This window comes from Andrographis paniculata, unplaced genomic scaffold (assembly GCF_009805555.1).
Source record: "Andrographis paniculata isolate CXL003 unplaced genomic scaffold, ASM980555v1 Contig35END, whole genome shotgun sequence".
Lineage (NCBI taxonomy): Eukaryota > Viridiplantae > Streptophyta > Magnoliopsida > Lamiales > Acanthaceae > Andrographis > Andrographis paniculata.
Window position 1 is genome coordinate 5,388,518 of NW_026137568.1, and position 72,089 is coordinate 5,460,606.

At 37.2% G+C, this 72,089-nt stretch overlaps 2 protein-coding genes and 1 long non-coding RNA gene across 5 annotated transcripts; all 3 read left to right on the forward strand.

The window, feature by feature from the left end:
* Window positions 1–30,517: 30,517 nt before the first annotated feature.
* Window positions 30,518–32,223, forward strand: LOC127249283 (UDP-glycosyltransferase 75C1-like). Its single transcript, XM_051272018.1, has one exon. It carries the CDS (start codon window positions 30,679–30,681, stop codon window positions 32,068–32,070), a length of 1,392 nt encoding a protein of 463 aa, XP_051127975.1. The 5' UTR covers window positions 30,518–30,678; the 3' UTR covers window positions 32,071–32,223.
* Window positions 32,224–33,133: 910 nt separating this feature from the next.
* Window positions 33,134–37,237, forward strand: LOC127249010 (uncharacterized). 3 transcript variants are annotated; one of them, XR_007838229.1, is made up of 5 exons: window positions 33,134–33,655; window positions 35,051–35,790; window positions 35,874–36,403; window positions 36,521–36,694; window positions 36,776–37,237. It is a non-coding gene; the product is annotated as an uncharacterized LOC127249010 (long non-coding RNA). The 3 variants fall into 3 exon arrangements; XR_007838228.1 differs by having other exon boundaries at window positions 36,525–36,694; XR_007838227.1 differs by having other exon boundaries at window positions 35,874–36,694.
* A 327-nt stretch (window positions 37,238–37,564) lies between these two features.
* Window positions 37,565–38,671, forward strand: LOC127249173 (uncharacterized). The gene is made up of 2 exons (XM_051271868.1): window positions 37,565–37,703; window positions 37,929–38,671. The coding sequence occupies exons 1-2, from the start codon at window positions 37,565–37,567 to the stop codon at window positions 38,669–38,671; spliced, it is 882 nt and encodes a 293-aa protein (XP_051127825.1).
* Window positions 38,672–72,089: the final 33,418 nt, after the last annotated feature.

Sequence of the window (72,089 nt, forward strand, 5' to 3'; positions counted from 1 at the left end):
AACATACCTGGGTCTTCGCATTTTGGTGGAATATTTCTTTGAAGTAGTGCCGAGACATTCTCGCTTACAATGATGCATTCGTCGCCCTTCAACTTCCGCTTGTTGGTACACAACTTCTTTATGAACTTTGCGTATTTTGGAATTTGGTGGATTGTGTCCACTAGGGGTATATTGAGCTCGACCTTTTGAAATATCTTCAAAACTTCATTCTCCCTTTTCGGATTTTTCGGCTTCACTAACTAGAGGGAAAAAACAAAAGATTAGTATTCAATTTAGTGACAGTTTCATCAATTACCTCATTTTTTTTCGTATCTTCCTTCTCGATTTCTTTTTCGATAGTGCTCTCGTCTTTGTTCTTCGGGATGATTGGTTCCGGAGCTCCCACCATCTTTCTGGTTTGTAAAGTCATGGCACTAACATTCTTTGGATTCATTTCCGGTTGTGATGGCCATTTCCCCGTCTCCCTTTTCTTGACATTGCGGAGATCCGCCGCCATTTTCTCCATGCGGGCTCAAGGCTTTGAATGCTCGTCCTCGTATCTTGTTGGAATTGGATTGTATTGGCAGTCATGGTCTTCATCATTTCCTCTAGTGTCATAAGAGATTGTTTTGGTGGAGGTGATGGCTGGAAAAATTGTTGCGGAGGTGCTTGCGGTCGGAACCCTTGATGTTGCAGATTCCCATACCTGAGATTTGGATGATCCTTCCACCCTGGGTTGTATGTTTTTTAATAAGGGTCATATTACGGTTGTCTTGGTGGACCAAAATCGGCTACATTCACATCGGCATGACTTCCCTCGTGCAAGGCAGGGCATGCATCGGTGGCATGATCTAGGCTTGTGCAAATGCCACACACTCTCAAATGGCGTGTATTTCCTGTAGCCAATTGATGAACAACTTTTGTAAGTTCGGAAATTTGTTGACAAAGAGAATCGTTACCTTCCGAATATTCGACTTCTCTAGTTCCGAACTGCTGCGAATTCTCTGTCATCCTTGCAATCAACTCCCATGTGGCTTTCGGTATTTTATACGCCAATGCTCCTTGGCTAGCGGCATCAATGTTGTTCCGGTCTCGCATGCCCAGTCCTTTGTAAAAGTATTGGAGCAACAGTTGATCATTGATATGGTGTTATGGGCATCGCGCACAAAGCCTGTTGAACCTCTCCAGGTATTCATGCAACGTCTCTCTTTGTTGTTGCTTAATTTTGCAAATTTCCTTGAGCAATGTCACCGCCCGCAATTCCGGAAAATACTTCTCCAAAAATTTCTTTTTCATGTCCCTCCAAGTAGTGATACTTTCTGCCGGTAATGAGAAAGGGAATGTCCGTAGCTTTACTTGTTCTTCGGTAATCGTTGGTGGTTTCATGCTCGAGCAAACCACATCGAATTCCTGCAGATATTTATGTGGTTCCTTTCTTGCAAGACCATGAGACGAGGGCAAAAAGTGTATTAGTCCGGATCGTAATTTGAAACTAGCGTTAACTTCAATTTCCGGCAAAGTAATGCATAGAGGTTGTAAATTCAAATTAGGCGCAGCCAACTCCCTGAATGTGTGGGTATCTTCTTCTGCCATATCGGGCTCTTGCTTGATTGATTCGCTTGGTTGCGAACTCGAAGCCTTCTCAAATTCCAGTTTTCTTTTTGCTTCCTCCGCAATGTCCTCGCTAATCTCTCGATTTCCGCTTCGTATATTAAATTTCCTGTGCGAGAAGAGTTGGACATAAACTATTGAAATATATAATATATAATAATAATTGAATGACAAAAACACGAAATAAATCAAACGCCAGTCCTTGGAAACGGCGCCAAAAATTGGTAGCCTAGGTGCTTTCAATAAAAATACTCTAACACCACAATTTTTGCGTAGCAAGTGGTGCCGAGGTCAACCTATTAACCACTCTATCTAACAAGTGCACAATTACAAATGCAAATGTTCAATTGGCAAACAATTGCTAAACTAATCTAAAATCTGACCGTGATAAAAGATTAAATAAAACAATTGTAGTTATGAATAACAAAAATTGCACAAATACCAATTTCATAAACAATATGCAATTTAAATCAAAATATAATCTCACAATTCCAAATATGAAATGTAAATTCAACCTTGGACTAGAATAAAGAAAACTAGCTACTCATGCTCAAAATAAAAGAAAACAATAAGATGAAGATAATGATGATCTCCCGGTGGCGCTTCTTCTCAAATGCCTCCGCCAATCCTTGAACCTATGAAATGTGAGTGCAAGTTGTAGTATCTCATCCCATGCCATTGCCCTTTTTTTTTTTAATAGATAATCGGGTCTTTAATTGCTCCTGTAATTGCTCCATCTCAATCATGATACCAATAATTATGCTTTGATTCCCGTAATCCACATACTTTCTTAGCATGAGAGCGTAATTCACGTTCTTTCATAATTCTTTGATAAAAAACATAGCATGAGCGTGAATTACTCAGTTCATTTGCACTAATCAATAACATGCCAAAATGAGTAGAAATTTGTCCATAAAATTAATTATGTTTTATAAATTTTTCTATATAAATATAGGACAATATATGCATTATCAAGACAAATTTGTGCACAAGCAAGAAAAAAAAATGGAGCAAGGAAGATCACTTTAAAAAAGATGAGCACGAAAATCATACCGGCAAGAGGAGAATTCACCTTTAGTCGACCTTCGATGACAATCTATCTTTATTTTTTTTGTTTTCTTTCTTCTATTATGTAGCTAAGCTTTTATTTTTAGTTCAATGATAGATTGACGACTTTAACTTTATGGACTTATGGAGTTGATTTTTAATAAAAATAAAATTCTATTGTATTTGTTTTGGGTTTATTGTTTTGATCGTATATTGTAGTAAAAAATATTTAGGTTAAGTCAATAATTTATAGTCAATTGAATATTTGTATTTGTTAATTGTGTAGTTATTCAATCTAAACGACAATAAGGTCCTTACGAATTGTTTTAGAAATTTTACGATATGATTAATAATTCTACGTAGGACTTGTAATTAAGTATTTTTAGATTTAATGCAATCAAAAAATTCAAATTCACAATCGTACTTGATTTCTTACTTCAGTGGTCATAGGTAAAAATAAAAAATAAAAATGAAAGCTTGATACGTATTGACTTCTATAAGCAATTTATCAATAATTGGACTAGGCTTTTAGTTATTGTATCAATTCAGAGTAATTTAATTTATTTTTATTTTGTTTTATATTAATTTTAATTCTTAATTTTAGTCTAAATTAATTCTCTCCTATTTATAGTTAATAGGCGAAAGAAACAATTTCAATGGGTACTCGTAGATGCAATTTTGCTCGTTATATTGACAATTGCTAATTAGTGAAGTAAAAAATATTACTGTACGGTTCAATGACTGTCGATTATAATAAATACTACTATATAATTTGAGAATATTTGCGTGTTTGTTTAGGAGTTTGAATTTTGAATAGTAAAAATTATAAATTAAGATAATTGTATGATTTAATCTAAAATATATATATATATATGATAGAAATATTTTTAATTTAATACTCTCTCAGTCATTCAAATCTATATGCTTATTTTTTTTTTTGGATTGTCATAAAAAAAATATTTTCGTTTTATTTTTAAATATAAATTATTACATTTTTGTATTTTTTTACTATAAAAAAATAATAATTATTACTCAATTTTTTTATTAAAATTCGCACCCGATCAAATAAGCACAGATTTACAGGACAGAGTGGAGTATAAAAATAAAAATTTAAAATATTTTATATTGTCTTATTTAATAATGACGCGCGCACAAGAGATCCAACTAAACATATGTAATTTTTAATTTAATATAAAAATTAAATATTTAAGATGTTTTATTTTGTCTTGTTCAATAATGACGCGTACAAGAGATCCAACTACAAATCTGTTGAATTTTTTAATAAATATGTCTGTGTCATATCACAGTCAACGTCACTGCATCATTCATTTCAATGCCTTGCCTCACTACGCTCCATTTTAGTCCAAAGGCATGTCTATGTTGCCTTGTCTATATCTCTGTCTCTCCCAATCACTCACTGTCCATCCACCTAGGCTAGCAACTTTTACTTCATTTCCTAAAATATGGAGTATTTTGTTTGAAAATTTGGTATATATATCTATATTTTTTTTAATTTTATTATCTTTTAAGATATAATATTATAGTTATTGTATACATAAAAATTTATAAAAATATAATTAATAAATAATTAAAAAATTGATTCATTTTTTGTTATGGAAATGCATATTAAGAAATATTAGATTATGTAATTATTAAATTAATTAAATAGTGTAATATTTGTAGTAAATTATTTTTTGTCGTTCAAAATATTTTTCGACGACTTATCGGACGAGCCTACAAAAATTCGGATAGATTCTCTGGCTTCCTCAAAAAAAGATTCGGAACTGTGTTCGAAAAAGTAATAAATCAAAAAGGAGAAAAATGGGACAAAGATAAAAGAGAAGAAAGAAAAAAAAATAAAAGGAAGATAGGACCAAAAATTTAAAGAAAGAAGAAATAAAATAAAAGTTGGAAGAAAAGTAGATTGGAATGAAGGAAAATAAATTAAATAAAAATTAAAATTTATGTAAAGAAAAGAGAGGATGAAGAGAGAGTTTGGAGAGGAGTTTTTTTTATCTTTGTTTATAGTATTACATACCAAATCTAGATTTTATTAAGATTTATCCAAATTTATTACTATCTTAATAAATTAGGACCTGGATCTAGTGCTGATTCACTAATTTAAGCAATGCTGAAATTAATCTCCACCATTAATTGTATTTAATATTTAATGGTGGAGATTTAATTGAAGGGTAACAATGTAATTTTATAATAAATCATATATTATACTTAAAAAGAAGAAGAAGAACACTCACTCACACGCGCAGACTCACACCAGAGACTGAAGAGCTGAAGAAGAAGAACGTGCAGACTGAAGCGCAGAAGAAGAAGAGATCTTCAACGCCGATGAACTGCGATTGCATTTTGTCTTGTTTAAAAAGCTTCACTCGAAGATTTCCCTGTATTATTTCGTCTTCTTTTTCTTAGAGTTTCTATTTCTGCCCTAATTTTTTCCATTGCAAATTACATTTCAATTTCACTAATCTGTTGTAATATCTAGTTAGCTGCAATATAACTTGTTTTTTCATATTTTTGTAATCCTTCTAGTATTCGAGTTCAATGCAATTCACTATGAAATATTGTTTGAATTATACAACTCAAATAAGTAAATTACGGTAAATTATATACATAAATTTGGGGAAAAGGAAGGCAAGGCAAGACAGGTAAGGGATTAATTCAATACATGTGTGTTGGGGTTTAGGATTGGGGGGTGATGAGAGATTTAATTTGAATGACAAAAAGGAAGATTTGTTGGTGAGCTCATGAAATTGGTTATGACAATTGGGGAAAATCTGTCTGTCTGCTGTTATGGCCCCCAAATAAGTGAAATTTGAATGTTGATTTATAGCTAATAGTTCTTCTATCTAAATTTTACATATTTGTGCACTAATAATTTTTTTTAATATCAATGTTGGTGACTTGTGTTGACAGGAAAAACCACAATTAATTCACATGGATGAATTTCAATGTAAGGATGGATTTCCAATGCATCATATGGATGAAGTTTCAGTTGAATCAATAGGTGGAACACATATTACACATCTCAAGATCAATGATGGTACTATCTATCTAAATGTTACATATTTTTGTTAGTTGTTGCTTTGAGTTTGTCACTCAGATACTCAAAACTATCTTATATTATTACTTGAAGTTTGTTTTAATTACTTAAACTTATGTAATATGATTATAAAGGTTCATATTTGTGGCTTCTATTTGTTATGTGAGATTTAAAGTTTGTTATTTACAGATTTTATTTTGTTATTTGGCATACAATATTTGTTGGTTGGTTGGTTTGTTATGCATGGCTTATATATATTCTTATATATATATATGAATGTTATTGTATGCAAAATTATCAATTTTAATATTACTAATCTTTTCAATATAAACAGGATTTAAAGCGAGAGTATTTGAAACACCAAATGATGCTTTCATGTCCTACACTAATTATGCACATTTGAAAGGCTTTTCGGTGCGAATAAACTATCAGAAAAAAGGAGAAGGTGATCAAATTATGTATATACAGTACAGTTGCAATAAGGCAGGATTCAAGTCTTCATCAACAAAACAAGCATCTAGCCAAAGAAATATACCTGTTACCCGAACTGGATGCCCCGCAAAGATAAAATTGCAGTATAATAAAGAAGATAGCACATATGTTGTCACACATTTTGAGGATGAGCATAATCATGCTATGCACTCTCCTAAACATAAACATTTGCTGAAGTCAAATAGGAAAATTGAGGAAGGACATAAGCTAATAGCTCAAATAAATGAGGATGTGGGTTTACCATTAAGGGCTTCATATGATATGATGCAACGGGCAGCTGGGTCATCAAAGTTAGTGGGCTTCACTAAATTGGACTTGAAAAATTATTTACGTACAAGAAGAAGTAGCACATTAGAGCACGGTAAGACTAATTTATTTATTTTTGTTATGTAATATATTTATTTTATTGGTTAATGCTTTGAATTTTTATTAATAGGTGAGGCTGATGCAATTTTGATGTATTTTAGTCAACAATCTCTTCAGAAGCCATATTTCTATTATGAATATGCATTGGACAATGAAGAAAAAATTACAAGCATATTTTGGTCTGATGTTCAAATGAGAATGGACTATTCAATATTTGGATATTCGGTTACATTTGACACCACGTATCGGACAAATAAAAGCTACAGGCCGTTAGGTTATCTCTTTAACATGTGCTTATTTTCATTCACTTTACTATTTTATATAACAATTATTCTGATTTTATTTGGTCAATTCAGCTGTGTTTGTTGGATTCAACCACCATCGCAAAAGTTGTATATTTGGAGCTAAACTTCTATTGAATAAAACACAATTATCATTTGCATGGTTATTCAATACCTTTATTAAATGCATGGGAAACAAGTATCCAAAAACAATTTTTACTGACCAAGATGGAGCAATATCTTCAGCCATAGCTCAGACAATGCCATGCACGTATCATGCACTTTGCAGTTGGCATATATTGGAGAATGCTAAAAAAAACTTGAGTAAAGCATACACAGAAAGGTAATATTTATGATCGTTTTAGATATATATTTCAATGTTATCAAGTTTGTTGTTTGATAATATTACATAGTAGATATGACATATTATGTAATATACTAACACTATTTTTTTTGCTTTGTTGTAGTTTTGTAAGGTTTTTCCACAAGCTAATATATTGTGTCAATAATGAGCAAGAGTTTGATCTAGAATGGTCTTTAATGCTATCAACATGCTTTCCAAATGGAGCTCATAAATGGATATCTTCAATACATACACTGAGGCATAAATGGTCTTCTGCATGGATGATGCAACAATTCACAGCAGGAATGAGAACTACCTAACTTAGTGAATCAGTAAATGGGGTTGTAAAAACGTATTTGCAACCGGACCACAATTTACTACAATTTTTCAGTCCTTTTGAAAGGGTGGTTGATAGCCGAAGAAATGAAGAAGCGCTGCATGACTTCTATGCTCGTGACCGTCAACTGGCAACAAATTTTCCATACAATAAGATGGTTACATCAGTTGTTGTTTGTTACACACCATCAGTGTTCAAGATCTTTTATGACGAGTACAACAAATCTTTTGCATATATTACAAAAGTTGTGACAAATGCAGATTTTCAAACTGATGTTCAACACTATGTTGTCCAGAAAACAAATTCAGATCAATATGAAGATAAGGTGCATAATGTCATGGTGGACTTTGGTCAACAACTAATACATTGTGACTGCAATATGTTCATCAATATAGGAATCTTATGCTGCCATGCATTAAGAGTAATGGATGTTAATAAAGCTATGGGTTTGGAAAGTTTTGTGGTTATCCCAAACCATTATATCTTGAAAAGATGGACTAAAGATGCAAAGAAAGATGTTTGCTTAGATTTGTCAATTTCTGATCATCAAAGTGAGGGGGAGGATTATAATGTAAGATACAAAAATTTGTGTTTGATGATGGTAAGTACACCTGGAACAATAAGTAAGGAGAAGAAATTGTATGATAATTTTGTCTCTGAGTTCCACAGAATGGTGAAAAATGTTGTCCAATCAACAAATAACACCATCAATTCTGTTGATCAAGTGATTACAGATGATGGATTGCAAAAGAGAAAAAAAATTAGTAATGCAGTTTCTTCGAAAGGCAGAAAGAGATTAGTGTCAATATCAAAACAAGCTCGAGACATAAAAAAGGCTAAATTGAAGAAACTGAATGGATCCACAAGTGGCACGAAAGAGTTAGAGTTGTTTCCATCCGGTGAAAACAAAAATTAAGTGTTTGTATGTATAAATGGAAGTGCATTTGATTTTATATTTTTTACTTTATTTTATATATATATATGAAAAATAACTATGTTTAACAACTTTTTGGATATTTTATAGGTTTGCATCTTCGTAGGAGTGATGAGGAAGTGGAAGATGCTGTTTATATGTGGCAGACTTATTTGACTGAATGAATGATTGTGGGTTATAAAGGTTTGTTTTGTGTTTGTTAGTTGATAATTTAAATATGCTAAATAGTTATAAAGATTTGTTATTTGTGGCTCAGATAGAATATATTTGCAAGACTATAAAGAAGTTGATGACTTGGAGCAGTGAGAGAAGCCAATTTGATATTCACTCAAATATGCATCGGTAAGTATATCTGGAAGTATATTTGATGTTTATGTTTTTGTCTTTATTTTTCTTATTTAATATTTTAAAAGTAATTATGATTAACAGTTTGATGTTGTTTTTTTTTTTTTTACAGGATTGGACCTTCATATTTCTTGGGTTTGATGCCATGGGTTTGGAATTTAGAAATAAATGATTTTTAAAAATTTATTATGAATCTTTCTGTTTTGTTATTTTTTGGTTCCATCTTATGGTTTTTCTTTAAAGTTTCAGAACCTTATTTGTGAATATAATATCTGGTTGTCCTTTAAGTTTGTGATTTTTTACTTTGATTTGTGAATAAGAACATAAGTTTTATGTATGCTTGGAGTGATTTATGTTTCTTTTTTTTTTAGAAAAAAGTTTTACTCGATTTTGATTGTTGTTGTGCTCATCTTGGATCTAGATAACTAAATGGTGCAAATTTGAAAAAGTGCATTGTTTGAATATTCAAAGTTACAAAGAAATTTGTAACTTTGTTATTTGTTATTTTCTATTCAATATTTTGTTACGAATGGAGGATCATGAAGGGATCAGGAAGGAGAACTCCCGAGAACTGATCAAAGAGTTTTTCAAATTACAGAGAAGCAGCAACATATAGTAGTTTCCAACAGCAGCTTCCAGGGACTAGCCAAGAGGCAGGATTTGAGGCTCTTCCTTGGCCTCCTCGGCTGCCCTAAGTTATGTTGTTCAGTTTGTTATCATGCCAAAATCTATACATTCAATTGTTAATATGTTCTCTGAAGCTATGTTTATTGTTGCAAGATTATTCATGGCGAGAGCAACTGCTTGATCCACACTGTTATTTAATTCAATTCACTTTTTGGTAATGGGAATTGGATTTGAGTTATTTGGTTTGGTGTAGGGTAAAGAATAATCCAGCCATTCAATTCACTATGTTCGAAGTTTTGAAAGGATTTGATTGAAGCTTTGTGGGGGTAATTGATTTGTGAGGTGTGGAGTCCAGCCATGCTTGCTTCTCATGCGATGAAGATTTCTCATCGTTATTTGGTAATTTGGGACAGACTCAACCTGCATTTATTTTGAGTTGTGTAATAATAACAGAACAACGGCGACCCTTTCAATCTGTTGGCTGTAATGTTTTTGTAGATTAATGGACTTTACGGTCTGCTCGATGTGGACTGAGTGATGGGCGAATCAGCAAGAACGACTTATTATCGTGTCTGAGAAGATACCCGTTTCTTGTAGCTCTCTTCACTCCTAAATTACTGTTGGAGTTTGAAAAGTGGGATTCGATCGTTGGAGAAGGATGATGATCTTACTTTAATTAACGAGGCAAAAAACAAGGAAAATGAGAGTTTCTTGCTTCAGAAAAACGACAAATTTGATGATATTTTCTGTAAAGCCTCACAATTTATGATCTGTTTTTGAACTTAATTGCTTTATGTGTGGTTTGTGTGTTACTTAAGTTATGGTGCATGTTTTGTGTTTTTTATTCACACATTTGAACCTGTTCGTGTGGAGAAGGAAGTCAATATATACAATATATATATGATGGCAGATGTTACCAATCGTTTTGTCTGATTTTAGGGGTGTTAACTCTCCCCCCAGAAACTGAATTTTTTTTTTTTTGTCTGATGCGTCTTAGAGTAAATTGGATGAGCCTCTTTGGTGGATAAAAGTTTTGAGGAACGGGTTTTTATTGATTTAGTTAGTTAGTTTGTCTGTCTATTAATATTTAGAGGTTGGTTCTGGCTTCAATTTCAATTGATATTGAATGCTGAATTGACAAATGAGTGACTACATTTAAGTGATTTAGCTACCTGCTCCTTCCTTAAAGTTTCTGTTTGTTCTTCTCCATGGAGAGTAAATTAATGAAGTTCTTCCACAATCTGATCTGGTGTACATGTTGATCTGCACTAGTTTCCCATGATCTTGGTTGCAAATTTTGTTGAATAAAAGTATCGACAGCATTCATGGGTTTGCCTGTTGCAAGTGAAGATTACTAGACCAATTGAGTTGTTTTTGTTTTTTCAGTTCCTAGAAATTTCAGGTTGCTGGAGGAGCTTGAACGTGGGGAGAAGGGAATTGGGGATGGCACTGTCAGCTATGGAATGGATGATGCCGATGATATTTACATGCGTTCCTGGACTGGCACAATCATTGATCCACATAACGTGAGCATTACCACCTCTTTTTATAATTCATCATTGTGAAGGGTGATAATTAAGTTTGAATTTGTTTCCTTTGTTCCAATATTGTCTTGCCTTAACCACTAAAAAACATAAAAATCAAAATTAATATGTGGGGTTTAGATTGTTATCAACACTTCATCCCCTGTTACCAACATAAGAAATTTCAAGCTACAAGCTAGGACACACACAACAAGGTTTGAATTTCTTCGTGCAACTAACTCCCGGGAGTGAATGAGATCTAAAGCAACAGTGGATGAGGTATGTAATCCGACAGCCATCTTTGCCACCCAATTCATGTAAGAATCGCCGCTTGCCCGAGAACCTATCCTCGGTGCCCCAAATTAATTTTCAACCTGTCGAAGAAGAGTCAAATTATTGCATGATTTAAACTTAAGGTTGATCGAGACCAGAGCTTATGATGCACGAACCTGAGATATTATAACAAGCCCCATGTGAAGCAAACAGATTTTCATCTATTAACACGCTGACTGATCTTGCACCCTTGACGGTGACGACAGCACCGTCGGCTAATATCACTTTTTTCAACACACCAGTGTCGACATCATGTTGTGGACAACTTTCAGAATTAGAAATATCATCAGTCTACATTATTATATCGTAATACTGAAAGAGAGTAATTAGCACAATGTACGGTTTGATAAGAAGGATCAAGAATAGATCATTGAAGAAGTTACTGATTGTTGTTTAAAATTTGGTGTTTTTGAATTCCATTTGTAGAAGTCTAACTTCAAAGTTGATTCACAATACGAACTGTAGAAAATTTGATTCCATTTTGCAGGAAACAAAAGGATTAGCAGAGAGAAGAAACTTACAGGTAAAGAGATTTTCATGTCCTTGGCATCTTGAATCCAAAGCTCCATAGGACCTGCCAATTGAAAAGGTGCAAGAACAGGCATCTGATCATCATTTGTTTTCTCTCTATCAATCGATTTTTATTACTTTGCTTGATAGGATCCTTTGTTCGGAAAATAGGCAAATTGACATACTCCCAACGTTTTATATCTTCCAGGAGCTTGAATGGCATGACTTTGTTATCAATCTCCACATAAAATTCATATGCTACCGATTTCCCCACCTGAGCATCTCTCAAATCGAAGCCTGATATCTTAAAATCATCTGCTTGCAATATTAATCCCTTCACAATCGCTTCCTTCAGATCCTATAAATGCAGGCATACAAAACAACAAGTTAAAATCCAGTTCAGATACGTTATAAGATCTTCCCTTCATAGGAACTCAATAGCACCGTGAAATTAACAAACCAAATCCCGAAAATTAGCAAACAGATTTTCACCTATTAATAAGCTGACGATTTTATGTAGAAACTGCTCCATTGCCGCCTATTCTCCATTGCCTCGAACACATTCAAGCAATCCTGGTTTGTTGGCAATCAGCAATCAAGATCTGATGAAAGGCTGGTTGTTCTGCTGCTAATGCTGCCACAACTTTCTTATCACGATCATGTGTGTTTTCAGAAATTCTTTATTCAGTTGCGGCTCCATCAGGCACATCCTCAGTTACACACCATCCCAAATTACAATATATCCATTTATAATAATAGTAATACAATATATCACAATTAGAAACAACTAATACAACTTGTCCATTTAAAAAATAACCGGTAGAAACTACAAACGGTTGAAAAATCACAACTTCCGCCTTGATCTTCGTCTAATTATATTCTCTTTACAGTTTCGTTTCCTCATATGTTTATTTTGTTCATTGTAAATTCTAAACCTGTCCAACAGATTAGATTTCTTTTCATTAGCATCTTGCAAAAGTAACTCCGCACATACCTTTGCTCTTTTTGCATTCAAATTATTCACATCTTTGAATTGCTCCAAAACACTATTTGCGATATGGCCATTGAAGTAATCCATGTATAAAACCACCATTACACCGCAAGAACGGGTATCTGGCTGTGGGATATGACTAGGAAAAACAAATTCAAAACTTCCTTCGCACCTGTACTACACAACAAGGATTGTTATTTCGTTATAAAAAATTCTTAAGAAAAATATATTCAAGACTTCCATTCCTACCTGTCATTAGCTGAATGATGTCGAACAATAGTCCTAAAATAATACCACAACACTTTCATTGTTGGCTTGTCTGTAATCCAACCTTCTTTGGGGTTAAGTGAATTGAAATACCAAATTTTATGTCTTGGTATATCAATACAAAAGAGCACCCAATGTTCATGTCGGAAGTGAGGGAAGAAAAACTACAAAAATCAATAAATAAACAAAAATAAGCCATTGAAGATCAACCAAAATAAAAAAGTCACTTTCATATCAATGAATGACACTTCAACATCATATCTAAGTAACGTAAACTAGTTTTGTTAACGAAATAACATATCAACAACAAACCAAACTATCAGATAACAAGGCTGTTATGTCAGATATCAAATAATACAACATTTTCCACAATTTCAGATCAATGAATGACATCTCAACATCAAACTTTAGTAATGCAAACTAATATCGACAAAGTAACATATCGACAACAAACTAATACTTTCAAATAACAAAACTATTATATCAAATGTCAAATAGCAAAACATTCTATATAAAATAAATACAATCTCGTTTACTTACATAATCAGCTGAAAATGCGCACTTCCAATTTTTTCCAAGATAATTTTTTTTTAAGTACGGAGTCCATGATGAAATGATTGCATCTTTATCCGACTCTGGACGTTTATTTTGTACTTCATGTAGTGTAATTGACTGTTGATAATTAAAATATAAATATGTCAATAAAAAAGAAACATATAGTAATATAAATTATAAATATATTAAACTAAATAATTCATACCGCCAATATACTTGGAAAGAAAAAACGAGTCATTGGCTTCTTATCTGTGTTTGCCCTTTCAAATTCTCTGCGATTAAGAAAATGAGCATAACAATCAATTGCAGTGTCTATAATATATCGCTCAGGTGCTAAGCTTTGTATTTCTTCGATCCGCATGTAGCTATTTCCATCAGACACAATTGTTTCACCATAAGCTTCACGATCGGATATAACCCATATCCAACTCACTACTGACTCCTCAATATTAGTGAGATGACAAGCTTTTTGGACACTTTTAACAGCAAGATAATATGGTGATCTAAACACCCTTGAAGCAATAAATTGCCTTTGCTGCATTGTGTCGATTGGCGATTCAACACCCTAAACAAAAAATAATAAGAATAATAATAAACGTCATTGCATAATGAAAAAATATATATTATAAACATGCAAAATCACATACAATGTAGTCTTCTTCGTCAAAGTTTTGATTCTTAAATTGAAGTCTAAGTTGCTCTTCAGTAGCACTAAATGGACCAAGAGTAGCAGCTACAACATCCTCTTGACATTCATCGTATGTCTAGAAAAAAAGAAAACAGTTATGAAAAACATTTTAAAATATACTACAAAGTAATGCAATCATATATAATGCATTACCTTTTCATTTTCGAGTGTAGGATCAACAATGTTTTTTTCACCAGACGATTGACTCAACCCCAATGAAAAACTTGGTCCAGCAATATTCTAGAAAATAAACAATACATAATATCAACAAACAATATTTACATAATAACAAAATACAACATTATATTTGTTCATTTACCATATTGTTCATAGGAATCTCCATGTCACCCATTGAAGATAGAACAACAGTTTTTTTGCAAGGAATCTACAAATATATTGGATGGTCGGTAATTATTATTTCACATAATAGACTTCTTGTTCCATATAACAAACATAAAAATACAAATAATAATAATATCCAAACTAATAAACAAATACCACAAATCAGATAACAAAATTATATTTACATAATAACAAAATATAACAAAAAATTATATTTTATCATTTACCATATCCATAGGAATCTCCATATCATTTTTTGAATATAGAATATACAACAAATGATTTTGGAGTAAAGATCGTTCTTAAATATCATAGTTTCAAAAAATAGTGCATACATGCATAATATACCTTTTATCGGACATCAAATAATAGTATCTAAACCCTAATTAATAAATTTTAATTATATAAAAAAACCTAAATGTCATATAGCAAACTTATTATTCCATATAACAGACTTATTGTTCCACATAACAAACCTAAAAATACAACTTATAACAATATCAAAAATAATAAACAAATATCACAAATCGGATAACAAAACCTCATTGTAGGTTGAACTATCTGTATCAGTGGATGCCTCATCAACTGTAGCTTTGCAAGGAGTCTACAATAAAAATATCAGTAAGTATATAAAAAATAAAACAATATAATATTAAATTTCATTCAATATAAATTACCTTTTCCGCATGATCATCTTTTTGTTGATTTTTCTTAGCCAATGCTTCATTTTCCAATATATCAGCAACAAGAGAATACAATTCATCCTCAATTTCTACAATCTCTTGCCTAACAGCTAAAAGTTTCTCATTTAATTCATTTGCTTCACATTTTAAGGTATCCAACTTCAAAATCAATGCTTCTTTCTTGCGCTCATAGGCTTGTTTTGAATTTTCCACATTATCGCCTGAGCGAAAAGCACTTTCATTTTCCTTAAAAATAAAAATACTGTATTAGTTCTTAACATAGTAGAACCCCTATCTTTTAATTTTCTACTGCAAAAATATATACTTAGACTTCATATGGCAGAGAAAAAACAATAATGTTCTCTACACAAAATCAGCTCAAAATAAACTTTAGGTATTAAATGTAAGGAATCAAAATATACCATTTGGAATTTTACAAGTCCATCACCGTATATATAATATGTAACATATACTTTACAATATAGTATGTAACACATACCTTATTTTCCTCAGCTAATTTATTTTGAGTTTCACTTGGAAGCTCCCCAAAACGTTGAGTCACATCAGCCAAGCGCATCTGTCTCTTAAAAGAGCAAGTAAAGCTCCTAGTCCCCAAATTTTTACGATCGATTAAATCGTAAAATAAATGCTGAAAATAACAAAAAGATTAGAGAAAAATACAAAAATATGTATGTACATACTATATTTACACATTTCAAACACTTACCATAAGACAATGCATATCTCATGTCGGTCTACAAGTCGGTTTTTTGTTATCCACCAATTTACACTTAAAATTGTGAATTGAATCAACCAATTTGTCTTTTATAAAAGCAGCCCAATTATATCTTAAAGCATCCTCAGGAGATACAAGGAACCTCAAGAATCGATTATTGATACATGGAGATGTTGATGGAATTAATAACGTCGACAAAGAATATAGGACATAAAATCTCCAAAAGTCAACAGGACGGTGCAATCTAGAAGATTGTAATATCTCTGATAACCAACAATTTTGGACTACCGTCGAATTTCTTGTATCAAGCTCAAAGCGTTGGCTAATTTCATGAATTTCACTATAATATTTTGAAGGCTTTACTAAAGATATGATACTTTTCCCAAATCCATGCGGAAGTCCATATACTCGAGCAACGTTATCATCGGTAATATACCATTCCGTCCCATCTTAAAAAACAAAACACTTTTTCTCGGTGTCCCAATTTCTCATTAACTGAAGCAGTGGCTCACTATTTATTTTTGTTTTCCTAACATATAGAAGACCCTCAAAACATGACTTCTCAATATAGGATCTAAACACTTCTTTATTTTCAGACTCTAGCAGCTTATTCAATTTTGCTATTTTACTCGGGATGGAATACATCTGAACATGTTTAGCCATTTCTCCCCTGTAAAAATACAAAATTAAACATAACACAATCAATATAAATATACCACAATTTTAAAAATACAATATCATTATGTATGTGGCTTTTCACTACCATTAAGATGAAATTGTAAAGCTAGAAATGAAATAAGATGAACTACTTAAGTGAGAATTAAGAAAGTTGCATCTCAGTGCCAAGACAACAATTCTCAATCAGTTGTTGTTGCTGTCGACAAGGGAAATCAGTCATGGAATCTGAGCCAACATCATGCAACACTTCCAGGAACACATACCTTCACGTTTTAATTTACATGGATTACGCGAGGAACAAATAGTCGTGGAACTTTGAAATTGGATTTGCTTAACTTGCTACTTGTTATGTTGAGATAGTAATTTTCAAGCTGCATCTAATTGCACATCATTGGGTTCGCTGCAGTCTTTTTAGGCTCTGTATCAGCCACTTCATTAGAGATGGATTTAGCAGAAGGAATTTCCTTGCAGCCTCCCCCCATTCACCAAAATCATGCAGCAGGATTTCCATTAGTGTACTATTATCATCCTCATTCAGTGACTCGCAAAGAACATTCTTGTTCTCACTTTGTGACATATCTGTACCATCTACTTCTAACATGGGTAAGACTAGCTGTATCAGAATCGACAATATTTACAACATCAACATTACCAATAATGCTTCCTCCAGAGTTAGTCATTGTATCCTCTTGAAGATAAATCTTTGGTTGTGGAAAAGAATGCACCATTCCTTCAGCTTCTGTAGTTCTCAGTATATGTGGAAAACTTCCATGTAACAATAAATCAAATTTACACATTTTTCCTCCAAACAACCAACCCCACTTGTACATTCATTATTCTCAACCTCATAAGCTAACTTCCCAGAATTCAACTTTGGAAACACTGAAGTTCCAAACGTTACCAGTACCACCCAATAGTAATGTCCACTATCAAAATTCTTTACTTAATGAAAGCTACCTGAATAATGAACCTGTATCCATACACCATACACCCGAATACCAACTTCTTCCAACACAGCAAACTAACTATATTTTTACTTTCTTGTAGTGGGAAACCAACCCAGTAATGGGAAACCCAACGCTTCGTTGCCCTAATTCATCAAAAGGTTGAACTTATACACACACATATCATATGTAACCACATATACGACTTCTTGTATCATACTAGAGGTAAAAGAAGACCAAAAATAAAAAGGAAAAAAAGGCATCCCTTCTACATTATAGCTCCAACAACCCTAATGTAAAAATAGACAGCTATACTCGCTACTTCTTCCCTAAAGATATATTATACAAACTTAATTTGTAAATTTTGTTAAGATTGAAACACATTAGAAAACACAAGAAACACGTTATACAAATTACACAACCTGAGTTTGAGTGAGAAATTTGAATCGAAGTGTTGGAGTTCGTAGCAAGAAGATTCGAAATCAAAATGTCTATGTCACTAGAAGAACGCCGAAGAGAGTTTGATGTTGGATTCGCACCAGAAGACTTGCCGGCGGTTGAGAGAATCTGATTGGCGAGAGAATCGCTCGATTCAGCGCACAAGGAAGAAGAAAATGGCAAGAATCATTCAGCGAAGAAGACAGTAATTTAATGAAAGGACAAAAATACCCTTGACTAATTACAGCCGTTAGATTCTAATGAATGATAGAGATTAATTTCAGCATTGCTGAATTATGTTATACCATCAGCATACGATCCTCTTCCAATAAATTATCCAAAATCAAATAATATTTCATTCCAAATAATATTTTGGGATAACAAAATGTCCACTAAAAAAGTGTCGACCTAGCAAAAATAGGAATTTTACTTAATCGATACTTTTGTAACCGAACATGATCAACTTTCATACGAACAAATGATATTCTTCTCACGACCTGCTCCTAATGCTGCAATGGTTCGAAAGGCGTGCTGCTACCGATCTCCATTGTCTTTCGCCACCGACTTTTTGGTCGTCGAAACTCGTCAATCATCATTTCAAGCTTCTTGTTTGCTCCATTGAATGGACTATCTTCATAAGTGTTGCAAATAGCCATCAAAGCTCCGAGACATGACAATCATATCGTCGATATAGACTTCCATGAATGTACCTACCAAACCGTGAAGAATAGCATTCGTAGTGAGTTGATAGGTCGCTCCATGTCATGGCGTCGGTAAGTATATTGACTATCGTAATTATATACTCATCTTTAAGAGTTGTGAAGTTAAGGTTTTTGAGATCAATGTACATGCACAACCTCTCCTTCTTTCTCATAACTAGAATGACATTGGAAATCCACTCGGGGGAGCGGCAAGTGCGTATGAAATTAGCTCGCAACAGCCTTTCTATTTCTTCCTTAATTTTTTGGAGGATATCTTGATTAAACTTCTTTGGAGACTGCTTGTGAGGTCTAAAATTAGGCTTCGACGGCAATCGATGTTTGACAAGGTTTCGGGCCAAACCGGGTATCTCGTCATAATCCCATGTAAAACAGTCCCTAAACTCCTTATTAATTCGACAAGGAAATTTTAGAAGCAACATCCAATAAGGCACTGATCGAGGTCTTCCTAAGTTTTTCCTCACTTTCTAAATTAATTTCGTCGAATGGATCTTGCGCTTCAAACGTCGGCACGGTCCGGCGAACTAGGCTACGGTACTGCTCGTCCTCTTCTAATTCAATATGTCTTTGTACCATGGACTGATCCTCCCCAAAGTCATATGTTCCTGCCTCACTACCAGACAAAGATGTTTGGGTCAATTCAAGAATCGATCCCATCATAAACCTCCTCGTTTCCAGGCCGTGACTCGGCCTTAGAGTGAACTTCAAAACCTCTCGACGTGAAGTTGTATTCTTCCCATAATTCAGCTCCTTGTAATATCATGAACAAATGAAATACTTGTAGAGAGTAGAAAATTGCTTCTAACGCATGTACTTCTATCAAAGGATCGGACTCCACTTCCACAACTTCGACATGATTTCCTTTGCAAAATACTACACACCAGTGCAAAGTCGATGGATCGGACTGAGGGGTATGAATCTAATCTCGTCCAAGGATCGCGGAATAAGTAGTCTTTCCTTCAATGAAAAATAAAGCCATTGAATATTTCCATGATCCTACAGCTACTTTGGCAATCAAAATGATGGCGGCTTTGTGCGCATTGCCAGTGAAGTCGGTAGTGTGCATTCCGGTCGGCACGAAGTCATTGTGATTCTTTCCAATCTCTCGCAATGTTGTTAATTTCATTATATTAACTAATGCTCCACCATCAACTAACACCTTGATGATCCGACACCTATCAAGCGCTACTGTGAGAAATAAAGGCTTTAAATGATGTGTTTCATTCTCCGTAGGTTTCCAAAAAATTATGGATTCAGATGGAGCAACTTCTTTTGGAAATAACAGAGCTATCACTTTCTACCCAAATATCTCATTGTAACGTATGGGGCTGATCATTGAGGAGTGGCAAATTCGGCGGGTAAAAAACCGATAGCATTTATCGCAAAATTATTTTGGGATCGAAGTGCATGGTAAAAAGCCTCGTCTGAAACAATAACATCAAAACTTGCTTCAGAAAAATCATCCTCGTCAGAAGCGTTGCTTCTCAGTTCTTCCTCCAACTCCTCTGAAGCAAACGTAATCATTGGCGCTTTGACTTTATCCTCATTCGTCGTCGTTTGCAAGGTGTTGACTTGAGCCTGGTGGATCGGCTTCCACTCTTTATGCCCCAATTGGTTGTAACTATAAATTGGTAGGAGGAGTTTTCTTCTGCTGGGCGTCGGGTTGAGGATCGATGTCACTTGTGGCAGCTTGCATAATGTTGTCCTGCTATTTTGATCTCCACTCTTTTTGGTTATTTAGTTGATGTCGAAGATTTTTGAACTGAACAAATTGCTCGGTGATTGTTCTGCAATCTGTGTTTCATGTTTGGATTCTTGGCTATTCTTGAAACTCATCGGATCACTCGACACATGGCTTTGCAAGTTTATGAATGTAGAGAACACGACGTGTCCCACTGGGCGTGCCTATCTGTTGTCGCAGCTTATCGGGACGAGTCTGTCGAAATTCTAGTAGGTTCTCCGACTTTCTAAAAAAAGAATCCGGAACTGTGTTCGCAAAAATAATAAATCAAAAATGAGAAAAATGAGACAACTATAAATGAGAAGAAAGCAAGGAAATAAAGAAAGATGAAAAAAAAATTAAAGAAAGAAAAACAAAACAAAAGTAAAAAGAACAGTAAATTGGAGGGAAAGATAATAAATTACATAAAAAAATAAAATTTATGTGAGAAAAGAGAGGATGTAGAGAGAGAGGTTGGACATAGTCTCTTTACCTTTATTTATACTACTATCTACGAAATTTTGATTTGGTTAAGATTTTACTTTATCCAAATCTATTAATATTTTAATAAATTATCCAAAATCAAATAATATTTTATCCCAAATAATATTTTTGATAATAGTATTATTTAAAATACTTTATTTTTATGATGAAATAATAGAATAAATATTAAAATATTTTTATTCTAAATTTTTAATATTTAATATTTTATGTACTAAAATTATTTTTAAAGTAATTATTCTAATTTTTTAATTTTAACACACACACTCATACCCCAACAGTAATTTCACCCTAACATATCCAGCACGCACCCACCCAGCATCCAACTCTATCACCGCTTGATCTACAAGAATTTGACAAAATAATTATTATAAATCAATATGTGCAATTAGATAATAAAAAAATAAATTAATTTTATTAATTTAAATGAAATTAACACAATAAAAACTACAAGAAAATATTATTTTTGTAACAAGGTTTTTTTTTCCTAAATTTACTATTTCCGTTACTAATGACATTAGAAACGGAATCAGTGATAAAATTACATTAGCTACGTGAACTTTAGAAACGGAATTCCGTTATAAATATACTATATTTTTGTAGTGAAATCGTAATTATAAAAATTTAAAATAAACAATACATCAAATATTTCGAATTTAGTTGTTGGTAGAAATGATTCGTTATAACATACCAAAATTTATATAGCATATCGTATACCGTATCAATTTTTTTTTGATATGTTGCCTTCCCGATATTATATCAATAATTTGGTATACAAAATTTACGAATGAAAAAATACCGTATTAACGAAACAACGAGTATAATGTATAAAAATTACCAAAAATTCTAAAATTTCAGTATGATATTATATCATACCAAACTTTTTTGATATTGTAACAACATACAAAATAAAAATTTTCAGTATTTCAGGGGGCGGCAAAGTGGCTTTGTTGCCAATCCGTTAGGAACCGCAGATTTTTTGGTACATCATATCTATACATTTACAATTCATGTCATAGTATTGATACTCTTGAAAGGTGTTCTATTTGCTCGTGCTCCCGTTTAATACCGGATAAAGCAAATTTTGGTTTTCGTTTGCCTTATATACTAAAATGTTGGTACAATGTAATACTTAAATATTTTATTGCAATTTATCGCAAGTGTACGATATTGCATCAAGTAATAAATCGGTAAGTATACCGAGTCGAATCCACTGGGGATTAAATATATTCATTCATATTCTGAAAATTTTATATCATTTAAAGATTAATTCAATTGAGTTAAAATGAATAAATATCGATTTCACAATTTTAATTTCTAAATTACAGAAATTTAATATAAGCAACTAAATTCTATTGATCAAAGATTGCATAACCTGCTATATATGATTTAATGATTCAGATTCAATAAATTTTAATGTCATTATGAAACTTCAGATTCAACATAGTTTATGCATTCTCATCTCCCGACATGAAAGCAATTCAAGTCAAACGCTTATAAGTTTGCAGCATTCCCATAAATGATACTAGTTATACGATAATTAATTGTTCATTTAACTTGGGAATAAAACCATTAAAACTTATGAATTACATCCAACCAATTCATCATTCTATCCGGAGTAAAATTAAACATATTCAGGAAATTAATACATATTAGGAATATTAAAGAAAATTTAGCAACCTGGATTAAAAATTAAAATTCATATTAATCACACCAATTTAATATTCTCTTATTCATGAATATAATTTCTTAATTGTGTTCTCTATCTTTCCCAAGATCATGAGAAACACTATTAAGAATAACGAATAGAAATAGTCTCCCGACAAATTCCCATTATTAATATTTTCATATAAAACCGAATACTTTTCCAAATCGTACTCATATCCTTAAATATGTTGTGTTTCCCAACAATCATCACATCAATTAAATGTACGCAGAAATTTAAATTTTAATTCAAGAACAAAATAAATATTAAGATTTCATAAATTAATATCACTACTTCCTGGATGTTAATAACAATTTCATACTTCAAGATCCAATCCAACTCCCGTCTTTGATTTTAGGATGAATTATATATATAGATTCAATCCGGTCGCCAAACTTTAATTCCTAAACTAAAACTAATGTAGCAATCTTTGAACAGAACTTCTTAATCTAGGGCAAGAAAAGAAAAGAACACTATGTACAAGGATGAAGAGAAGTACTGCGTGTGCGTCCAGACGAGAGATTCTCTGAATTCAACTTTTTTATTTTTTTTTTATTTTCTTCTCTTCCTTTCCGTTAAATCGATCCACTTCTTTTTCCCTTAGCACAACGTTGCTCTGAAGAATCGCGTCTTTAATTTTCCAACTTCTTCACCAGACTGTGCGCAGAGACTATCCACACTAAATCCATTATTATTATTATTATTATTATTATTATTATTATTATTATTATTATTATTATTATTATTATTATTATTATTATGTCCGGCCTGCTGCACATTGCTTATCTTCTTTTAAATCTTACACTCTCATCACGTTATCTCCGTCTTTGTTATTTTTTCAACCTGAAACATATGTCCCAAACCTCATAAATTTTCTATACATAAATCGAGACATAGCAAAGGTTTTAATATAAAAGATTTTAATATAAAAGACATCCGTGGTCAAATATATGCATAATTAACTAAATATTCTACAAACTATGATATTAAACTTAAATTAAAAAAAATAAGCTAAAAATATAATATATTTACATAAATAAAAGAAATTAAGCCTGAAGACATACTTTTCAATGTAGATGACGACTAAAAGATAGCGTCCAATGGATGCTATCACGGTGTCAATAAACAAATCAAAAAATTTGGTACCGTATACAGTATAAGTCGATATTTTTGATGTACCGTACCCAATCATTTCTAATATAATTGCATATACGATATAAAAATATAATATTTTACACCAAAATATTAAAATGACAAATAATCTTATAATTTTGTATGATAAATAGATTTTGTTTTTATATCTTTTTTCACAAAGAAAACATAAATTAAAGATCAAATTCCACTGTTAACTAATTTTCCAATCATATATATTATCAAACATAAATATTTTTATAGTACATTAAAAACTAATTTAAGATTTAAAAATTTAGATAAATATCTCTAAAATTTTAGTGCAATATTCAAATTTACAATCAAATAAATAGTAAAGTTAAAAATATTAGTAATTTAATTTAATATAGTTAAAGTTTAATTTAAATTATTATTTACTAATTATTACTCACTCATTCCTAATTTAAAATATATTTTTTTTTACCATTTTCTTCTATATCACTTCAAAGTATCATTTTTATATTTTAGAGCAAGTAATTATACACTAATATCAAAATATCCTTAACTTTTACTTAATTTATAAACATACATTTACATATACAATTACTTTATATATATATAAAATCAATGGACAAAAATATCAAAAATTCTTACACACTTTCACTAACCAATAAAATATTATTATTTTTTAATTTATTACAAAATTCCAAAATGCTCTATTGATTTGGAACCGAGAGAGTATTATATTAAGAAAGTGAATTAATTTGTTACACGGTTGAGGGAAAAAAAAAAAGATGAACTAGTAATTAGATTAATTAATATTTTTATTTTATTTTATGTTTGTTAATTATTACTAAATAGAAAAGGCGAACTAATTTGGTAAGAACGTAAAAATGAAAAAGAATCAATTTTGCGAAACGAGGGAGTATAATAAAACTAATTACAATATAATAAGAATAATTATAAAGTAGTATTAAATAAATAATTATTTAAAATTAGAAAAATTATAATTTACTGAATTATAAAATAGTATTAAATAAATAATTAATGTAACTAAGAGATAATTGGATTTAAATACCCATCCTATTTTTTACCTTTAAATTCAATCCTGATTTATAATGTTAGAATATTGCACTCCATCCTTTATGAAAATGATTGAAATTTGCTCCCGACCTTTCACTCATTTCCATTTATTCCCTTATATAACCCTAAATCCCTAATTCCTTTTATACCCTTCTTTCAACTTGCAATTGATTGAAATTGATTCGGTTTATTTCTGCACAAGAGAAAGACTTTACAACATCGTATTTCTGGTGATCCAAACTGGTAATAGGCTATTGATTTCGATAAAATTTTGGTGGCGACCCAAAGTAGTGAATGAAGTGGTGAAGTCGAGTCTTCCATCATCGGCGGGCGTTTGCTTACAGTAAGTATTTGTAGATAGACAAATTTGAAAAACAAATATAAAGGATGTGTATCTATTGCTGTAGAAAGTGATGGCAACGAGGGCGTGTTTGCTTTAGCATCTTCCGGTAAGTATTTTCTTAATGCTTTGAAGATCGTTGTCTTGTTACGAAGATTTTGATTGCAATGGTTGCTAATTTTACATTCATTGTGATTATTTTTTAGAAAATTATGTATAAGGGAAAATCTTAATGGGTGTTGTTGTGATTTTATGCTAGTATCAAGAGGAATTCCTATGAAATATTTTTTCTGGGGTAGTAGCCTTACATTTATAAATCTTATACCCGTGTTATGTAATATTGTATGCTATTTTTGTTTGCAAATACTTCGGTATTGTTGAGGTATACTATGACCAATCATCGATGTATTTTACTATTTTTTTCATGTACTTTATAGTTGATAATATTAAAATCTTATTACTACAAATCGGTTTCCACTTAAAATAATAAAAATTAGTAATATGTTTGCTAGAAGTTGGAGTATGTCATGTTGACGGTCGTATTGATTGGAAATAGTATATTTTTTTTTCGAATAGGCACTTGGGACTCCTAAAGTCCATTTCTACCGTATTTTCCAGAGCCCACCGGCCACCACACATACTGTTTTTGGCACCTAATAGACAACTTTCACACCCAGGTGTGTGTAGAAGAATATATTTGTACTTTCTTAGCATGCGTATCTTATTTCAGCCTTTAAGCTTTGATATATACTTTTAGATTTATTTCAATTTTGTCTCAATTCAATATTAATTTGGGTTCTATTCAAATTTTCTTTTGCTAATTACTTTCGATTTCATTTTACCAGGTTTGTTCCATAAAGTTTATCGATTCAGGATAAAAGAATGAACAAGATGGAATGGTCATCTCTAGGTGGACTAAACCCGTGGCAGTGGAATAAAACAACAAAACATTTATCGATAATGGTACAAGCACTTTGTTTTTGATATAGGATCCCTGTAATCATACCCGTTTTATATAATATTATAATTCCTTTTCTTTGTAAATACCCTGGTATTGTTGAAGTATACTTTTGATAGTATTAAAATCTTATTGCCGCACAACGTTGTTTGTCTAAAATGATGAGAATTAAAAATAATTTTGCTGAAAATGGGAGGAAATTTATTCTTGAAACAAGAAAGAAAATTGACATTCATTTTATTTTTGATAGATTGTATACTAAACACAAATATTTGTATGAATTCACTATTTAATGATTTTAAAATTATACAATATTTACTTGTATTTTTACCAGGTATATACAACTCTTTTACATGAGTATACTTGTGGTAAATTGTGGGATATTGATATATTACAAGAGATTTTACAGTCCAAAATAAAAAAAAAAACAAACAAACGTATGTGAAATAATCGCTGCAATATATTAAAAATTATTGTGGGTAATGAAATATAATCATGACTATATTTCATTTTACATGGATATTTTATTATAAAATCCAAATGGCGTTTGGTATCCTTTTTGTCCCTCATGTAATCGTATCTGTATTTCATGACCTATAGAAAACTCCACTCGTTTACCTGAATTAACATTAACATAAAATTTATTGATGAGTATTTAAACATTTATATGAAGTTATGACAATGGTTTTAAGAGTATGAATTTACATACTTGGGGTATATTGAATATGATCAGAAGTGTACTTGTCTAATAAACAAACATTATCGTTGCGTATAAAAGTATTTATATGCCCACGTGGGTATTAACTTGATAAACACGGGTATTTAAGTGTCTAACAAAAATATTTAATTGATTTTAGCTAGATTAGACGGCTATGAGTTGAATATATCATTGTCATTTCGTTGAATATTGATGTCTATCAATCAATACTATTGAAACAATCTGAAACGACTTATAGGATCACTTAACTATGTATTCAAGGATGAATGAGAACATTACTTAAGATAAGTATGACACAACATATCATGTAGTGAACTATAATAATAGATATTTTGGAGTTAATATATAACTCATGATGTATGATATTATTTATATTATGATTGTCCGTGCAAGCATTTTCGAAAGTTGGAAAAAGCTTTTAACAAGAAGAAATATGTTAAAAGATATATGAAGTAATGTTATGCATGTGACATATTGTACCTTCTCAAAATATGAAGAACACATTACTTATTCATGTATACATTGAATGTGTCTACTAGTGTTTTCAAAATAATTATGTGAGTACATATATTCTCATTATACTTAGAATATGTATAAAGTTATATATAAAGATTATTTTTCACTACGAGTACATTCAATCAATTCAGAAGTATTTAATTTAGTAAAATAAAAGAACACATATCATCATTGAGGGTATGTGACTTAAACTTAAGGGTTTTTCGACACTCAACCTTGAAATTTTGCAAATCAAGTATATTAATTACTTATGTAGGTACACATTTTCTTCTTGTATATATGCTCACATGATCCGTGTGTACAACTTATGAACATGAGTACATATTAGAAATTTTGGAATACTATTATGTATACCGACGTATACATTACAAAAATTCAATTACAAATCTAGAATAATCAAACGGCTAAGTATCCCAATTTGGAATAATCAAACGGCTAAGTATCACAATTTGGCAGTCACTGCTACAAATCTCAGCTATTCCCTAATTTATAACAAATAACATACAAGTCATACGAAGTTTTTGCTTTTACTTTCTAGTACCTACTTCAAGATTGATATACTACTGAAAATTCTTGTTTATACTACGTAGAGGGGTACATAAAAAAATTAATTAATATAATATAAATAATAAAAATATTATAATACAATTACTACGAACAATGATGCATTATCCACAATTATATATAATCTAAGTACTTTAGAGAATTCTTCAAGAGAAAGTTTTAATTCAATTTCCTCTCTATTCTAAATGATCGGGATTCAATGTAAAACATATTGACGATTCCCCACAACCGATGCCAAGATAGCTTCATTTTTGGACAATCAAGAAAATATCCAAACGGGATGCGTTGCAAAACTTTCAATTGTTTCTTGTTCATCCCAACTTCTAAGTTTAGCCATTTCTGTATAGAAAAAAAGTAGAACAAATATGGAGGTAAGCCTTTTGTATTCTTTTTCGGGTATGCAATCATTTAAAACAAATAGATGTTTTCATGAGTATACACAACACTGAATAAGCATAACTGCGAAGGTAAGTAATATTCTTAAATAAGCATGTAAATTAAAGCTCAGGGTACACCAAATGCAATTAAATGTATTCACGAACAATAACAAAGTTTTCACTAATTGACAAAATAAATACATATACAACCAACACCATGATAGAGATAGCGTCAAACACTTTTGGTACTTAAAAAATCACTCTGCAAGAGAAAATTATGCCTACAATATTTGAAGAAAATAACGAACTCCGCCCACCTCACACCCCAATCATTTTACTACAAATATAAATGTATAAAAATATAAATGAAAGTACTTCTATACTCAAAAAATCATTTACAATTTAAAATATATCAAAAAATAATTCATATTAGATCCGATGGTGTGATACAATGCAAAAAATAAAATGTCCCAGCATGAAGGCTTGTACAAACCCAACTGAGACACAAAAAGAACATATTAAAGCACACTACGAACTAAAAAATCCAAAATTAAAATATTGATTCTTCTAAAAATATAAAATTTAACTTAATTTTTCGAACTCCATTTTTGAGAAACCTTTTCGACATTTTGAGTAGAATTTGAGATTTTGACGCTGAGTGATACTTCCAGTGGTGTCCATAAAATATTTCGAGTAGGATTTGAGATTTTCAACATTTCAAGGATGATTTTGAAATCCAATTGTTTTTGTGAGAGGTTCGACGGAGATGATTTATGCAGAGTGCTTCGACAGTAACAGATTGAATGGAAAGAGAAATGTTTAGAAGAAATTAACTCATTTACAATATAAGATCGTTAGTTATATCTAGGTTTTTTTTTTTTTTTTTGTAATTTTTGTAACTAATCTCAGTATATAAATAAAAACTCCAAGCACATTATTTTGAAATCTTATTTGTACATTGGGATAGCTTTGGAGTACGTAAATAGATATCGTAGGTTTATATAAAATTAACCGAAGTATATAAAATATTTGTTGCATGATTTTGTGATTTTAGGGGTAAAATAGATGGTAGGGAGTGAAGTGTAAATGAAATTTAAAAAGTAGGGAGTGCAGTGCTTTGTCTTAATGCAGAGAAATTGCATTTAAATTTATTTTACATCTGAGAGATTTTAATCCAAGTTACCCCTTTAATTAAAATTAAAAAATTATAAATTATTGAATTTAATTAAAATATACTATCCTCACTCTATTTTTTGTTTGTCCTGTTTATTTATAAAAATAATTGAACTCATAACTTTACGGTAAAGTTACGGGTTCATGCTCACACCACATGTCATTCTTTAATAGCTCATTTGATCTATAATAGAGTGAGTATAATTTTTTTTTTTAAAAAAGTAAAAACAACATAAAGTATGAATGAAAAAAAAAAAAAAACAAAATGTGGGATGAAGACCGTAACATTTTTAAGGGAAAAAATTATTTTTGGTCCCAATATAATCAAAATTCATTAATTTCGGTCATAATATAACAATCTTATCAATTTTGGTCCCAATAAAACCAAAACTCATCATTTTTTGTCTCAATATAATTTTTTTTATATCAATTTTAGTCCCAATATAACCAAAACTCATCATTTTTGGTCCCAATATAATCAAACCTTATTTTTTTTTTGTCCTACCTTCAACAAACCGACGAAAATGCTAACGTGGACTTGCAAGATTGTGCAATTTCTTCAATATATAAATATAAGGCTTGATTTCTTTTCACGTCAATATTTTCTGTCGGTTTGTTGACGGTGAGACAAAAAAAGATAAAGTTTGATTATATTTAGACAAAAAATGATGAGTTTTGATTATATTGGGACTAAAATTGATAAAAATTTTATTTTGGGACCAAAAATATTGAATTTTGGTTATATTGAGACAAAAATAATGAGTTTTGGTTATATTTAGACCAAAATTAATAAATTTTTTATATTGAGACCAAAATTGATGAATTTTGATTATATTATAACCAAAAACAATTTTTTCACCATTTTTAAATTATATAAAAAATTGGTGCAAATAATTGTCTCTCTCCTCGCTATTCTATTCGTCACCTCAAACGTCATGGTTTCTAACCTCATCCTCTCATCTTATCGGATCATATCAGCTCAGCTGTCCGCTCCTACACCCTCGTCGTCCTCCTCGCAGTCTTTCCGATTCCGACCACTCGACTCAAACATCTACACATTTTATTATACTACTAAAACGCCCACCAATGGAGTTCCGCCACGTGCTCCTGATATCCTTCCCCGCACAGGGCCACATCAATCCCGCCCTTCAGTTCGCCAAGCGCCTCCTCCGCCTCGGCATCCAGGTAACTTTCGTCACCACCGTTCACGCCCGCCGCTGTATGGACAACACCGCCACCGCCGGGGCATTGCCTGACGCCCTCAATTTCGCCCTCTTCTCCGACGGATACGAAGATGGCTTCGACCGCGACTCCATTGGTTATCAGAAACACATGGCCGATCTCATAACCAATGGCTCCAAGGCTTTGAGGGACGCCGTAGCTGCCGCCGCCCGCCCCGTCACGCGCCTCGTCTACACTCTCCTCCTTCCCTGGGCCACCCAGGTGGCGCGTGAGTGCAACATCCCCTGCGCGCTGCTCTGGATTCAGCCCGCCACCGTCCTCGACCTATACTATTACTATTTTCACGGTTTCCAAGACGAGATCACCTCCAACTCCGCCGATCCCTCCTGGCGGCTTCACCTGCCCGGAGGACTTCCCCCGTTCTCAAAACGAGACCTTCCATCATTCATTCTCCCGACAACCTCGGAGAAGGATAAATTCGCGCTCGCGTTATTTAAGGAGCAGGTGGACGTGCTGGACGGCGAGGAAAGGCCGAAAGTGCTTGTCAACACATTCGACGCGCTGGAAGCAGAAGCACTCAAAGCCATCCACGGCTACGAGCAGATCGCCATCGGGCCGTTGATTCCCTCCGCCTTCTTGGACGGTCAGGATTCGACCGACAAGTCCTTCGGCTGCGATCTTTTTGAAATCAAAAGCAACAATTACTTGGAGTGGCTGAACACCCAGCCCAAATCGTCGGTTGTCTACGTGTCGTTCGGCAGTGTGATTAAGCTGACGAAGCCGCTGGTGGAGGAGATCGGAAAAGCTCTGATCGACTCCGGCCGACCATTTCTGTGGATAATCCGATCGGACGACGTGGAGGGGAATTCAATGAGTCGATTGGCGGAGCTGGAGAAGATGGGGAAGATCGTGCCGTGGTGCTCGCAGTTGGAGGTTCTGACGCATCCGTCGGTGGGATGCTTCGTGACGCACTGCGGCTGGAATTCGACGTTGGAGAGCGTGTCGTGCGGCGTTCCGGTGGTGGCGTTCCCGCAGTGGACGGATCAAGGGACGAATGCGAAGCTGATTGAGGAGGTATGGCGGACGGGCGTGCGAGTGAGGGTGGAGGAGGATGAGGAGGAGGATCGGACGGTGGAGAGCGAGGAGATAAGGAGGTGCATCGAGGCAGTGATGGACGGCGGGGATCAGAGCAGAGAGGTGCGGCGGAATGCGGAGAAGTGGAAGGGATTGGCTAGAGATGCTGTGGACGGTGTTAGCGGGTCTTCTACAAGGAATTTGGAGGCCTTTTTTGCTTAAGGTCAATAATTATTAATGGCATTCACAATAACGTGTGTGCTTTCGTGCTTTTAGTATTTCTTATACTGCAATTTAGCCTTTATTTTCCAAGGTACTTTTAGAAATTTGGCATTATCTAATTTGTTAAAAAAAATTATGGTGTCATTTTTTTTATTTTTGTCTATTCCACTTATTGAGTTATTTGTTTTTTAAAAAAAATTTATGTATTTTAATCTTATTTTAAATTTTTTAATTTATAATTTTATTAATTTTAATTAGACTAATTAATTATTTTAATTTTAATTTAAAATTAATTTTAAAATACAATAATTATTTTTATTAATATATTATCGATTATTTACTAATTATACATTTCTTAAATTTTTATATGTACAATAAAAGAAACACCGTAACGAGGACGTAAAAAATATTAAATATAATTTTTTTTCTTTATATATCTTTTCACAGCTAGTATATCAAATATTAAGAGTGCATTTTGTAAGATTTTTAATTTTGATGCAATATTAAACTAATATTTAATTAAATATTTTTTGAATGAAGAAGAAAAACATATCTTTTTAAACCTCATAATTCAAATAGTAGAATTTGAAAAAATTTTAATTTTTTTGCTAAGGCCACCCAACGGATCCCTTAGACTATTCACAATCCAAATAAATAAGAACTGTTCTTATGTTTTTTTCTTTCAACCGCAATATGCAACGACAGTTTAAGAATCTATCATAAATTTATTTAGTTCTTACCTCACATTGTAGAACTTAAATAAAAATTCTTACATTCTCTTTCTTCCACTTCAATAAATTTAATATTTTATTTAATATAAATATTATATATTTTATAATATTTTTTATATAGTTAATATAACTTATAAATTGTTAATAAAATATATAAATTAATTATGAATATATTTCTTTTAGAAAAATTTGTTTAAAAAAATTAATATTAAATTAATTATTTTAACAAAATATATATTAATATAATTTTTTTTACAATATAAAATATTAATAATAAAAATAATATTAATTATATATACTATGTAATATAATTAAAACCAAAATAAAAATAATAAGAAAAAGGAAAAAAAGAAATAACAAACCTACCTTCTCTCGGAGGAGAGAGAAGGTCCTAGAACCTATTATATACATATTTTTTGTATTTTAATGATGTGGCAATGTCGAGCATGATTTTTATATTGATAAGAGTGCGTGCAATGGCTCGGATTTAGACTTGGTTGATGGCCTTTTTCGATGTGGGCCTGTCAGAAAGTCTATTTTTATCAACCGCAATGGCCGTGTTTTTGACATTGAATTCTCGATCTCGCATCGACGGAGACATGGTGCAGGTGAAGCCACATCAAGGAGGATGAGGAGTGGATTTTCATTCTTTTCTCTTGCTCTTCCCTTTTCTTCTTATCCAATTTATATAGTGTCCCTTTCTTCCTTATTTTCTTCCTCTCCTCATCTTCCCGTAGATGTAGAAGTCACCCTTGTTCGCATTGTCTAGGAAATAGCCTAGACTGACGGTCGGTCGTGTTTCATCATCAGATCCCCACCATCGAAGAGTTACTGCAGAAGAGGGCTGAATACAGGTAACCAATTTTGGAGAAGTTGCAATTAAATAGTTCCAATAATAATTTCTTGGTGTGGTACAACCGATTTCATAGAAAAGTGGGAAAATTGGGAAGTAATTTGTATTTTGGAGTGGGAGTGACGCCAATATGTTAATAGTTGCACTAGGGTTTTTTTGTGGGCATTTCGATTGTCCATTTATGTAGAAAGGGAATTATAAATAACATATTTTTTTATGTTTGTATTGCAATTGATTGATTGGTATACGATAATAAAGGTGAATCAAGAAGATGCTTTTAGAGTTGGGGAATTATATTACGTAGGTTCTTTTTTGTTTGGTGTTCTAGGTTTTGAATTACCTGATGTTAAGCCATACAATGAATTTAGTCGATTCCTCCATTATCCAGTGTGTTGTGAGAATCAATTAAATCATCTAAAATGTAGATAAGAACAAGATTCACAATTACCATATTTATTATAAAAAAGGTGAATTACCGTTGTATCTTTCCTGTATCCAAGTGCCATTACATCCATTATCACAATCTTGTAGTTCTGGTTTTGTTAGGAATGAAGTATGGATTTCTGGTTGTATTTTACTAACGTATAGTACATGTTTTAACTCTGAAAGTTTTTTGTCACTTTATTTTCACTATTAAAGGGGCCGAAGTTATTGTTTAAGGGACTCAATTTTGTAAAAATAGCAGAGTCAATTCAGTTCAACACAAATTTGTATTTGTAAGCATATACGGGCCGAATAGAATGAATTTTTTTGCTATGCTTCCCTTCACATGTCAATCCTCATATTCTGCAATTGAAAGTCATGAAGGAGAGGTTCACCATGCACAGGTTATGCTAAATTTTCATAAACGTTGTAAATTCCTGATTTGAGGCTCAAAAGACCATTTTTAGTTTGCATCGGTTCCAAAATATAATGAAGGTCTATGACATGATTGTGTACTCGGTATGGGTATGATATCCCTTTCAGTTTTCTGATGTTTGTTTGTTGTATTATAGTACATTTTTGGATAGCATTGCAAAAATCTCGGCTGCTTTATAGCGGATTTGCAACTACAAGACATTATTGACATATATGTTGTTAACTAAACATCTGTATTCGAATGTACGAGTTTCATATACATTATGGTCTGCACGAGAATGCAAGAGATTTTATTGTAGTTACACACATGTAGAACCATTAGCATTTGTTTTCATATATGCATCGAGCCTTTCTCTTCGGTGGTTGTTTTATTTGGTCTTTATATACGTGCAAAACTCGGGTATATGACTATATGTAATTGATAGAGCTGGGGTGTTTCGAGGGCTTCTTTATATTCACATGATTGGAATTTATGCGTCCCATTACCTCATGTTAATGATGCACAACCCTAGAGTAATTATTACCCTCCATTTTGTAGTGAACACGGACCGCTTCTTGCAGTGTGTTCAATAATGTCCCACGAAGAAGATGATTCTACAGTTGATGGCGATAGAGTCAAAGGCCTCGGAGAGCTGTATGAGAAATGGAACAAAGTTTAGTCCGAACCTCACAACTATCCCAGCATGCCAAAGGCGCTCTAATCATGGCAACACAACAACAAACAACATTCCCAGCCCATTATACTATGAGTTTTGGTCGACCTTTTTCCCAGGTGCAGTACATGCCACAACAGAGTGAACCTTTGTTCTACTTAAACATGTGGAATTTCTCGGGTCCGGGAGGCACATCGTTGCTTCCTCACCCCGAGACCTAGTTCTCGCAGCCGAGGACTGCTCCTTTCACTACAAGCCGACGACTTTTCTTAACAGAAACACCTAGTCATTGCAACCGTGCAAGTAGAGCAACGGGGAGTAATCAACGCATAAACAAGAGTTGGACCACGGAGAAGGACGTGGAACTGACTAGGGCATAGTGTAATATTACAACGGATACCCGGGTAGGTGTAGGCTAGAAGAGACAGAAACTATAGGAGCGTGTTTGTGAGAGTTTTTCCTTGTTGATGGAAGAGAATCACGGCATGCCAAAACTGAAAATAAAATATCCCCGGGTGCTTGTGAGAATCGAATGACGGAGATCAAATCACAATGCTCAAAATGGTGTGCAGTACGAGTGCAAGCAGAAGGGCAGTATCGGTGTGGTTGGAGTTCCGCCGATTTTGTAAGTTGACATAAACCTACATAGGGTGCATTGAATTTTAGTTGGTAGCCTCCCGTAACTTTGGTAAACATGTACTTTGTCAGGAAAAATATTACGAGGAGAATTATTACGACAAGCATGGGATGACTTTCAAATGTTTGGCTTGTTGGCGCATTTTGAAGGATGAGCCGAAGTGGATGGAGTTTGTATCCGAGAGGAAGACGTGGCCGAGTGACCCACGAACTATAGACAAGGACGAAAGAGGTTGTGAGCGATGCTTCATGCGAAGGGAATCTTATGAGCAGTCACCCGTAACACCAGTTGACATTGCTGATAATGGTGTACACGTTGACGTTGAGGGCTCGGATAAGAGGCCTAGACATACTCTGTTGATTGGTCCAGCTGCGCGTGTCATTGAACGATCACTGGGGGCTAAAAAATGAAGGCTAACGACAAAGTTAATAACCAACATCAACGAAAAATCAAACATCATGGAGAGTTGTTGGCGTCAGCAACGCATAGTATCACTACTAGTCTCATGGCACTCGATTCGTCGCAAGCGGAAATGTGATCTAAGATAGAGAAAAATGAAACAAGGCGCGAAAAGATGATAGAAGAACAATCGAGTAAACAGGTAATTAGGCACTTCCGTTTCATGAAATACACAATAATTCATCTAAAATACATTGCAGGAACTCAATAACATTTGATTCATTAACGTACGGACTAATGAAGTTCAACATTTGACAAGATAGCCCGAGAAATTGTGCAAGTAACTAAGGATTTTGCAAAAATTGGTGGGAAATGATTGTTGCCTTATTTAAGTTTGAGGAATTGGATCCGGCGAAGCTGGCAACCGAATCGTCAAGGAAAGAGTACATGATCAGGCGAGAACAACTTGAGTACTACACGGATGAACACAATGGTATTGATCAACAATGGTTCCCCTACTTCATTTTAATTTAACATAATCAAAATATAGTGAAACCAGATAGCTATTGTTCAGGTGTTAAGGCGGCCATCGCGACCATCAAGAGACAAGAAGGCCAACAAAAGACGTAGGTGAGTCGAGTGTCTCCCCGAGTGGAGATAAAAAGTGTGGCAGACGTGAAACCCTTGATAAAAGTAGCTTCTAGTCAACGTGCCATTGATTGGGTCGACTGGTCTTGTAATAAGTTTTGACATGGAACTGTCTCTTGGGCCAACGGGCATGGTGACGTATTATTGTGTTTTTTTCCTAGTGTATTTTTCTGATATTTGTGTTGGGTTTCTTGTCTTCGTTGGTAATTAGTTGGGTCTTATATGTTAAACGTGATGCTCCTCTTGTTGTTTCCTTGAGCGTTTGTTTAATCGTTCACTATGGCATGCGCAAAGGACCCTAGCGTATTTGATTGTATCATAGTTCCGTGAGAAGTTTGGCATGTTGCGATTGAATATCCAGGCAGTTGAATGTAGTTTTCATGTTGTTTTGCAGTGTTATTGATTATTACTTTCTCTATTGATTATTGTTCATTTACGCGGGTACAGGGCATGTTGCTGTACCGAGTCAGTGATGTGTCGACTCGAGTGGACAATTCAATGTTTTATACTTGCCCAAATAATAAATAAGCTGTCTTGTTCCAGGAACTTCCAATACATGCAAGAAGCACCAAATACAAACAGTCGTTCATTAATCATGGCTTTTGACCCCCTCATATCTCTATAAATACAAATCCATGTCCTCAGCCATTATTGGTGTCGAACTCATACCCACAACCTCATAGCCATTCACTTTTATAAGACAAACGGATGGACAATGGAGAAGAAGAATCTGAACATGAAAATGAGACGCCAATGTTCTGAACGGCGGAAGGCCAAAGAGCCAATGCAAGACAACAGAGACGGATGCAGTTGCGGCTACTCGAACGAGAACAACTCGAATGTTTGCATGGCGCGTTACCTTTGCTTACAAATGTGATCGATGCTACTGCACCAACACGAATGAGCTACATTTACTGAGATCGAGAGGGGAGGCACGAAGAGTTATGGGCGGACTATTTATCCAAAACTCTTCGTTTTCCTGCATCATTTTTCCACTGGAGGTTTCAGATGCAGCGTGAGATTTTTTTTCCGCCAGAGGTTTTGGATGCAGTGTGAGCTTTTTACTTGGATATTATCAGATGTGTTCGATAACAATTGCTACTTCACGCAGAGGCCCGATTGTACGAACCGCCTGGGACATTCCCCGCTCCAAAAAATGATGGCCGCTATACGGGTGTTCGGGTATGGGTGTTGTTTTGATAGTGTAGACGAAGTCATAAAGATTGGAGGTAGCTCAGTTCGAGGAGCAACAATGGAGTTTTGTGAAACAATCATTCGAGTTTACAAAAAACAATATTTACGTGATCCCACGCCTGATGATATATCCCGCATTCTGATTGAAAATAAAGCGCATGTGTTTTCCGAGATGATAGGCTCATTTGATTGTATGCATTGGCGGTGGGATGCATACCCGATTGCCTGGCAAGGTCAATATAATGGACGTTACAACTACCTTACGTTAATTTTGGAGGCTGCTGCATCGCAGGATCTTTGGATAAGGCATGCGTTCTTCGGGATGCCCGGAACCAACAGCGACGTCACTATTTTGGACCACTTGCCATTGTTCGACAAGTACATGAATGGGACAACACCACCAGTAGAGTATGAGGTTAATGGTTCAGTGTACAACCTTCCCTACTACTTGATAGACAAGATTTATCCCAAACATGCTATCTTAATGCAAGCCATTAGGAATCCTGTTACAGCGAAAGAGCAGACATTTACAACACTACAAGAGGCCTGTCGGAAGAACATTGAGAGGGCATTCGGCGTACTCCAGCAAAAGTGGAGAGTACTGTGCGTGCCGGTGAGACTAGAATAAACAAAAGATCTTCTGGTTATGACAACGTGTATTATCCTGCATAATATGGTGGTAGAAGATGAGCGCGGGCAAAGCCTGCTGGAGTGGGTGCCAGCTCACGATGATGAAAAAAGTGCTACGTACAGTTCATAGTCTGTAGAGGAAGTCTACATGCTATACCGAGTACTAATTAGCAGACTCCGTAACACAAGCACAAATGCGAAGCTACAAGAAGATCTGATCAATTTCCAATGGATGCTGAGTGCGGTGAAAACGTCTTTTAAAACATTGACAACAACTGCAAGCTCAAGGAGAATGTGTTCCCTGTTTGATCAGCAACTGCAATGCATTTCTCACTATTCTGAAGCAATTCATGACGACAAGCCATTAAGGAGAAAAATATATCACGAGAAATGATTAGTTTCATAAAGTGCCATGTCATTTTGTAATTATGTAGCATCAAAACGGAGATGTAGATCATCGTCATATGCATGATTTCCTACCATCTATAAGAACCACGTCGACCAACTAATAGTACGGAAAAGCAAAAACACTAACTAACGAGTTACTGAGTTGGGGGCATGACTGTAAAATCCAACCTTACCCTCCGGATGTTCGCAACGATCCTCTTGTTTGCTCCTTGTCTTTTCCCTTTGCACACCCTCTGGAAAAAACCACAACTTTGAAGACAACTATGATAGTGCTAACAACATTAGACATTAAACCAGCAAAAACGTTCATAACAAACATCACGAGTGTACATCGATACTCACTAAATAGTCCGCAAACAGCTTTCGTATAATACAAACAACGTTGGCTTAATGGCTGCACCGAGAAACCAAGGCCATAACACTATAGTAGATAGACGTTGCAGTCAAAATAAGAACACATAAACAAGGATCACTACAGAAATTAAAATATTCACGATCAAAAGGCATTCAAGCCTCATGTGAGTTGTTGTCTGTCTTTTCTCCGGCCCGGACGGGTAGAGACAACAATCACTAGGCCTCCCACCGCGTCTCGATGTGGCACTAGACTCCCCAGAATGAAAGGATGTTTTCCTCTTTTGATCAGACTCACGGTCTGAAGGTTCTATGTCAGCATCCTCCCATCCTAGCCAATTGCCACATAAATGACACGGTAGTACCATTTGCCCGGGTTTTTTACACTCCTCAAACGATTTAAAGAACCTTCCCTTCCACCCACACACCTGGGCCTCATTTTTGTAGTAGATACTTATTTTCCTGTTGTATCCAAACAAAATAATTTGTAGATTATTGAATTTCCCCACCATTTTCTACTAACACGTATTGGCCACAGTCAAAGGAAAAAAATAAGAATATGTTCGAGCAGAAATGTGGACAACACTATTCTCACAGTTTTCATACTACCCATGCTGAAACAAAACTAGTGTAAGAAGAATAAGAGATTACAGTAATTATATGTGCATCTATATACACTGAAATCTATCAATTAACAATAAATACATAACCAATCGAACTCCAAAACTTCCCAATCTCGAATCAATGTGGTGTTCTAACTTGTCAAGAATCTATTTACGAAAAAATTGAAATTACTTCAAACTAAGGTATGTGTGCAAAGATATGCCTTAAAATCCTTCCACAAAATTGTTATTACAAACATACACTAAAGGAAGAACGAGAAATGGCTGGCCAGAGTCATGAACTAATTTTCTAATTATTTGGTGTAAGGATTATGTCTAGAAAGTGAGAAGATCCAAGAAAATTGAAGAATCACTTACCGAGAAGGGAAAACACTACAACACTCACTGGAAATTAAGATTCTTGAACCCGAGGCTCCGTTTCCGACAATGACGAGTTTGAACCCTAGGACCTGCGAGCAAATTTTTAGTGAGAAGAAAGGTGGGAGTGAAAGAAATCTTGATTTTATTTTATCTAAAAATAAACTTTTGCGATGGATCGAAAAAGGCTATTGTGGGTTTTCTCTCACTTCCATCCATCCATTATTGTATATTGGGCATGCCATGTCAGTACTAGCCTTGACACGTAATTCACTCGCGGGAGAAATTGCAAAAGGCCATTGTACAGGCTCTAAAAACCCTACATTACAGATGCTCTTATTAAATTGAAGAAAATGACTTGACACAAAGCTTGACTTCAACGGTCCTTCCCATTTATGCGGGTTAAAGTTAATTTTCTTATACCTTTTTATTGTATTTAATAATATTAGTAATATATATATATATATTATATATTAATTTCAATAAAAATTTATTTTGTTAAAACATACATTTTGTTTTTTCAACCTTATTTTTTAATTGTAATTTAAAAAAAAAAATAATAAATAAGACCATTTTTTTTTATAAAAGTACAAAATTAAAAAAATATTTTAAATACTCATTACAAAAAGTTAAAAAAAGTCACATATTCAATTAAAAATAATATATTTCTTAATTTTGACACAATTCCTCGTGTACATAAAAAATAATTCATCTAAAAAACGCTGCGTGTCAGGTTTCTATTTTGGCACCTAGAAATTTTATTTAATATTTATAATTTTTATTTAATAATGTTAATTTTAAATATACTATGTTTATATTAAATTTTTAATGAATATTTTTCTAAAATATTTAATTTTTGTTTAACTACGTGATTTAATTAAAATTATACACAATATAGACAATAATTGAAGATACATGAAAATATTTATAAATTTAAATACATACCTACATGACTTAATTAAAATTACACACAATGCATATAGTAATTGAAAATACATAAATTATTAATGATTCAAATGCAAACATATGTAAACATTCACATGCCAGTTTATTTCTCATCTCCTCTTCAAATTCAGTAAGATTATTACCTTTAGTCATTGACATCATGAACATATCCATCTCCTTCTAGGTAATATTTGCTTGCTCTGAATTAAATATAATTGTCTACTCCCCTTTCATTCTTCATCATCACTTTGTCCAACCTTTTAGCTTTTAAAAGTGTTTTTATTTTTTCAGGTTGTTGGTTCAAACTTTGTTATCTTACTGTAGCCTTATGCTCCATATTCGAGCTAAATTCAATGATTTTTTTTTTTTTTTTTCATAAAACTGTTATAGTTTTCAATAGGAATTGAATTGAAACCCTTGTTTAGCACTTGTTTTCCCCTCTTCTTACTTGCTTTTATATAAGTGGACGAGTGGAAAGAGTTGGGTCATCCCTGTCAAAAGTATGTGTCGTCAGACACAAACTTGAGTAACCACCATCTTCAATTATTTTTGTACGCTTTGAACATCCACCACTGTTATGAAATGATTCGCAGTAACTTATCATTCATTTAGGCTCATTTCTGAGTATACGCCAAACATCTGCACGAAGGAAGTCTTTGTTTTTGTTGTCTGTTGAATATATCTCCTTTGCTGTATTGAAGACATCCGTGGTTGATTGCCCACTGCGTATGTTTCTAGTAGCTTACTCATAACCCCCAATAAACTCTTGGACGCACTTACATATCTTACTCCAACAACTTTTACATTGAGTAAAACTTTTGCTCGTTGCGCTTTCAGGCTTGTTCATCATGTAATATGATGCAATTCTTTTCCAGAAAGTAGTACTTGGTTGGTCAGTGTTGGTTATAACATCTTTACTAGTGTTTAGCCATCCACGGACCAGAGGTTGGTCTTCGATCTAGCTCCACAGCTTCCTCGTATCATTACTTCTTGTGTTGTCAGACACATCGTCATCTGCTAAATTAATAGGTGTGTTATGTTGAAGGGCGTACATTTTTTGTATGGCTTGCATCATGAAAATTGAGGAGATGATGAACTTTCAAATGCTTGAAAGTTTGGAGGTTAGAAGTTTGGAGAAATTTAATAATATGGTAAATGATTGAATGGTTTAAAATGGGCATTGGATGTAGGGAACATATGTTGATTTTCTAACATGTTCATAAAACTAGGAAACTGAAAAGGATTTTGAGGATCTTGAGAGTTGGATGAATTTTGAGAATTCGGATCCATACGTATAGATAAGTGTAGGAATTGCAAAATTTAGAAGCAACTATAGAGAGAAGAAAATGTAAAGATAGTGTGAGAGACATGAAGTGAGAATGTGGTGTATTTACAATAAACATTGCAACGGCTAAATTCACCAACGATTACATTCTCCAACGACTATATTCCCTAACGGCTATATTTCCCAACGACAATGTTCCCTAACGACTATATTCCACAACGGCTATATTCTCCATTGACTAATTAATTTATTTGAAAAATATATTGTAATATTATATATTTTTTTATTAAATTTGAATTTTGGAATTTAATTACTATGTAAATATCATACATTATTTTTTAATCATTTAATTAATAAAATATAATAATTTTATTTTTATTAAATATTACAAGAATAAAATATGATGAAAAAAAATATAAATTTCTGTTTTAAATATATGAAATATTCAATGATATGGAAAATATAGAGATTTTAGGGGTTCTTTAATATAAGTGTAAAATTTAATTGGGTACTACGTGTCGTGGAGGAGAAAGAAGGTGATGTGATACAAAAAAGGGATTGGGAAAGAACCCGGGGTGGGGTACCCGGTTGTGGGTGCCCTAAAGAGACACACATTTTAAAAGATACTCATTTCATCCCATCTAAGTGTCCGGATCACTGTACACAGAAATTTAAAATAAATATAATTAATAAATAATTAAAGATGTATTAGTAAAAATAAGTATTTTATAGTATAAATAATTATAAATTAAAAAATTTAAAATGAGATTAAGGTGCGTGACAAATTTTTAAAAAAAAGTGATATGAGATGTGGGACAAACAGAAACGGTAATGTGGATATGGTAGGTGAGACGGTGCGAGTATTATTTATCAAAATTTTTAAAACTTCCAATTTTTTTTTTTAAAAAAATTGTCTAAATAAAAGTTTTAGGATTTGTTTCTTAGTGTTTTGGTTTGAGGTATATTTTTTGATGTGAGATATAAAGAATTGTGTAAATAATATAAATTTAATATTTTATATGAATATTGACTTTTTGCAAAAAGATAAAATATAGTATATTGAGAATAGTAGAGTTGGCAAAAAATGACCCGACACGACAACCCGACATGACCCGACACAAAATAATTGGGTTTGGGTCAAAAATTTCAACCCAATTATGTATACGGGTTGACACGAACCTAACACGATAGTAAACGGGTCAGATTAAAGTTGAGGCTCTCAACTTGAACCCGACACGACAACTCGATTATAATATATTAATATTGATTAATATATTTATTATATATGTAAAACAATCCAATTTGGAACCGGTATGGAATTGATTCCATTATGGAATCATGAATAGTCATTGGTTCGAATGTCCATGGACATCGTAATCTCATAATTTAATAATTTTCTCGTAAATTAATTTAAACTAAGTTCAATTTTAAATACTTCAACCTAATTTACGCTCAAACAAATAAAAACTAACATAACATGACAACATAAAACAAATTTATTTAATTTGAATAAAAAAATTCGACTTAATTATGTATACAGGTCAACACGAGTCAACCCGAACCCGACACGATAATAAACGGGTCAACACGGATCCGAAACGATTATAAACGGGTCGAATTAGGGTTGAGTAATTTAACCCATTTAAAGTATTCAATCTGACACGAACCCGACACGAATCGACCCATTGCCAGCCGTAGAGAATAGTGTAAAAAAAAAAAAAATTAATTGAAAGACAAAACCTTAGTATTATGTAACATGTAATAATAATAATAATACACTATTGTTTCTATCATGAACCTTGTCAATTGGATGTTTTATATATATATATATATATATATTTTAATTTTTATTATTTGAAAATGTTTTTTTTTTTTTAATAAAGAAATGAACTTTCCTTTAGATAGAAAAGTTTTGACTCTTTTGAAATTTTAAATACTCCCTCTGTCCCAAAAGTAAGTATTTATTTGTTTTTTGCACGTAATTTTAAAAACATTAGTATTATATTGGAATATAGTAGGAATAATGTAGAAATGATTAAAATAATGTTATTAGTATGTGTGATATAAAGGTAATGACATTTGTGTAATATATTGTAAGTTGTAAGGATATTTGTAATGTTAGGTAGATAGTACAGTTACTAAAAAAATGAAATGGATACTTTGTTATGGGACGGACTAAAATGAAAAAAATTGATACTTTGTTATGGGACGGAGGGAGTATTTAAAACAATAAAAATAATATGTAAGAAAAAAATATACTTCATTTGCATTGCAAGAAAGTTGTCTTTAGCTTTTTGCAGGTTGATAGTTGAATATTAATTATTATATTAATACATAGTACAATCAAGAGAAAAAAAGATAAAAATATATTTATTAGTCTCTTATAATACAAATATAATAACATTTGTAGAGTAAATTATTCAAATATAATAATATATTTACTATCAAGTACAATAACGTAAAAAAACAAATGACAATCTTGCACCGAGACGGATAAAATATAAGGTTTGCACAATTAGATGTGTTTTTTTATCAATTTTTTTTTTCAGATTTTTATCATTAATAAAAGAATTTCTCTTAAAATATCAAATTAATTTTCATTTTATATCTTTTATATTATAATAAAAATTAATTTTGCATTCTCTGTTGTTATTTTTACATTTATTTATAGTACTAATAATAATACTGTTACTTCTCATCTCTCTCGTGAGCTTGGGTCATGGCATCTCTTTTATATATATATATATATATATATATATATATTTTAGTGGGAAACTAAGTAATTAATTGTGTCCCAATGTCAAAATAACACAAGATTTCATCTTGGTACTCATACGGAGCAACAACAACATACATTACTCATAAACAGACAGACAATCAGATCAAACAATGAAATCAAACCCCACTACCAGAAATTAGGCTTTATATGTAGCAGGGGAAAAACCGATACAAATGCTCATTTTTTGACACAATAAGTCTTTCGTATCAACTTTGTAACGGATTTTGACTGCTACAAAAAATCGAGTAACAAAAAGTCTTTGTAACGGCATTTTTCGTAACAAAAGGTTGATGGTCAACGCCTCTATCACGCACGTGCTAAATTTATTTGTAACGGTTCAATTCATTTTTTGTAACGAAATTATCCGTTACAAAAAAGTCGGTATTATTATTATTCCTTGTGATAATAACCTTTTGTTACTGTTACGTATGAAATTTAGAATTAGGTTAAAAAGCCCAATGTAAAAAGAAAAATGGGCCTAACAATTGAGATGATCGAACTGGTCGAGGGGCATTGCGGGGAACTCAGGTAAAGTAGATGTATTTCTAAGGAAATAGCGGGTCGGAAGGTCCGCAGGTCGGAAGGTCCGCAAGTCGGAGGGTCCGCAGGTCGGAAAGTCCGCAGGTCGGAAGGTCCGCAGTTGGGAAGGTCCGCAGGTCGGAAAGTCCGCAGGTCGGGAGGTTTGCGGCTGGACCAGCAAGTCGGATGGTCTGTAAGTTGGGAGGTTTGCGGTTGGACCAACAAGTCGGATGGTCTGTAAGTCGGGAGGTTTGCGGCTGGACCAGCAAGTCGGATGGTCTGTAAGTCGGGAGGTTTGCGGTTGGACCAACAAGTCGGATGGTCTGTAAGTCGGGAGGTTTGCGGTTGGACCAAACAAGTCGGGTGGTCTGCAAGTCGGGAGGTTTGCGGTCGGACCAACAAGGGGTAAGGTTTGCGGTCGGTCCAAAAAGGTGGAAGGTTTGCAGTCGGGCCAATAAGGCGTAAGGACTGCAGTCGGTCCAAAAAGGGCAGAAGATTTGCGGTCAGACCAACAGGGCGGAAGAGTTGAGTTCGGGCCAAAAGGGCGGAAGGTCTGCGGTCGGTCCAAAGAGTCGGATACTGTTGAGAGTGAGTGAGAATGATAATTCGGTCGGCTGAGGGCACGTGTCAGCATGAGAAGGGTTAGCAGACGGTTGAAAAAGAGGCGTTGTAACCGTTCAGGCGACGGTTTCCAGTACTGTTCCTGAAGAGTATTTAAGGATTAAAATTTGCAACTGACAAGGTATCTTCGATCAACTTCAAACAACGACAAAGTCAGTGATTCGGGGATCATCATTTAGATTTTCAGCATTTTAATTTCCACTTAATTTTCTGTACCGTACAGTGTTTAGAGATTTCTAATCTCAGACGCTAAATATATCAAATTCAAAGATAATTTCCTATTTTCGGATTTTACTTTTTGTTTGTTGAAAAAATACATCAACAAATTGGCGACCATAGTGGGAGCAAGGCAAGATTGCTGATCCTACATTATCAGAGAATTTCATACGACTGAGGTCTGGCCGAATCATCAGAAAGATCAATATGGCAGGCTCACAACCTCAATCATCATCAGCACCGGTGGGAGAAAATATTTCACCACCTGTCATGCCAAATTCAGGGGAAGTACCACAAGTACCTGCCGATTGGATGTCTTATGTTCAACAATTGAACAATCAACATAACCTGGCTATGCAAAACATGTTGCGTGAACAACAAATGTTGTGTGAGCAACAAAATCTTATGCAAAATATGTTAGATCAAGCATTATCAAGGGTTACTCTTCAACCCACCCAGACGCCGCCAGGGGTGTCACCATCAAGAATCCAAGCAAATTTGCAGGGCCATCATATGTGGACAGCACAATTCCAAGCGCCACAACGTTCAACCGAACAGATAGGGAAAAGACTCCTCTGACTTTCCCAAATAATATTCCTTTGGGGCCAAGGGTTGAGAATGTGCAGCCGAACATTACAAGGGAGGAAAGGCCAGGGGGACATGTGCAGGATCCTATTCTTATTCCTGTGCAAAATCCCATTGATATCCCTGATCATCAACATTTTCGTTTGGGTGATGAAATTGCTCACGTATTGAGGGTTCAGTTTGGTCTAAATCTTCAGATGACCAACCGACCTGCTTGTCAAAGACCTTTTCCAGAAAGGATTATTAATGAATATCCTCTCCCAAGGAATTACAGGCCACCAGATTTTCATGCTTTTTCTGGAGAGGATGGATCCTCTACTATAGAGCATGTGGGGCGTTTCACATCACAGTTAGGGGAAATTGGTAACAATCCTTTTTACAAATTACAACTGTTTGGATTGTCTCTAACTAGGACAGTTTTTTCATGGTTTGTAAGTCTGCCACCTGGGCAAATACAAACTTGGGAAGGTTTAGAGATGAAATTTCATGCCAGATTTTTCAATCCCTTGCCAACGGTTTCTTTGACTGATTTATTGGAGATGAAACAATATCCAGAAGAATCAACTTCACAATTTATTGAAAGGGTGCGATTGATGAAAGGACGACGTCCTACAATAATCAATGAAAAAGAGATGACCAATTTAGTGGTCCGAAATATGCATGGTCGCCTAAGAGATGCGCTCACTGCACATGATGTCGAGGATTTAGCAAGTCTTGCATCCAAGGCTGGACGTTTAGAATCTCTTTTCAGGGAAAGGGATCAGAATTTCAGGCGTAATAAAGGTCAACATATGGCTAGTATGGAAACAGAGGCATACAAATTTGATTATGATCAAACAAAAGAGATGGCGGCCGAAATAATTTCAGGGAAGCCTTATGTATGCTCTAAGTTAAAGCCAGCACCAGGAACTGAAGCTAAAGGGCAACCGACCTTTGACAATTCAAACGTCGATGAGATATTTGATATTCTGCTAACTGATGGTCAGATCCGAATTCCAAAGGGGCAGAGGTTGGGCACTAAGGAAGAAATCAAAGGGAGACCATACTGTAAGTGGCATAACTCTTTCACACATAGTACAAGTCAATGCACTCATTTTCGAAATGAGATCCAAAAGGCTATTAAGGCAAGTTGGCTCAAATACATTACTTTGGGGGTAGAGCAACAACCATTTCCGAAAGTAACCACAACAATGGTTAATATACAAGCAAGTTCCAGATCAGTAAAAAGGAATTCATCAAACAGTGGCCGACCAGAGGAGAAACTCAAGGTCTGTGAAAAAAAGTGGCTGATAAATGGGTTAACCAAGATGGTTCTTTTAATGTGGAATTAAAGGAGCAAGCGTTGGTCCAGAACCATCCGACTAGGAGGACGGGTTCTGTCGGAGGCAAATGGACTCGAAATAAGAAACCTTTACCAATTGATGTGGATCCTCCTTTCCCAGGCATGAATTGTACTCAGATTCGGAATGCCAAACGCAGGTACGCTGTGAGATACAGAGACAAGTTCGCTTCCTCGAGGCAACCAAGTGTGCAAGGCACTAACAATTCTTCGGAAGGAGGTCGGTACATACGGGGCGCCTCATCAAAGCAATCGAACGACAGCCGAGGCGCTGCTAAGTATACTGAAAGAGGTCGGTCCATCAGGGTCATTTCGTTTGAGCAGCTGAATGAGGCAGAGGAAGGTCGGCTCATTGGGGTTGCCTCGTCAAAGCAGCCGACCAGCATACGAGACACTGCTAATTACAATGAGGGAGGTCGGTCCATGCAAAAAAAGGGTAAAGGCTTGTCTGATGAAAGAGTTGAGGGTTTCAGATGTCAGTACTGCGAAAAGATTAACACTAACCCATCTCTGGAGGAATTTCATTTGGAATCTTTGACTGTTCAACCCGAAATTGAAGTCAGAGACGAAATTCCAAACAATGTTGCAAGGTCTGTCAAATCTCGACTAGGGCCACGTATCCCCTGCCGAATGACAGAAATTAGTTGGGTTGAGGAAGAGCCTTTGTGGGCAAGTCTGGTGGATGAGTTTATAGAAGAGCCAGAATGGGCAAAGATTTCGAATCCTGATTTTCAATTAGAGGTCCCTCCAATAGTCTTCCCTCCAATTCCAGAAGGCATGGCGTCTCATTTGAAGCCTCTGTACGTTAATGCTCATATTTATGGGAAACCAATCACAAAGGTTTTCATAGATAATGGGGCCGTCTTCAATGTAATGCCATTAAAGACTCTCAAGAAGTTAGGAAAGGGAATTCACGATCTATCTCCTGTGGATTTTCAGATGACTAGCTTTACAGCGCAGCCGACCAGACCATAAGGCATGATGGTCGCCTCAATTGAAGTCGGTCCAAAAAAGATTTCTTCTGTTTTCTTCGTGGTGGATGCAGATACCACATATTCAATCCTGCTTGGATGAGATTGGATTCATGCATCTAACTGTGTACCATCAACACTGCATCAACTATTAATGTTCTGGGAAGGCAATCAGGTCTTCAAAATGGAAACAAATGACAATCCTTTTGGAGCATCAGAACAAGTTGAAGAATCAGTCTTTTATTCTGGTCATGTACCTCAAATGTATCAGTTTTTTATGGCTAATGAATACCCAAAGAAGGGTTTTAAATTCATTGGCCAGAATTCGATGTTCTTTTAAAAGAACAGTTGTACTATATGGCTCTTGAGTAAGCCAGACCTACTTTTTATAATATATTTTTATGGAAGAAGCAAATTTACCAGATTGTAGTTTACTTATTAATCAGTATTATTTAGACCAACTTTTGAAAAAAGTAGAAAAAATAAAAAAATGTGATGTTCATTTCCAAGAAGATGAACAATTTCGTTGGCCTGATTTGTTAGAAAAAATAGAGCCAGCTTTCTCAGCACAAGATCCTTTATTGGATTTCAACTTAGGAACCGACTTGGTTCCAAAAATAATCAGGATGAGTGGTTATTTGTCTGAAGAGCAACAAAAATTGATGCTCGAGGTTATAAAAAACAATATTGATTGTTTAGCTTGGGATTATTCAGAAATGCTTGGTTTGGAACGAAACCTGATAGAGCATCGGTTGCCTATTAAAAAGGATTTCAAGCCTAACAAGCAACCTCCAAGGCGTATGAGTCCTGATTTAATGCCTCAAATCAAAGAAGAAATTCAGAAACTTCTTAAAGTGGGTTTCATTCGGCCTTGTCGTTATGCAGATTGGTTGGCCAACATTGTACCAGTGGTTAAGAAGAATGGAAAGATCAGGATATGCATCGATTTTAGAGATCTTAATATGGCCACTCCTAAAGATGAGTATGTGATGCCTATGGCCGACATGTTAATCGACTCAGCAGCAGGGCACAAAATTCTCAGCTTGATGGATGGTTATGCAGGATATAACCAAATCTTTTTGGCAGAGGAAGACATTCACAAGACAACATTTAGATGTCCAGGAGCATTAGGTATTTATGAGTGGACAGTTATGCCTTTTGGTTTGAAGAATGCTGGGGCGACTTATCAGAGAGCCATGAACTCAATTTTTCATGATCTCATTGGTAAGTCTATGGAAGTATATACTAATGATGTTATTGTCAAATCTTCTAGTTTTGAGGAACATTTGAGGGATCTTAAAGATGCTTTCAATCGGATAAAGAAGTACAAATTGAAAATGAACCCGACTAAGTGTGCTTTCGGTATATCAGTCGGGAGTTTCTTGGGGTTCCTGGTTCATGAAAGGGGCATTGAGATCGATGCTAATAATGCCAAGGAAATTCTTGCCAGCCGACCGCCCAAGACGGTTAAGGAAATTCAAAGTCTGTTGGGGAAGGTAAATTATCTCAGGCGGTTCATTTCCAATGCTGCTGGCAAAGTCAGACCAATCACTAAATTATTGAAGGCATGAGGAAGCGCCTTTGAGTGGGGACCAGACCAACAGACAGCTTTAGAGGCTATAAAGCAAGCATTGGTTCAACCACCTGTATTGATGCCTCCTATGGAAGGTCGGCCCCTCAAACTTTATTTGGCAAATACCTATGAAGTGGTCAGTTGCTTACTAGGTCAAGATGGAGATGATGGAAAGGAAAGGGCAATTTATTATTTGAGCAAGACTCTCGCATGACCATAATTAAACTATACAATGTCAGAGAAGATGTGTTACTCATTGGTGTTTGCATGCACCAAACTTGAACATTATATGTTGCCCAGAAGAGTTGAGGTTATTTCAAAGATTGATCTCATCAAGTTAATTTTGCAAAGACCTAAGATGCATGGCAGACTTATGAAGTGGGCCATTAAATTGGCCCCTTTCGATTTGTATCATTCTCCTTTGAGGGCGGTCAAAGGCCAAACAATAGCAAATTTTTTGGCAGACTTCGCAGGATATGAACAAGAACCGACCGGGTGCATGTCCTATGTAAGTACCCAAAATTGGTTAATGTTTTCTTATGGTTCTACCTCAGAAAACAGATTGGGTGCAGGTGTCTTGATGGAAGGAACAGACGGTCAAAGAGTCAATTTGCAGCTGCAATTAGAAGCCATGACCTATAATTTAGCAGAGTATGAGGCTTTAATCTTGGGATTGGAGGCTTTGATAGTTAGGAAAGTTCAGTCGGTTATTATAAAAGGAGATTCTCAGTTGGTGATTAACCAAGTGAACAAATAGTATGTTTGCAATTATCCCCACGTACACAGATACAGAGATTTGGTAGGTCGGTTGCTATCGAAGATCTCCAAAGTGATAATTGAGTTCATCCCTAGAAAGGAGAATCAATTTGCAGATGATTTAGCTTAAAAAACTTGCAAAGGAATCCTAAAAGATATATGTGCAGAGGTCGGCCCGGAGACAAAAACAGGAACCGACTGGAGGACATGTATTTACAAGATCCAGGAGCAAATGTACCGATTGGAATTCGACTGAAAGCTTTGCGATTCCAATTGGTACAAGGAGTGCTATATAAAAGAACATTCGAAGGATTGCTCTTGAAATATTTGGGGCCCAAAGGCTTTGGAGGTGATGACAGAAGTGCACAGTGAAATTTGTGGAGCTCATCGGGCAGGTCTGAATATGAGATGGGCTATTCATCGTTTAGGTTTCTTTTGGCCAAAGATTTTTGAAGACTGCATATAATTTGCCAAGGGCTGCCAAGAATGTCAGAGGCATGGGCAGTTAATTCATTTACCAGTCACAGAATTGCAAGCTATGGTAAAACCATGGCCTTTTAAATCTTGGGCTATGGATATCATTGGTAAAATTCAGCCTCCCTCGTCCAAGAATCATTGTTTTATTCTGGTTGCAACAGACTATTCACCAAATGGGTGGAGGCGGTTGCTTTGAAAAATGTGAATCAGAAAGAGGTGATCGATTTCGTGCTGAATCAGATCATATATAGGTATAGTATACCTCATTCAGTAACAACCGACCAAGGTTTGGTCTTTACTGGGGAGAAATTTTTAAGTTTCTTGACAGAGTTTGGTATTCGTCTGAATCATTCTTCGCCTTATTATCCCCAAGCTAATGGGCAGGCAGAAGCAACTAACAAGATTATTATTGGGATTATGAAGAAAACGATTGAAGGGAACCCAAGGAAATGGCATTTGTTGTTATCTCGAGCCTTATGGGCACATAGGAATAACAAAAGTTCTGCCACAGGGTTTTCACCATATCAACTCACCTTTGGACAAGATGCTGTGTTGCCAGCCGAAGTGCAGGTCTCATCTGGACGCACAAGCTTTACCAATGATGAATTTACTGAGGAATATCAACAACTGATGTTGCAGCAATTGGAAAGTCTGGATGTCAACCCACTTCATGCAATTGATCAGATTGTGAAGCAAAATGAAATCAGGGCTAAGAGTTATGGAAAGAAAATCTTTTACAGAACATTCAAAGAAGGAGACTTGGTCTGGAAGACTATTCTTCCAACATATAAGAAGATTGATCAATTAGGAAAGTGAGCCCCGAATTGGGAGGGACCATTCATAATTCAAAAGGAGATCGGAAATTGTGCCTTTATTATTATAAATCAAGAAGGTAAAAGGGTACACGACTGTATTAATGCTAAATATCTGAAGAGGTATTTTCCTGCCTTTTCAGATAACAAGAAAACATGAAACAGTAACTTTATTCAGAACCCGTTTGCCAAGGGTTCGAACCTAACAAGGGTTCATTCATTATCAGATGTTGAGTCGTGCAGAGGATTACTTTCTTCAGAATCAGAATCTTCATTCCAGTGATTAGGGATTAATTCTGGTTCTTCATCAATAAGGTCCTCTAAGCTAGGTCGGTATTTCTCCCACTGATTTTGCATCTTCTCAAGATCATAGTCGGTCCGAGCTTTCATGTCTGTCACGGCTTGGCGCTCACGATCAACAAGAGTGCGTAATCTTGAAAAGACTGCGCGCTGATTGGAGAAGGTATGATTCCAGCCAAGGTCCGGGAGTATGGCTGTCACATGGTGTTCAATCAGGTCCATGTGATGATCAATGTCGGGAAGACGACTTTGTATATCATGAAAGGTCTCATACCCTTCTAGCCCATTTTCCATCAGGCGAATAACTCGGTGAATGGTTTTTCTGGCGCGCTTGGAAAATCTGAATTTGAAATATAATTGTTTAAGTATGCATAGCAGGTCTTCGGCATGGCCCCCAACTGGATGATTACCCACGAAGAAGGATTGGATAACACCTTGCCAGTTGTTTACAGGAACGTGAGGGCGATCGTGTGGCATTTTGGAGATCTGCAAGCGTGCTAAAATTTCAGTTTGAGGCTAAGCATCTGTTTGTTGTTTCGCAAGGGACTGCTAATATTTATAAGGGATATGAATTCATTGGTTCCCCTGAGGGTTTGGAATTTGGAAAATGATCCTTCACAATAGGACAACAAATTTATTTACCAAGTCAAAGTTTCCAAAATTTTACAAAAGAGATCCTAAAACAAGTTTAATCTGGGACCATTTGTCTTATGTTCTGGAAAGTAGCCTGTTATTGGCAGCTGACTGATATTGCCTTATGAGTTGAGATCGGGCGTGAATCTTTAATTCCTGGTCTAGGTCGGCTGCATTGGTCTTGTACCGATCAATCAGGCGTTGCTCGTCGTTTATGTGGCCTTCCAGGACAGACTTTTCTTGATGAAGCGCCCTCAGTTCTGCTTCTTTTTGTTGGATTGATCCCTCTATTTGTGCCTTGGCATTGTTAAGGCCTTTTAGTCGGCCAGTCGCCTGTTGAATGGATTCCTTGGTTTTGGTCAAGGAAGCCTTCAAACTTATTTGGTCCAAGTCGGAATGAGTACAGCCGACAAGAGGGCTAGATCAGAACATCCCTGAAATAAAAGATGTTTATTTCAGATTGAATGGAGCATAAATATTGAGAATTGATTGTGAAAATTGTTCTTACCTTCGGACAGATGGTGGTCACTGAAGGTGCCAGAATAGCCATAGGTCTGGATGGATGAACGACTGGCACTTCGATAACCGATTCGTCGGCTGCTTCAAACGGACGTTGAGGTTTGGATCTTGGTCCCTGAATGATGGAGATATAGTGTGTTAACAATCATGTTAATACTAGCTTATAATAGGGAAGAAGAAATCTCGATTGTTTACCAGATTAACGGAAGTCTCTGAGTCAGATGAGGGTATCTCCTGTAATTCTTGTAAGAGTCCCCTTGGTTGAGCAGGTACAGGTTCTCCTTCCTGTCTGTCTGCTTCTCGAAGAGGTTCTGCTACCCTTGGTTCCACTACTCCCAGGTCGGCTACCCCCAGGACAGCTGCCCTCTCGTTGGCTGCTCCTTGGTCAGGTGCGTCGGGGGCGGCCGCGGCTGATTGATCAGTAGTGTCTGGGGCGGCCGCGGTTGGTTCGTCGGGAGCATCATGGACGCCCGCCTTGGAGATAGTTTTGTCTTTTGAGGCGACCGCAGCAGAAGCGACCGCGGCAGAAACAGTCATCTCACTGGTAGATGAAATCCTTGTTGCAGGTCGGCTGGTGAAGGCGCCTGCATTAAGGTCTGCCATTTGGTCGGGGGTTCAGGTGCATGAAGTTGGTTGGCTGGTGATTCTGCTGATTTGTTTGGAGTGGAAGTAGTTTGGGCAGTCGCTCTGGCCGAAGTCGGACCTGGATGTCAGAATGATGGTTAATGAAATGTTAAGTACAGAAGTTGTATTGAATCAGGGTTAGTGAAAAAATACCTGGGCAAGGTCGGGTCTTTACAGGTGCCCGACCTGATGGGCAGTCTATCAAGGTCGGTTGATTGTTTCCAGAGAGGGGAACAGCTTGAGTCTGAGGAGCTTTACTTTTCCTCTGCGGAGTGCTCGATCCGGTGCCTTGAGCGATTAGTTTCTTTCGGGTATTGGTCAATGGGGTCGTCCCGAACACCACTGCAGGCTGGGGGAGAAGAATGCCCAGCAGGCGATCTTTGTCAGGAGCAATTAAGGCCCAAGTAACCGACCACCATTCACGGAAGGATTCATTTGAAGTCGGAGAAGTTCGGAAGGGAATGTAAGAATTAGACGTTATGTAATTGGTAAGCTGGGATATGTAAGTAGTGATCAATTCAGGAACGGCTCTCCCATCCGGACTTTGAATTATTAAATGTGGATGAGCAATGGGACCAGGTAAGCCTTGTTGGCATCGGAATTAACGTGCCAAAAATTGAAGCTGGTAGCTGAAGGTATAAAAAACTTTGGGACCTTTCTTATCAGTTTTCTTGCTAGTAAATAAGGACCTGAGCTTAAGAGCAACATCCCAGGAGAAAGAGTAAGTTGGATGTGGAAGTGGGTCTGGTTCGGACAAAGGTGAGGATACAGGGAATGGCCAAAACAGGTTGGACGCATAACCTATGTATTTTCGGTACATATAGAATCGGGAGTTATTACGATCATCTGCTAGAATGGCAGTTATGATCGGATCAGATGCTTGGAGGTTATTACGACCTAAGCAAAGTTGGTTAAGGGCTATTCCTAGAGACTTCTCAGATGTGGGGGCAACGGGAGGATGACCGAGTTGGAAAGCGTCGGGAAAATAGAGACGGAACCATAGTTCCAGGAACCTAAAAGGACCCGACGCAGCGGTGTCTAATTTTTTACCGTCCTTATCTGTAAGGCAGGTGGTAACCCTGGATAATACTTCAAAAAGATTGGCAAGGAAAAGAGTACCCAGAGAAAAGAAACGGCCAGAGGCTATATGTATGGCCAAATCAAAATGAGTAGGAAGAACACACTTCGAATGAGAAATGATGACGTACTTACAGAGCCAAAAGAGTAGGAAGGCAGTATGCTCGCAGTCGGTGACAGGGGTACCATCTGCTCCTTGTTGATCATTTAAAAATTTGGTCCAGCCACATTTCTTAATGCTAGCCAAGGACCAACCTGGATGGTTTGCTCTGGGCTCTTGTCCGTCTAGGGTACCCATTATAGGGTCTTCCCCTACGATTGGCAAATGAGCCATCATGGCCACATCCATGAGGGTGGGGCCGATGGGGGCTGTTGGAAGAAGGAAGGTGCAAATCTCAGGGTGCCAAAACGCCGCCATTGCTAGAAGAACTTTCTCATGTAAATGACATGGGAGAGTAGACAGATGTATGGCTTGATCGATCTGTTGATTTTTCCATTGATCCTGGAAATGTTCTGCTACTCTTTGGTACCAGGTGCGGTATGGATCATTGGGGTCCGTCAAATGAGTTTTGATGTTGTCATGGAGGCAGACTGCATTGTAGTTAGGATTGTTGACAGCTAGTAGGTTTGGGGCTTCCAAGACTTCTCTCATTCGGTTGGAGTCTGATAACAGTAAAATATATAGTTGTTATTGTAGGTTGTATATCAATTCGCAGGGAATTTTATTCGAAAATCAATGAGTAGAGTTCTTATAGAAGAATGATCAGGTATAGCAATTGTGAGGTTGTAGACCCTGGATAGTTATCACAATTATTTATACTCTTTTTACTGGTGAGTTTCCAGGTCGAACATAGGGATTTAAAGTCATGAATTTCAATGGTAAAAATCTTGGAGAAGCGACGAAGAAACGAAAAGGGCCCGCTTGAAGCGGGCTTAAATCTTCTACTACTGAAAGCGGTAAATAAAGCAGTAAAAATGAGCGGAGACGAGCGAAGCGAAAGCGAGAGGATTGGGATGTGAGTGAGCAGCATATTATATGTATATGTATATGAGCGGAGTAGAGTGAAAGAGAGGCGTTGTGTCTGAACTGTGCGTTACGAAATGGATAGATTTCCCTGGATGCAGCGAGCGAATGACGTAATTGTGTTATCGGAAGCATATATGTATATTACGAAAATGATGATAGAAATATGTTGTAATTATATAAACTCGATTATAAAGAACTCATCACACTGGTATTTTGGCCTGGGGGGGATTTACAACAAGACTTCAATGACACCCAGAATTAAGACATTATAAGAAAGAAACCCTACTGTCACTAGGAGTTTCTGCGACCTAATAGACCCCCGTCTATGTCCCGTTAATTTTCCCAATTTCTGCCTCATTAGTGGCTTTACCCCCTGATGTTGGTACTCTTTTATCAGAATCAAATTTAGCACAGTAGTTAAGTAGGTCGACAAGGCTCCCGCGTACTTAACTACGTTGAACTACCTTGAGACCACTTTTGGCGCATCACAAGGCTTAATTAATCAATTCGTCTCTCGCTCTATACCAGTGATATGAAATTCTCTAAAATTGATTTATATAAGTATGGAAAATTGTGGAAGAATTTAATTTGAAGAAGTGAATGATATTTCTTTATATACTACGAAAACGCGAAAAGGATTAGACTACAAAGCTGTAAATGAAAGCAGTAATCTGATCTAAGAAAGCATTAAAGACGTGGCCAAGGGAGAGGGAAGACGCCCACTCCCTTGGCCTTTCCTGTGGAGAACTCCCTTACAGGGTTGGAGCTCTCGGAAACAGGAAGACGACGAACGCTGTGTATATTCTGAAATTGTCCAAGAATTCGGTATTTTTACATAAAGATATCTGGCCCTATTTATAGCAGGTGTAAAGAGACGGTTGCAAGAAGCTGTTGGGCAGTTCCAACCGCTGGGCAGTTAGGCGGTTGCTGGTGGTTATTCTGTTAAAGCAGTTGCTGGCCATAACTCCCAGGGTGCCCGCTTCGCTTGCGTTGAGGGCACAGATCTTCCTCGCTTGCTGAAGAGCAGGAGGGCATCAGCGTAGCTCGGCTCGCTTGTGCTAGCTGGAATTGGAATGGCTGTACCGCTGCATTTGAAGTACTTAGTTGAAATCTGGTGATAGTCTGCAGCGGCGGGTATCTGGACTGAAGCTTGCAAGCGGGAGAGGCTATCGCTTGCGGCTATGAAGGTGGCCGCTTGCCTCTCATGCCTTAGTGTTTTCAAGGTGTGTCTTGGGCGCTTGCGAGCGAAGGCGGCTGTCGCTTGCGGCATCTGCCTTAGCTTTTCTGGCTCCAGAATACCGCTTAAGAGGGCAAAAATCGTTAATAGTCTCAACAACGAATTCTGGATCATGCCTGGTGATATAAATCAATATTGTATGCCGATTACGAATTATTTTGATGGTTCTTATGCAGAAATTCAAGTAATACACATTTTTGTCAAGCTAGGAATATGCTCATATTTGGAGTCATCAAACCTCCTCACACTAAACCTTTGTTCGTCCTCGAACAAACTGCATTAAAGGATCAAGAGGTTATTCCGTTCACGGCAATCAAGAAGTGCTAATAACCAGTGCCATGATTGGGAGTAGAGTGAATCTTAAATAGTAACAAGTGAACCACAAGTATTCAACATGTCATTTGATTTAACGAGATTGGAGTTGTCCAGGTATTGTCAACTTTGTTCGCTTAGCAGAGATTCTTTTTTTGATCAAGGAAACCTTCAGCCGAAGGGCGTGGAGAATATATATATATTTTCTTTTGGATCGTGAGTTTCAAACAAACATTGTGTCTGCTCATGATCTTATTAGGTTCTCGCACGCCTAGGCCTTTTAAGTTCCTTTGTAATGATAGGTCCTCCCTGCTTCGCTTGCATCGTATCTTAAACCAAATTTAAGGACTTCTCTTTTCAAGTTATGCCTTATGAGCAAAGTCGAAAAACCTGGTCACTTGCCTTACTGAGTATGGAAAGTTGAAACGAAGGGGGCACTAGTTTTTCACAAGTCTATTTCACTGTTACTTAGTCTAACACTAGTGTTCGAGTTATGGTGAAGTTCGAAGGACAAGTACTTAGTCTGATGTGCTTAGGTTGTCTAACTCTACTCTAGAACATATCACAAAGTTAACCAAGTGGAATTTCACATAAGAGCACATACTTCAGGTTATGTTAGGCATACAATAAAGAAAAATTGTCACGAGTTACCAAAAATTGTTGTCTCCTTGATTGATGTTATGTACAGCCCTTGCTATTCTCAAATTTTTATGAAATGGGGGAGGACTTTTCTTTACTTCTTCTTTTCGCTTGTTGGTCCTCGCCCTTGAGGAAGGTTGCGTGATATCTGCCGTACTAGGTCTTCCAATCGAAGGAGACTCCTGGCTGTGTCAAGCTGTTGTTCCATTAGGATGGCGTTTTGTTGGGTAAGAGCTACGAGAGCTTTCATAATTTCATGCAGCGTCGTACCCATGCTTGCAGCCAGAGTCTCTAGCGCTTCCACTCGCTCTTCTAGTGCGGCAGTCGCTTTCTTTCCAGCAGTCAGTTCATCACCCAGACTCCTAGCGTATGTGTCTATTAATGTCTGAGTCATCATGTATTGGGTGAGAATGGCTGAGTCGAGTTCATCCAATCTTCTTTCAATATTTTCCAGTGATGCGCGGGGGGCTGATGGTCCAGCACCCGCCGCTTCTGGTGATTGTCGCTCGCTCTCAGCTGAACTGATCTCCACTGGCTCTTCCTCGTTTTGGGAATCGGGTGCTGGCTCAGGGGAGACATCCCTGAGGAATACTAGCTGCCTCGCTGCCTCGTACTCCAGCTGCTCTGCTTTCTTCTGTTGTAAATACCTTCTGAATCGCAGCTGGAGTTGAGTCAGCGGTTTCCAGTATTTTAGCAGCTTGATCAGCACCTTCATTTTCCTTTTTCTTTCTCGCTCGAGCTGCTGCATTCGTTCGATTCGTTGTACTGCGGCAAGCAGCTGAGCTTTCTGTTCTTGAAACTTCCTGTCCTGTTCCTCCTCCTCCTCTTCTATAAGTGTTTTATCAGATTTGGTTAGGCAGGAGTCAGAATTTCTGCGGGTGTCCCGATCATGGTATGTGTTCCTGGGCTGCTCGGGGATACCTGCAAGACAGGAAGATTTAGAATCACTGCCTCCACCTCCTTGGCTTCATTGACAGCTTCAGCGGTTATGGCAGCGGGGACCTCGGCGGGATATTCTTTGTATGATTCAATGGTGACATCGATCCCGCCAATAGTTTCTTCGGTTAGTATGGTCTCCCGCTCCTCCTCTGCTCCAGCAGCAGTAGGCTCCACCGCTCCCGGATGGTTAACGGGTGTGGTTTCTTTGCCTATTCCAACAGCAGTTGGCTCGCCTGCCCCCTGTTGGTCGAAGGGAACAGGTTCATCGCCAGATGGGCTTGGCAAAACCTCCTCTATTGCTGGCCGTGCCGGCGAAGGTCTCTCGGGTTGGGCGGTGGGTTCTCTGATGACGATCCCCTTCCGTAGTCTGGAAAGGGGAATCGTGTCCTCGCTTGACTCTACATCCACCGCTTTCCCCTTCCCTTTCTCCTGCCTTGTCGCTCGCCGAGGGGGTGTTGGATTTTTTCGCAATGCTTCTTTTACCCTCGGCTTTTTGACAGGCGGTGGAGCAGGGTCTTCTTACTTCTTTGACCTCTTTTCGCCCACGGCCGCTCGCGGCGCCTTTCCTTCCTTATTTCCCCTAGTTGCTTCAGCCCCAAATAGATTTTCCTCAATCTCCCGAGCGAAGCGGAAGGCTTCTTCTTCCTCATCGCTGGGAGCTTCATTGGAAACTGTTCTCTCAGAGTCGGGCTCGGTATGGGGTGTCACATCTTCTCTTATGATTTCCCCCCCCCCCCCACAAATCTCATCTTTCTTTTTGGTGGAGGGGGCGCTGCCGCTTGTGCTTTCCTCTTTTTCTGCTTGGGGATGAGAGTGAACCCCTTGGACTCCAGCCAATTTTTGTGGAAGGCCGCTGGGAACAGCGGCTTCATTTGGAGTTCTGGGGCTGGAGTGGGCAAATCAACGCCCGCGCGACGGCAAAGTTCTGTGATCAGGGTCCCGTGACCCAATGTTCTGTCTCCACTTCTTCGATCCCAGATATCTAAGCCGATGATCGCGCCCAAATCCACATCGTTCGATTCCTCCAAGATTGAGCGAAGGGCTACGAGGTAGTCAGGACGAATGTCAGTGGTGTGAGCAGTGATCATTATTCTGCTCAACGACCACTTCACCCATTCCTTTTTCTCTTCGTCCACCGACCCAAACTTCAGGTTTCTTTTCTCATATGCAGGGGTGGTGGCGAAGGTCCTGTATAGCGACTGCAGTTCAAGTGAACTGCAGACCTCCGTTGCCTTCAGCTTGTCTTGCATCTCTTGGGCGGGGTAGTGGTGTTCCCAACCCAAGAGTCGGTTGATCTTCCTGGCTGAGCAGTCTACCCATTTTCCCCGAACGTAGACATGCTTTAGACTCTCAGCCTGGTTCAGATTAGCGTAAAACTCCCTCACCAGTGATACATCCACTGGTTCATTGGGGTTTCTGATCAACCAAGACAGGCCCCGCTCCTCCAGCCAGTCAGAGAGCGGGCCTGTGATCTTCTCGGGGTCAAATCCTCTCTCGTAGAGGATCCCCATTGCCTTCATCCGCTCGTACGCCGCCGCTGCGTCAATGTTGGAAAAGTGCAGCTTGTCATACTGCTTCGATCTTAATACGTCCTTTGCAGCGTCGGCAGCATTCTTCTTGGAGATATTGCTCCGGAATGCCTTCATTTTCTTTGGCGGTGCTTCTAGGCAGGCAAATTTATTTTTGAGCTCCTTCAGCTGGTACTCCTTCAGCTGCTCGTATTCCGATTCTTCTAATTCCAGCCACCAGTCGCTCACCGGATACCTCTGCTCTGTTTCCTCAGTGTATTCGAATCTGAGGTATTCCTCCGGGAACTCTGGGATGAATTTTCGGAATGGCAGTGACTTAAGCTGCCTGAGCTTCCCCCAGTCTTCTGTTAGCTCCAATAATCTCCTCCTCTTGTAGTATGCCTCAGGTGGCGCTGGTTCTACTAATTCTGCCCCTGAGGTTGTTGTCACCACCTTACGTCCGTCCGTGGATTTGATCCTTTGGACTCTTCGTTCGATCCTCTCCTCAACTTTCTCAAACTCCTTCTTCAACGTTTCTTGCTTTGCTGGATCTATTTTGCTAAGCCTGTCCTGAACCTAGGGTTTCCAGAATTATTGTTTATCATACGAACATTATGAATCCTGCCTCATTATCTTTAAATGTAATTAACATCCATATAAGGCAATCACATTCAAAGTTCCGGTGATTTTAACCCTAAATTCTCCCCCTCACAACGAAACAGAACACTACTGTAAGCGTTACGTTGTGAAAAAGGGAGAAAATCACAAAACAAGACCTAACCTACAGATTAAAGTGAAATTCATCCGTAGAAAGCAAGTATATCAGTTATTGTATCTAAATCTAGCATATAACAGACTTAGATTCACAGAAATCAAACAGGCAAACATTTTCGCAAAAATGAAGAACAGTGAAATATCGTGAAAATAATTTGCGATTCTGTGTTTCTAAACGTTAAATCGGCGAGAATCAACCGTAAAATAGAGTTTATGTACCAAGGTTAACCTAGATCTTACCTTAGATGAAGCTATTATTGGTTGAAATGGTGAGATTTTGAAAAATTTTCGCTTTGAGAGTGGCGGTTACTAAAGCTTCGGGAGGAAGTTACTGTAGGGCAAAAGTGGAAAAATGACTGTGGACTGGGGTATTTATAGATTTTCTCATGACTCTCTAGAGGGCAAGCGAAGCGATGCCAAGTCCACTGTAAATACTTATAAGGGTATAGGGGAGGGTATTTCAGGGCGGATGAGCGGGTAAAGCAACACTTCTATACACCTAAGACTGACACAAAAGCGAAAATGAAAGCGGTGCTGAGTGAGCGATACTGCTCCCCCAGTGAATATCAGGGTGAAATAAGCGGAGCGGTGGTTGACTTGGGTCAGGCTTAGGTTGGAAGTTAAAATGCTAACACTAAACTATTCCTATAAAGCGATAATCCTATTCTAATGAAAGCGATGAAATTATGAAATCTATCTATGAAAGCGGTAAAGGAAAGCTTGTAAATTTTAACTATGAAAGCGATAAATTTTAACTAGAAAAGCAATAAAAGAAAGCTGTAAGTTGGCGGATATAAGATTGGGCTTCTGGATTCTTTTCACGAAATTCTATCATCGCTTGAGCTTCTGAACCTCAATCAGATTAATCTCTGCATTGGCCTGTTGCAACACAGGCCCTTCAATGTATGGTTTCAGCCTCGCTCCATTCACTAAGAAGGAATCTTTCTCTCCGGGGGTCTCCACATTGTTAATCCTTATAGCTCCACTTGGCAGCACTTGTCTGACAATATACGGCCCAGTCCACCGTGACTTCAATTTCCCTGGGAATAAGTGGAGCCTAGTGTCATATAAAAGAACTTTGGATCCCACCGCAAACTCTTTCTTCTTCAACTTCTTGTCATGATAGAATTTCATCCTTTCCTTATAGATCTTCCCGCTTTCATATGCAAGGTATCGGAACTCGGTCAGATCGAGCAATCTTTTAGTGCGCTTCTCCTGCGCTGGGAGAAGATCAAAATTGAGATACTTGATAGCCCAGTACGCACGATGCTCTAGTTCCAGCGGTAGGTGGCAGGCTTTTCCATATACAAGCCGATAAGGGGACATTCCAATTGGAGTCTTGAAGGCTGTTCTATAGGCCCACAGCGCATCATCCAATTTCTCTGCCCAATTCTTGCGACTCTTATTTACTGTGGTCTGGAGGATGTGTTTGATCTCTCTATTTGAAACTTCCACTTGACCGCTCGCTTGTGGATGATAGGGGGTAGTTAGATGCTGGCGAACACCATATTGTTGTAGGCTGGATTGTAGTGCCTTATTCACAAAATGGGTGCCTCCGTCGCTTATTATTGTTCTAGGGACCCCAAACCTTGGAAATATGGTATATTTTAGGAAGCGGATCACTGATCGAGCATCATTTGTGGTGAGCGCTTGCGCTTCAACCCACTTACTCACGTAATCCACCGCCACCAGAATGTATTGTTTCCCATTAGAAGGTGGAAAGGGACCCATAAAATCTATCCCCCATACATCAAATATGTCCACAAACAAGACTCCAGTTTGGGGCATCTCATCTTTCTTCGAAATGGACCCCAATCTTTGACATTTGTCGCAAGATTTGGCAAAGGCATCTGCATCTTTTTGTAGGGTAGGCCAAAAGAAACCTGACTGCAAAACTTTGGCCGCTGTGCGCATGCCAGCGAAATGCCCTCCTACATGGGACCCATGACATTCGTTCAAGATCAGCGGGATCTCAGACTCCGCTACACAGCGACGGATTATCCCATCTGAGCCGATGTTGAACAAATAAGGTTCATCCCAAAAATAATCCTTTGCCAAACTGAGCAATCTCTTCTTTTCCCATTGTACAGTGTGTGCTGGAAACTGTCCTGTAGTTAAAAAGTTGGCCAGGTCAGCGAACCATGGCTCTTTCGCTTGCACCAGGAACAACTTCTCATCTGGGAATTGTTCATTGATTCCAGGAGATTTGTCCTCCTCTTGTCGCAACCTACTGAGGTGATCTGCCACATGATTTTCCTTTCCCTTCTTATTCTTGATTTCTATGTCGAATTCCTGGAGCAACAAAACCCATCTAATCAAGCGGGCTTTTGTCTCCTTTTTCTCCACAAATATTTAATGGCTGCATGGTCAGTGTGAACAATAGTCTTGCTTCCAATAAGATACTGCCTGAATTTCTCAAAAGCGAAGACAATAGCTAGCAGCTCTTTCTCGGTGGTAGTGTAATTCTTCTGAGCAGAGTCCAGCGCTTTACTTGCATAATAAATGACGTTAAGTTTAGACTCCACCCTTTGTCCTAGTACAGCGCCGACGGCATAATCACTTGCATCCGTCATTAGCTCGAATGGCTCACTCCACACTGGTGCTGAAATTATAGGAGCAAAGGTCAGCTTATCCTTCAGTATTTGAAAAGCCTCCTCACACTCGCTTGACCAGTGGAATTGAGTATCCTTGCACAGCAGTGACGTGAGTGGTTGTGTGATTTGACTGAAACCTCTGATAAATCGACGGTAAAATCCCGCGTGACCCAGAAAGCTTCGCACTCCTTTCTCATTCGAGGGCGATGGCATTTTTTCGATTACACTAATTTTTGATCTATCTACCTCTATACCAGCAGACGAGATCTTATGGCCCAAGACAATTCCTTCATTCACCATGAGGTGACATTTCTCCCAGTTCAGCACGAGATCAGTCTCTATGCATCGGAGGAGTACTTTTTCCAGATTATTCAGGCATCTGGAAAATGTCTTGCCATACACCGAGAAATCATCCATAAAAACTTCAATACAGGAGTCCAGGAGATCACTGAAGATATGGTACATGCATCGCTGGAAGGTGGCCGGAGCGTTGCACAGTCCAAACGGCATCCTCCTATAAGCGAAAGTCCCATATGGACAAGTGAATGTAGTCTTCTCACAGTCCTCCGGTTTGATGGGAATTTGATGATAGCCTGAGTAGCCATCGAGGAAATAGTAGTATTCGTGACCTGCAAGCTTCTCAAGGCATTGATCAAGGAAGGGAAGTGGGAAATGATCCTTCTTTGTGGCTGAATTCAGTTTTCTGTAGTCGATGCAAACCCTCCATCCAGTGACAGGTCTTGTCATGAAGACCTCCCCATCGTCGCTTGTCTGTTCAACGAATCCTCCTTTCTTGGGAACCACCTGGGTTGGGCTAACCCACTGGCTGTCACTGATAGGGTATATGATTCCTGCATCAAACAATTTGATCACCTCTTTCTTGAGTACTTCTTGCATATTCTCGTTCAGACGCCGCTGAGGCTGTCTACATGGCTTTGCATCAGCTTCCAGCCTTATATGGTGCATACACACCGCTGGGCTGATTCCCTTGATGTCTGAGATTTTCCATGCAAACGCCGCTTGATTTCTTTTGAGAAGTGAGATGAGCTGAGCCTCTTGGTCCGGCAATAGTAAGGCGGAGATTATCAGCGGGTAACTCTCCTCCGGCCCAAGGAATATATATTTGAGGTGCTCAGGTAATCTCTTCAGCTCATCCTTATTGTTGGTCTCGCTCGCTGGTTCCCTAGTCGCTTGTTCAATGGATTCAGTGGGCGCTTGAATATCGTCGCTTCCCTCAGCTGAATTCTTTTTGTCTTCCAGTTCGAGCGATCCATTACCTGAAATTCCTTCCAGGTTATCAAGTGTAATATGGTTCTCAAAAGTTATTATTTCATTTAACTCATTGATAAAATCACAATTTTCTTCCTGAGGTTGGCGCAGTGCTGAGTTCATGGAAAATGTGACTTTATCACCACCAAAACTCAAGGATATTTTTCCTTCAGCAACATTTATTGTAGCTTGAGCGGTGGCTAGGAAAGGTCTCCCTAATATAATTGGAATGTCGCGGTCTTCGCTCATTTCCATAATAACGAAATCTGCAGGGAAAATAAATTTGTTCACTTGCACGAGTACATCACGAATGATTCCTTTAGGCAATCTTATTGACTTATCGGCAAGTTGAATTACAGTTCTGCATGCTTCTAACTCATAAAGCCCTAATTTAGAGAAAAGCGAGAAGGGCATAAGATTGATACTTGCACCTAAATCACAAAATACCGTAATCGGCTCTAAATTTCCTATTGTACAACTAATAATAAAACTCCCAGGATCGCTGAGTTTCTTCGGGAGGTCCTCCTTAAATACGGCACTGCACACACTTTCCAGCTGCACCGCTGCCACTTCATCAGGAAATGCCCGCTTCCGATTGATTATATCCTTGATAAACTTAGCGTAATGTGGCATCTGAGACAAAGCATCAGCAAACGGTATAGTAATTTGAAGACTACGGAAAGTATGTACAAACTTATCAAACTCCTTGGAGTTGTCCTTCTTCCCAAATCGTGCGGGAAAGGGGGCTCGAACCAAAGGCTGAGCAAAACCCCTTTCATTCGGGTCAGACTCCTGAGCGGCTGGTATCGCTCGAGGTTGGGATGGACCTTGCTCCTTAGACGGAATCTGTTTAATCTCATCCTGCACAGGCATATTAGCAACAATAGGGGAAGAAGATTGATTCATACCTCTGTCTGGCAGTGGTGGCGATTGTGTCCTTTTCCCTCCTCTAGTTTCGATGGCCTTCGCTTGGTTCGGGACAGTCTCGACTGTCCCAGGCAACGTTCCTTTCTGCTTCAGCTTCAGCGCTTCAGCAATCTGCCCGACTTGTACTTCCAGCATTTTGATCGAAGCAGATGTGTTTCTTTCGAACTCCTGATTCGCTCGCTCTGTGTTCCTCCAGAGTTCCTCCAGACTCAACGGGACTTGTGCCGCTGTGGGAGGTTGAGCGAATGCATGTGCCTGCTGCGGGAAATGGGGGGTTTGATTGTATTGTTGATGATGTGGATGATATCCCCCTTGGATATATTGTTGTGCAGCGAGCTGTTGTGGCCTCTGAAATTGTTGCTGAGGACGCGGTCCAGCGGGGCCTTGAACTTGCCCTTTTTGGAACTGCTGGAATTGGGAGGCATTTCTGCCAGCCATATAAAAGACCTCCGCCGGGTTCTGAGCTTCCTCATTTGAATACTCAGCAACCTGCGGACATTTTTGGTCTTCATAAGCTTTCTCCTCGCATTCCGCGGCCTCATGTAGTGCTTGTTTTCCTTTCTTACGCAGGTCCTGCTTCATAAGCTTAGACAGCTCCTTCACTTGGATTGACAAACTGTCGATCCTTGCATCGTGAGATACGGAAGCAGGGACCTGGTACAGACCCCTCGATGGCTCGGGCCTGTTGGACTCTGGCCAACTTGACTGATTGGCCGCCATCTTTTCTATCAAAGCCCTCGCTTCAGAGGCACAACGCCCCATAAGCGAGCTTCCTGCCGCTGCATCTAAGGACATTCTGAGTTCAGGAGTAATTCCTGAGTAAAAAATCTGAAGTTCCATGAAGTCCGGTATTTCATGATGAGGGCAGTTGCGGAGTAGTTGTTTGAATCGGCTCCAGGCTTTTGGAAGGGTCTCATCACTCGCCATCTTGAAAGTAAGTATTTCATTCATCTGGCGAATGGTCTTTGATACAGGATGGTATTTGCTCACGAAGGCCTGCGCTGCTTCCTTGAATGAGCCAGGGATCGGATAAAGATTATCAAACAATTTCCTGGCCTCTCCTGTTAAAGAAAAGGGAAACAAAATCAGTTTGGCAGCGTCCTCCGTGATGCCGTGCGATTTGGAGGTGGCAGCGATCCTATTAAAGTTCTGTAAGTGTTCGTAAGGGCTTTCATTGAGCAGCCCATGAAATTGGCTCTGGCTCGCCAGGCTGACGAGCGCTGGTTTCACCTCATAATGGCCAGAGCCTCTGGGCGCAGAACTTGTAATTAAAGTGTGATCCAGAAGGGTCTGGTAGTGAACATCCATGGGGACTTCCGCAAGTGGGCGATCAGCAGCCCTATGACCCTCAGCCCTCTGGTAAGGCTCAGCAGTAGGTGGTGGGGGAATGATGGTTGTGGGTATCGCAGCGGTGGTGGCAGCTTGTGCCGCTTGGGAAGCAATAAATGCTCCCTGCGCAGCTTGAGTTTGTTCCACCTGAGCGAGGTGTGCTTGCAGCCCCGCCATTCCTTGTTGAATGCTACTGAGGGCTCTCAATAGTTGCTCCTCAGTCTGTGAAAGTGCAGTAGGAATGACAGCAGGGACCACAGTGGGGACGTGGAGCGGCACCTCCTGCGAAGATGCAGATGTGGCGGAGTTTGAAGATGTCCCAGCGGCAGTCTGGAAAGCTGGGATAACAGTAGGAGGAGCGGTGGCATTTCCTTGATTCGCCATGAGTTGTTCTCGCACTTGCTCTCGGAACAGACGTCTCTGTGATCGAGCGGAGGGAGTAGGACTCGTAGGACGCTGAAAATGCTTCGGACCCCTACAAAATGGCAGCCACATACAAAAAAAATTTAAAGTTAGAAAAATTTAATTAAATACAAAAAACATGATTACAACGAATTAAGGGTAAATTATGGCGCTTCAAAGGATTTCCAACAGATACTTTTCATGAGTTTCAAATCCCCGGCAACGGCGCCAAATTATGATAACAGAAAAATATATAGTTGTTATTGTAGGTTGTATATCAATTCGCAGGGAATTTTATTCGAAAATCAATGAGTAGAGTTCTTATAGAAGAATGATCAGGTATAGCAATTGTGAGGTTGTAGACCCTGGATAGTTATCACAATTATTTATACTCTTTTTACTGGTGAGTTTCCAGGTCGAACACAGGGATTTAAAGTCATGAATTTCAATGGTAAAAATCTTGGAGAAGCGACGAAGAAACGAAAAGGGCCCGCTTGAAGCGGGCTTAAATCTTCTACTACTGAAAGCGGTAAATAAAGCAGTAAAAATGAGCGGAGACGAGCGAAGCGAAAGCGAGAGGATTGGGATGTGAGTGAGCGGCATATTATATGTATATGTATATGAGCGGAGTAGAGTGAAAGAGAGGCGTTGTGTCTGAACTGTGCGTTACGAAATGGATAGATTTCCCTGGATGCAGCGAGCGAATGACGTAATTGTGTTATCGGAAGCATATATGTATATTACGAAAATGATGATAGAAAGATGTTGTAATTATATAAACTCGATTATAAAGAACTCATCACACTGGTATTTTGGCCTGGGGGGGATTTACAACAAGACTTCAATGACACCCAAAATTAAGACATTATAAGAAAGAAACCCTACTGTCACTAGGAGTTTCTGCGACCTAATAGACCCCCGTCTATGTCCCGTTAATTTTCCCAATTTCTGCCTCGTTAGTGGCTTTACCCCCTGATGTTGGTACTCTTTTATCAGAATCAAATTTAGCACAGTAGTTAAGTAGGTCGACAAGGCTCCCGCGTACTTAACTACGTTGAACTACCTTGAGACCGCTTTTGGCGCATCACAAGGCTTAATTAATCAATTCGTCTCTCGCTCTATACCAGTGATATGAAATTCTCTAAAATTGATTTATATAAGTATGGAAAATTGTGGAAGAATTTAATTTGAAGAAGTGAATGATATTTCTTTATATACTACGAAAACGCGAAAAGGATTAGACTACAAAGCTGTAAATGAAAGCAGTAATCTGATCTAAGAAAGCATTAAAGACGTGGCCAAGGGAGAGGGAAGACGCCCACTCCCTTGGCCTTTCCTGTGGAGAACTCCCTTACAGGGTTGGAGCTCTCGGAAACAGGAAGACGACGAACGCTGTGTATATTCTGAAATTGTCCAAGAATTCGGTATTTTTACATAAAGATATCTGGCCCTATTTATAGCAGGTGTAAAGAGACGGTTGCAAGAAGCTGTTGGGCAGTTCCAACCGCTGGGCAGTTAGGCGGTTGCTGGTGGTTATTCTGTTAAAGCAGTTGCTGGCCATAACTCCCAGGGTGCCCGCTTCGCTTGCGTTGAGGGCACAGATCTTCCTCGCTTGCTGAAGAGCAGGAGGGCATCAGCGTAGCTCGGCTCGCTTGTGCTAGCTGGAATTGGAATGGCTGTACCGCTGCATTTGAAGTACTTAGTTGAAATCTGGTGATAGTCTGCAGCGGCGGGTATCTGGACTGAAGCTTGCAAGCGGGAGAGGCTATCGCTTGCGGCTATGAAGGTGGCCGCTTGCCTCTCATGCCTTAGTGTTTTCAAGGTGTGTCTTGGGCGCTTGCGAGCGAAGGCGGCTGTCGCTTGCGGCGTCTGCCTTAGCTTTTCTGGCTCCAGAATACCGCTTAAGAGGGCAAAAATCGTTAATAGTCTCAACAACGAATTTTGGATCATGCCTGGTGATATAAATCAATATTGTATGCCGATTACGAATTATTTTGATGGTTCTTATGCAGAAATTCAAGTAATACACATTTTTGTCAAGCTAAGAATATGCTCACATTTGGAGTCATCAGAGTCTTCAGAAGTAGTGCAATATGGATGAATGGTTGGAGTGAGCATTTTCGTCGACACAAGACTGGTTTCAGGGATTGATCCGTCGAAGGGGAGTGCAGGGATGTATTGATTCGCCATGGTTTGGAGTTGCAGAGATTGCAATTAACAGGAGTAGTTTTGAAGAAAGGGGGAGTTTTGTGACACAATATGTTGCAAAAAACTGATTGCAGTTGTAGAGACAATTCCTCAGTGGGGTTGTGGTTTATGAACTTCCAAACGGCGATTGAGAAATGGCGTTTGAAAGTCCAATGGCGGCGGGCAAGTTGTTACATATGAAATTTAGAATTAAGTTAAAAAGCCCAAGGTAAAAAGAAAAATGGGCCTAACAATTGAGATGATCGAACTGGTCGAGGGGCATTGCGGGGAACTCAGGTAAAGTAGATGTATTTCTAAGGAAATAGCGGGTCGGAAGGTCCCCAGGTCGGAAGCTCCGCAGGTCGGAAAGTCCGCAGGTCGGAAGGTCCGCAGGTCGGAAAGTCCGCAGGTCGGGAGGTTTGCGGTTGGACCAGCAAGTCGGATGGTCTGTAAGTCGGGAGGTTTGCGGCTGGACCAACAAGTCGGATGGTCTGTAAGTCGG

Bases quoted from the DNA above. Each gene is read 5' to 3' on its own strand.
- LOC127249173 (XM_051271868.1), top strand. From the start codon at position 37,565: ATGGAGAAGAAGAATCTGAACATGAAAATGAGACGCCAATGTTCTGAA. The intron at 37,704-37,928 runs GTTACCTTTGCT...GGATATTATCAG, and splicing joins CTCGAATGTTTGCATGGCGC to ATGTGTTCGATAACAATTGC.
- LOC127249283 (XM_051272018.1), top strand. From the start codon at position 30,679: ATGGAGTTCCGCCACGTGCTCCTGATATCCTTCCCCGCACAGGGCCAC.